We start from the raw sequence: 72,089 nt of genomic DNA, 5'->3' as shown, positions 1-72,089 counted from the left end.
CTTCACACTCTCACGAACCTTGTGGATCACATTATTAATCACTTCCAAGCCACTCTGTACAACCAAGTTTAAGATGTGTGCACAACAACGAACGTGAAAAAACTTACCCTCAAGTGGAAGTGTGTCATGCAATTTTTCTTTCAACTTGGCACACATGCTATCATTTGTTGTCAAATTATCTACAGTCATGGTAGATATCTTTCCATCAATTTTCCACTCTAATAACTGTCGATAAATTGTGTCACATAAATTTATTGCAGTGTGAGGAGATGGTTCCACGGCAAAATTAATTATCCTCTTGTTCAACACCCAGTCATGATCAACAAAATGTGCTGTGAGACATATATATCCAAGTGTTTGGTTGGATGTCCACATATCTGTTGTAAGGCTGATACGACCAGGAATAGTTTCAAATACTGTAGAGAGCTTTTCTTTCTCTTTCTTATAAATCGCTAAGCAATCAGACTTAATAGTGTTCCTAGACACCATCTTGAATAACGGCTGAAGATTCTTAGCAAATTTAATAAACCCGGGGTGTTCTACCATTTTAAAGGGGTACTCGTGCAACATTATCATATGAGCAAGATTTTGTCGGCTTTGATTTTGATCAAACTTAAAATTACTAATACAAGTACTCCCATATGTTTTTGCTTGACCCCAAGACAAATTTTTTTGTCTTACGTCCTGATTTTTGTTTTTAGGACAATGCGCAAGATGTCGTTTTAAGTGAGTAGTTCCACTAGTACTTGAACCCGTGAGATTCCTCTTACAATGTTTGCATTTAGCCCACAAAACCCCATTTGAATCTTCTTCTTTTTCAAAATCATTCCAAATGATTGACCTTAATTTACGTCGTCTAAGGCTAGGTGGTGAGTGATTTCCATCATCATCCACAATATCCTCAGACATTGTTGAAATAATTTCCTGTATAACATGTAAAAATAACCATAGATATTGTTTAGGTAGTTTAACATCATTCATTACAATCAAGAAAGATACAAGGCGAGATTAATACAGGAGAATGTAAATGAGTTTCTGAATTGTACATAAAAAGCATTCATAAACAAAAGGCCATGTTTGGAAACCATGAAAACTTATAGAGCGAGGATTTTTTCACCCACGTCAAAAAGTGTTAAGTTTGCCCACAATTCCGCTAAAAGGGGAGCGCAATTAGATGGGCCATAGGATGATCCAAAACCATGAAAACTTATTGCCTTCACTTTATTAAAAGTACAGTATTGCCTGCACCATAGGATGATCCAAACTGTCCATTAGATGGGCCACGACTGAAATAGGTTGTGTCCCAAAAATCATTTCCATAGGCTGATCCTAACCCTTCGATCTGAATGTTAGAGGGTTGATCCTAACCATCTAGATCATTTAGCCCATTAATATTTAAGAAGGCCCAGCCCAATTCAATGTATAAACATTGCTTAAAACAAAGAGATTCTAACTTCACAAGGGGTGAGGAATAGTTCTTAATCCTCACCATCTGCAAAAAGACTCTTCTACAAATTCCAGAACCTTTTTCCAACACTATTTCAAATTCAAAATTTTCATTTCTGAAATTTAATCCTCCTACAATCTGACAAATGGGTCTCAATTTATCTCTTTAAAGCTAACGAAAGCCCTCAAAAAGGTATGCTTGATGCTTCAAAATAACTTTCTTGATTTTTCGGTGTTTATTTTTTGAGTTGTTTTTTGGGTTTTGGGGAATCTCTATCTAAAACCATTTTCCCTAAAAAAAATTTCTGTTTTCTGCTTGAAATTCATGTATTGGGTTTTGGGTCTTTTCCAAAACTCTTAGTTATTCACTGTAGGATTCTTTCTGAGAAGGGTTTGGATGTTGCAGGCTATGCTATGGTATTTTGGGGAGATTGAAAAAAATTTCTGTCATTTGAGGCAAGTGGGTCTCCTTAATTTTACCCCTTTTAGAAGTCTTGGATTTGGTTTGGGTGAGCTTTGAATATTGGGAATCAAAGAAGCTGATATCAGGTTAGAGATTGGGGTTTTGATTTGTCCCTATTTTTTGTGGATAGGGTTTATGGGTATCTCATGAAAAAAAAAAAAGCAAAATCCCCAAATTTAATGCATGTGTTTTCTAGGGTAATATGTGAGTTTATGAACTAACATAATCAAACCTTACCTTCAAAGCTTGAGAGATACACACCGTTGTTGTTAATGGTAGAGAAAAGAACAAAACCCCAAAATCCCTTTTTCTTTCCTCCGTGAAAAGTGAAAATTGAAACGGTGAAAGACTGAAAGTAAAAGTTAAAAAGGATGAATGAAACGGCTGAAAAGTGAAAAACTGAAAGTCTGAAAATAAAGGAAAGGGAGCTGATATATTCGCCCCTTTTCATTACTAGGGACACCCGATTCAAAACCTCCTGACCGGCTAATGAGAGTATCCGGTTAGATATATTTAGTCCTTTTAGGAAATGACCAAAATGCCCAAGCAACACTCGTCCCGCATCTTTGCCCATTACTCTCGCCCAAATCCATAGGAGCCCAAGTTCAGAGATGCCCCAGGAAGTGCAGAAACGCCCTAGGTCTCTCTCTAGAAATCAACAAATCTGGAAATTTTGTTCTTTTAGAACATCTTAATTTGTAACTCACCAACAAAACGAGGAAGATAGAGACCATTGCTGCTTAGGAGAAGAAGCTTTTCTATTTTGACACCCTTCTCACTGCCACCCAAGATTTTTTAACATAAACATAAACTTGGAGGCAGATTTGGGCAATTTATGGGAGCTGATGGTTTTCTCTTTCGAAACCCTTTGATCTATAGAGAATTGTGAATGATTCACAATATATGATTCACAAGTTTTCTGCACAAATTGAAATTTTACTTACCCTTTTACCATCAGGGTCATCAAGCCTGAGGCAGCTAAGGAACTTTGTACAGAGAAAACTTCTCTGATTTTCTAGATACAGAATTTCGATATGATGGCCCCATGCCATAAGAATACCATTTTTATGCTTAGTTTCTATATCACATTTGGTTCCAACACCTATTGTTAGGTCTAAAATTGGTAACAAGTTATGGTAGGGCCTGAAGGGCTGATCTGTGCCTGAAGGGCTGATCTGGGCCTGAAGGGCTGATCTGGGCCTGAAGGGCTGATCTGGACCTGAAGGGCTGATCTGGGCCTGAAGGGCTGATCGGTACCTGAAGGGCTGATCTGGACCTGAAGGGCTGATCTGGGCCTGAAGGGCTGATCTGGACCTGAAGGGCTGATCTGGGACTGAAGGGCTGATCTGGACCTGAAGGGCTGATCTGGGCCTGAAGGGCTAATCTGGGCCTGAAGGGCTGATGGAGTCCTGCGCTGCACAAGAGCACAGGCAAGAAGACAAAGGGTCAGACGACCAACCCGGAGTGGTGCTCCGGACGGGCGCTTCGACACTCAAGTCAGTATGAGCAGGAGTGCAGAGCAATGTCAGAGCAAATAACTTAGGGTTTTGATCTCAGATCCCTCACCTTAGCACAAGTGAAGGCTATTTATAGTGATTCTGAGCCACCTGTCTAGGACAGGTGGTAGTTCTGAGCCACCTGTCCAGGACAGGTGGTGGCCTCTGTATGGACCAGGTCTCATACCTAGGAAGGGTAGGTGGAAATCCCTGATTGGTCCAGGTGTCACACCTAGCAGGGACAGGTGTTGGCTTTGCAGCGGTCCCTGTGAGGGCCACATGTCAACAGCCAATTGGTTGCTGAGTTAGGACCTCATCAGTGCTGAGTTCGGACCCATCAGTGCTGAGTCCGGACCCATCAGTGCTGAGTCCGGACCCATCAGTGCTGAGTCCGGACCCCATCACCCATGTCCACCAATGAATAATGAGAGAGACAGGCGCTGGATTTGGTTTCTGAAGTTGGGCTTTGCATTTGGGCGAGAGGTAGGTGAGAGAGACAGAAACGAGATGGGATATTGGATGCCTGCATGGGTGTTTTGGTCATTTTCCAAAATAATCCCTACGTGTAATTGGCCACTTGCTTTAGCCGGGACAAATGTTTCAGAAAAGGTGTCCGCAGAATTGAAAGGGGCGTATATATCAGCTCCCTAAAGGAAATCCTGCTGCCTTATCCTATTCATTAGTGATAAGAGATGTTTTGACCAAAATACCCTTCATAGAAATAATAGCATTTACAAAATTTGAAGGGTATTTTTGTCAAACATTTCGGATCATGACTATCCAATGGGCATCTCTGCCGTGCCCATACCCAATCCGAAATTTTTCGGATCCCAGATTTTAGGGTCCGAAATAAGCCCATGGATCCTATTCGTATGTTTAGATCCCGTTCATTAATGTTCGGATTCGGACGATCCATTGGACCGTCTGGATCCATTGACACCCCTACAGGCATTTTAGTGATTTTCCGCGAGATAAAGGATATTTTGGTTATTTATTGTGAGATAGGGGCATTTGGACATTTTTAAAATGTTGATGTTTTGGATATTTTCAACAAGATAGGGATATTTTGGTTATTTTCTATGAGATAAGGGCATTTTGGCTATTTTTATTAGATGAAGTTACTTTGGTTATCCCCTGATGCAATCGTGGAGCATTGGAGATGGAGAGTAGCAACCCTGTGCCTTTAGTAGGAGATCAACAAAATCCAGCGGTAGACACAAGATTGAATGGTCAGAATGTAGAAAATTTGTGAAAGAACAGAGGTCTTAATGTTTCTTGTAAATTTCAACAACCAACCAATCTAACCACTAACTTTCCTTGGTTTCCTTTCAAACAAGGATCGACAAAAGTGACAGATCAAAAGCTTCACATAACCTTCTCTCTTCATAAGATCCACTACAAGGTGGAAATTTCATGTAATGGCAGAAATTCCCTCCAAAACATCAGTCCTCTAGATCTCAGATCTGTTCTTCATCCAACTCAAATTCCAAATGACAATTGCAACCCAAAAACTCCAAAAAATTGAAAATGAAAGAGACATTGGCTTTTATATGTAATTCATACAGTTGAAATAGAAAAAAAGAAGAAGAAAATGACTTAGTTTCCCACTAAAATGCAAAGAAATGACTTAATTGTCCAACTGAGATGAAAATGATTTAATTGCCCTTGCCAAGCTGATGCTGCATCTTTTTCATCCTTTCGCACCGTAAGATTGCCTTTGGATGGTTAAAAGCTTCGGTCCACTTCCTTGGCCTTTTTCCGCCGTATTGCTATGGGCTGATGCTCCGACATCACTCTCCCCATTTTGAAGTGAAGTAGACCCTGAGTTGTCTCCTTGATCTTTATAGAATGGGAAGATATGGCTGACATCGAAAAGATTATCAATGTTCCAATCTTCCGGCAATGATACCCGGTAAGCATTACTTCCAATCTTCTCTAGGATTTTCGAAGCAAACTTCTTGCATTGTAGCTTGCTATAGAGACCCGCCGGAAATCTTTCCAGGGTGACGTAAACCCATACCTTGTCACCCACTCTAAATTTCAACTCTTTCTGCTTCAAATCTGCCCTCTCTTTGTACTTGACGGTGTTTTCGAGCAAGTTTTCCTTCACCTTGGCATGAATGAGCTGCAAATTTTTCAACATATCTTCAACCTTTTTTGGAGTGTGATCAGCCACATTTGGAAGAGGAATTAGATCCAATGGACCCTTAGGATTCTTCCCCAACACTACTTGAAATGGAGAGAACTTGGTACTTCGATTAATGGAGCTATTAAACTCAAATTCAATCTTGGGCAGCACTAAATCTCAATTCCCAAAGCAGTTCACTGTGGTTCTAATCATGTTTCCAAGTGAATGATTCACCACTTCCGTTTGGCCGTCACTTTGTGGGTGATATGGACTTGAAAACTTCAAGCTCGTGCCAAGCCGGTTCCATAAGCAATGCGAAAAATGGCTTATAAATTTTGAATCTAGATCAGAGACTATAGAGTGTGGAAGACCATCATATCTTACCACCTCTTTGAAGAACAAATCTGCCACCCATGTAGCATGCAAAGTTTTCTTGCAAGGAATGAAGTGCGCCATGTTAGAAAACCGGTCAACTACAACATATATGCTATCCCATCCTCTTGTTGTTTTAGGCAGTCCCAAAACAAAATCCATTGAGATATCCTCCCACGGAATCCTAGGAATAGGAAGGGGCTGATACAAACCGGCATTGCAAGTGTAGCCCTTGCTACTTTGGCCCCTCCAACAATGCTTCACAAAGCAATCAACATCTTTGTCCATGGCTGGCTAAAAGAAAAGCTCTTTTAAGGCGGCTAGTGTTTTATCCTTGCCAAAATGTCCCTCTTCATGAGTTTCCGTCAATACTTTTAACCGTAGTGAAGTATCCGGTAAACAAATAGCATTTCCTTTAAAAAGATACCCACCTTGCAATACAAACTTCGGCCTTTCACCCTGTTCGACTTCCAAGATAATTTTTCCAAACTAGGGATCACTATTCAAATCATTCTTCACAAATCGAAGCCAAGTATTTGAACTTGCATAACATTGAAGAGAGCATACCTTGGAGAAAGCTTTTGTTGCATATTAAGATACTTCACGGCTTCATGATCGAAGAAGAGGATGAATTCACGTTGCACCAAGTAGTGTCTCCAATGATGTAAAGACTTCACAATGCCATAAAGTTTAAGGTCGTAGGTGCTGTAAATCCGTTGTGCCCCATCAATCTTCTCACTAAAGTATCCCATGGGCTTCTTTTCTTGGCTTAAAACTGCCCCAATCCCGGCTCTGCTTGCATCACACTCAAGTTCAAATAACAAGTCAAAATTTGGTAGAGCAAGTATGGAGGTTGTTGTCAAAGATTTTTTAACGGATCCAAAGCTTGCTTCTGCTGCCTCAGTCCATTTCTCCTTTTTTCAAGCAATTAGTCATGAGTACAGTTAGGGAACTAAAATCTTTCACAAATCGTCGGTAAAAGCTAACGAGACCATGGAAAGCTCTCAGATTCCGGATAGTTCTTGGAGTTGGCCACTCCATGATGGCTTGCACCTTGGATAGGTCAGGTTTCAGACCTTCATTTAAAACTTCATACCCTCAAAAATTTAAGTGGCTGGTACAAAAGTCACATTTCTTCATGTTGGCAAACAAGTGATTGCTTCTTAGAGCGTCGAACACTTGTCGCAAGTGAAACAAGTGGCTGTCCATATCTCTGCTCTAAATCAATATATCATCGAAGTATACCACCACAAACCACCAATAAATGGTCTATGAAGCTCATTCATGATCCTCATAAAAATACTAGGTGCGTTCGTTAAGCCGAATGGCATAACTAACCACTCAAAGAGGCCCTCTCACGTCTTGAACGTTGTTTTCCATTCATGACCGGGCCTTATTCTAATTTGGTGATAACCAATCTTTAGATCCACTTTAGAGAACACATTTGCACCACTTAGTTGATCGAGCATATCATCTAGCCTTGAAATCGGAAACTAGTACTTTACCATTATGTGAGTGATAGCTCTACTATCGATGCACATGAGCCAAGTGCCATCTTTCTTTGGAACTAAGAGTGCCGGAACATTGCATGGGCTGGTACTCTCTCTAATGAAACCTTTGTCCATCAATTCCTCCACTTGACGACGCAATTCCTCATGTTCCTTGGGGCTCATTCGGCAATGTGGCCGGTTTGGTAAAATAGAACCCAGTTGCAACTCAATTTCATGTTGAACGTCTCTCATAGGAGGCAATTGGTTAGGAAGCTCATCTGGAAACACATATGAAAACTCCTTTAAAAGAGGCTTCACAGCTTGTGAAACCTCTTTTACTTCATTACAAATCAGTCCTCTAGCAACCATTGCAAATACTACATCAACGGCGCCTTCTTGGAGTTCTTCTTCTAGCCCGTGTCTTGACAAAGTAAGTATGCCTTTCCTTTTTCATCTTGATTCCTCTCTTCTTTCTTCTTTTCACACGTAGATAGTAGCAACAAAAACTTCTTGTTATTTATAAAGAAGGTATAAGTGTTAGAGAACCTGTTATGTATGGATTTTCTATCATATTGCCAAGGTCGACTCAATTGGAGATGACAAGCATCCATGCTAACAACATCACACCAAACTTGATCTTGATAGGCATTCCCAACTTTCCCAACTGAGTCGACTAGATCCGTTGTTTGGCTAGATCATTTTTTTTCTGTCCCTTCCCATTGGCTAGAGCAGTTCCGAATCTGTCAACCGGAACCACAAAAGAAACCAAACAATGGGTAGAAACCTTCACCTCCTTTGAATTGTTGGGCCAAGCTAATTTGTATGGGAGGATGAGAGACTTCTTGCAATCCTAGATGGTGGACTGCATCACTTGCTACATCATTCTTACAACTTCCCAAGTCTATAATGACCTTGCAAAGTAGTCCATTAATAGGACATCGGGTGGAAAATATATTGTGCCGGAGCCAATCTTCTTCCTCGAACTTAGTGGGTCAAATAAAGTAGTTGAGACACCAAACTTTGGCCAATACTATCCTCTTCCAAGACATATCTCTCATCGTCTTCTTCATACTCATCTTACTATTGTGGATCTTCACATTCCTCATCCATAGCTGTCTCATGAACATACATCTGTTGTTTTTGTTTTGGACAGTTCCTAAGGTAGTGTCCAAGTGTACCACAACCATGGCATCTCACGGGAGGCCTAGACATGAAAATTTGGCTTTGCGTTCCTTGCGTAGCTTGTTGAGAGCGAGTGACCGGCCTATTCGGATATGGAGCAGCAATAGAGATTGTGTTTAGTGGCTTGGGAGGAGTGTGAGACGAAGAAGCTCCTTGAGCCATAGGCCGTGTAGTGCTCCATAACTCGTGGCTTGTGTTCCGGCTTGATATGGTGCTTTCTTTTGTGATTCTTCTATCAATATTGCCTTAGACATGGCGGAAGGAACCATAGCAAACTCATGGAATTTTAGAGATTCATAAATAGAATGTCGTAAACCTTCCAACTAACTTGTCACCAATTGCTCTTTTGTCTCCCAATGCTTATTCCAGCCACCAACTTATGAAACTCGTCCGTATATTGAAAAACGGTCATATTTCCTTGTACCAATTTTGGAAGTCTGATAAAAATCTTGTTGGTAATTAAAAGGGAGGAACCCTCGCTTCATTTCTCTTTTAAGTTCAGCCCAAGATCTAATTGGAGGCTCCTCTAGCCGTCTTCTTCGGTGGTTAGTTGCACGCCCCGGTCCCATTGTGTAAATATTGTCCGGTTCTAGGTCTTCCACCCTCCCTGGTTTTGTTTTCCAATAGCACTAACCGTGCTCGACCCACTCCGCGGGGCCCGCCCCTTGGAGATGCTGAAAACCCATCTACACATGGAGAGGGGAAATCCACATATATAGCACACTAACTTTTCCCCCCTTTCCGATGTGGGATCTTTCAATCCACCCCCTTAGGGAACAACGTCCTCGCTGTCACACCGTACTGGACAGGAGGTCCTTCTCTGATACCACTTTTTGTCATGCCCCAAACCGGGGTCCCTGTGACAGTGCCGCACGCCCGTGATACCAACAACAACCACATGGGCGTGCAAGGCCAAAACATCTACAAATACCTGCTTATCAGAGATATACAGAGCAACTAGCGAAAACATTTATTTATTCATAAGAAAATCTAAAAGATAATGAATCCCAATACCTTCAGGACCACACATCGCCCGATTCACACCGCTACAAATAATGATGTTCTTCAAGTAAATGAACAAATTTAATTGTCTAAACAAGCTACAGTAGTCTCTAACAAATCCGAGCCCTTTCTCACTCCCGTTCCTCACGAGCTGCTAGCTACTCTTCCTTGTCCGAAAAATGATAGACAATTGTGGAATGAGCTTTTACGCTCAATACATAACAAGGAATCTGCATAGGTTGGAACAAGTACAAAAAAATATATATGAACAAAAGCATTTGATAAAAAAAATGCACAATTTATTCAAAACAGGTTTATATCATGAGGTAGAACATGAAAACAACATAAGTAATAGTTTGGAACAATACACACAGGTTTCATGATACAAATAATCCAACTAGTCTACAATTCCACACTAGACATAGCTATGGCCTCAATCACCTCCCACAGTGACAGCTATCACAATTTGCCAGCTTCACATCCCATACTGGCGTGGTTGTCGATCGGTCCCACGTAGTCACGACCAAGATTTACATCTCCTACCTGGTAGAGGTAACGAATTAGGAACTCTCCCACTATCAAGTACCCACTATGGAGGCAAAAGACAGATCTTTACGTGACTACATGCCAGTTATCACCCTCCAACTGGTTAAGGTTAGGATACCAATTCATAGCTATGCTAGTCACCGTGCACAAAGCAAAAAGTACTAGTCGGCCCACTCGGACCTACTAGTCGGCCCACTCGGACCCAATCACTAGTCACCGTGCACAAGGCACCAACTGGCCCACTCGGACCAAATCATAAACGTTCCATAGAGTAGTAACGATCATCCAACAGATCAAATATCTAGAGATTTTCCATGCAATAAAATCCAACATCTTTAAAAGAATAAAATAACTTGTATTTTTTTGTGCAAATAAAACATGCAAACAACGACGTACTTGATCCGATTTTCATGAATTTTATAATGCTACAAACATGCTTTGATTAACAAAACATATCAGTTCAAAAGCCTTAAATTCAGTTTATAAACTTGGCTTTTAAATCAGATTTTATATATAGGAAAAACTCCTACACAAACTCACAAGTTACGTACCTCAATACCGAATGTTTTTCATCGAATCCACCTTGATGATCAATCACCTTTCTTCTCGGGTTTCCTTTATGTAAGGTTGGGAGTCAAACGGAGGGAACAACCTTTAACATAACACCATCTCCTTGCAAATGAGACCATGCCAAAAATATTTTCTTCTAATAATTTCTTGGTTATGAATACAACTGTTGGTATAAGGGTTTCTCTAAAATTCTCACGGGGCTTCCAATAATACATGTCTTAGGATGTTCGCGCAATCAAACGGACACTGGTGTCGTAGGGCAAGGTAGGAACTTGTGCCAATTATTGAAGGATGCATAGTTGAATGATGTAATCGGTCCTAGAAGGCTCAAGGATATTAGTAGTGCGGGATGCCGGAAACAATCTGTGTCAAGAGTCAGCCAAGAACAACGGACAACCGGCATAATCTACTTCAATTGGTTGAAAGTGGAACGGATGTTGGGTTTGGGGCTGATCGGCCTCCCATGTGCTCAATGGAAATATTGCAGGGAACATGAATCACAGCCCTTTCAATTTAAAGATTGAAAATAATATTTCTTCCCTTGGGTTTACGCATGAAGAACTTTTTTATAGAGTTTCATAATGGTCAAAGACCATCTTCAACTCAAATCCTTGGACGTCTCTTATTCCTTTTTGGAATAAAAGGAGGATACTCTTTATAAGAAAAACAAGGCAGTTTAAGAATCACACTCTATCTAAGCAGTAAACAATTTTTGAGAAACCTACCTTTACTAGAAATGAAACTTCTACACTAACACACGCAAAACTAAAGGAAATTGGGACTCTAATGCCATTCTAATCTCACGTCAACTACTAAGTAGGAACAAGCCCTGAAATCTTAGACTTTGGGAAAAAGAAATCTCCTTTAATTGGATTCCAATTATTAGTACTCGTTCTAGTTAATTAGAATACTTCCTATTTTGATAAGCTTAAAATATCAAACGAAATTGGGATTCCTTTAACGGTTGGAATGTTTCCACCTTCCTCTATAACTCCTATCAATATTTTCTTTCAGAGTCCCTACTGAATAAAATTCCAACAATGGACAAGTCCATTCCCTAGAATTGAGGTGCATGAGATAATGGAAAGTCCAAAATTATCCTCGAGAGTCCCTGTTGCCTTTCCAGAAAAACAAAATCCAAAAAGGGTAACTTTCCACCCAACTAGAAGGCCGTTCACTAGTCTCTATTCCATACTGGAATCCTTCCCCAAGGGAAGCCCAACCTATCCATTGTACCCCTTAACTCTCCCTTGTATTAATCTCTTAGAAAACATGGCTAACATCAATTCAATACCAATAATGATAAAGACATCCATTTAAGCTCGGTGAGGGTGCAACCCACTTGGGTTCGATCCATATATGTAGTCGAATTCCGGACATGCTAAATCTATGTCCCTTTCCTTAATTATCATCTAACCCATACGAACAACACTTGCAATCAAGCTAAAATACTCACAAAAATCCACTTCTGCATCCCTCCCACAATAAATTTCACTCAAGCTGAAGTCATCATCTTGGATGTACTTAAATAAAGATACTAGGTGTATTCCTGTTTCTTAATGCCTAGCCAAATCAAAATAATACTCCACTTAGGGAATTTTTCTTAAGGAAACATTAACTTCAGAAATTACAAGAAGGCTTATTTAGGAAATCCCAAAAATATTTATATAAACTAACTTTATCAGAATTTATGAGAGGAGAATTGGGCCGTCATTTTCAAATGTGATTAAATTCCTTAATAACCCTTGAACGATTCGCCCACTAATGATATCTTTAGCTAAATTCTTTGGCGTGATCGATGATTTGGTTCGTTTAATAATTGACCCAAGACCCAGGGTACGTAGTCTATCACAGATCTTAGAATTTTCCAATTAATCCGGTTACTTTTGCGGCACATCCGGCCGTTAATTGGCTTAAATGAATTTTTTCTCATAGATTTTTTCAAGTGTGTTCCACACTATATTAAACTTTAATATTTAAGCAAAAATATATTTAGTTTCTTTTGGTCGGGGTGTTTCATTCTCCTCCCCTTAAAAGAATTTCGTCCTCAAAATTCACACACCTATTGTATTATCTCACAGAACAATTTTTATATTGAATCTCAACACACAAAACGCACTATCTGAAACTAGATTTCACTTAACCACCATGCACACTAGCTAATCTACAAGCCAACATCAATATCGACCGTAAGAAGCTATGCTACCAAAATTCCACTGCGCACTCTGATCAAAAGAACTTTCTCCTCCATTCCTTATCGATATACAACATGTAGATACTACCAAATCTAAAACACCACATATCTCCAAGAAAACCCACTCTAAAATTCCATGTTTCGTAGCTAGAACTCACGAATTCATTTTACTTCCCATTGGAATAATTGCCTCTCTTGCCAAACCAAGTGCTTATGGCGCACACGATCCCACCATACCGTCCCATACCAGCGTAGTTAAATCACATGCTAAACCAAATGCTCCTAGTTTACAAAGCCTACTATGCTTCCTCATACCATTACAACTAACTCACCTGCTAGACTAGGTACTTCTAGCACACCCGAGTTCACTATACCGTCTAGTCAACCTGTATGCTAAACTCAAAAACTCCCAATCTAAGTGAAGGAATGATTGTTTTCTAAATGAACCAGGCACAGTCAACGCATTTGAGTTCACTATACCATCCCATACCAGCATAGCCAACCCCCACGTAACCAAACTCTTGGTAAGCTCGAATTCACTATACTACCCCATACCAGCATAGCCAGTCTTTACATAACTAAGTCTTCCCAATTCACCTACTTTGCCCTAGGGGCTCTCAACTAAATTGGTTATCTTATACCCCCATAACTCACTCACAAGCCGACCAAGCATCCTCGATGCATGTGAGTTCGTTACGTGGTTCCTAACAATATAATTAACTTATGTGCCCGGGACACATTAATTTATCATATCATTTCCTATGTGCCCCTTGCTTGTATCTACCCATCTCTCATCCTACGTGCTTATTCCTAAAATTTGGGTTAGGTTATGGTAGCCTATAGGTTCTTCAACTAAACTAATGCTCTTATACCACTTTCTGTCACGCCCTGGCCCCACTGTGTAAATATTGTCCAGTTTTAGGTCTTCCACCCTCCCCGGTTTTGTTTTCCAACAGCACTAACCGTGCTCGACCCACTCCGCGGGGCCCGCCCCTTGGAGATGCTGAAAACACGTCTACACAGGGGGAGGGGAAATCCACATATATAGCCCAGTAACTTTTTCCTCCCTTTCCGATGTGGGATCTTTCATTAGTAGCTTGCCACCAACCGGCAGCCCGTCCTTTGAATCAGAGGGTTACAAGCTGTACTTGTTTGTGGAAAGGCACATCCATGAATTCAAACAACTCCTCTACAACATCAAACCGGTCCAAAGCTTCCTCGCCAACCATACTTCCATGAAATTTTGGAATCTCAACTATACCGGATTCCCACGTCTAATACTCATGTTATGCATAATATTGCCTAGGGGCTGGTTCATGTGGATAGTATTGCCTCGGAACCGGTTCTTGCCGTGGATGATAGTGCCTAGGAGCTGCTTCTTGATGTGGATAATATTTCCTAGAAGCTTTCCTCGTCGACATCAACGGCTCAAGCTCTTCAAACTCCCCATCTTGGAAGTCTGTTTCAGACCTAGTGCTTGGACTATGATCATGCCAAATCATTCTTTCCATTTTTTACCCAATATTCCTTATTTCAGCCATGAGATCATCTTGTCTCCTTACACTTTGCATTAAAATTTCTTCCCGCCTCTTTGTACTTTGCTCTAACAAGTCGATTAGCTTAGCATTGCCACCGTTGGTTTCCTCTCCAGAAACTATTGGATCAGTTTCTGTACCCTTTCTTGGAGCCATTAAAACTGCTTATCACTGTCCGGGCCTGAGCTCAATAGAATGAACTGCTAAGATGCTTTGATACCACTTTTGATGCAATCGGCGGAAGCGTGGAGCGGTGGAGATCGAGAGTAGCAACCCTGTGCCTTTAGTAGGAGATCAACAAAATCCAGTGGTAGACACAAGATTGAATGATCGGAATGTAGAAAATTTGTGAAAGAACAGAGATCTTAATGTTTCTCGTAAATTTTAGCAACAATGGTAAGTTTTGGCATGGAGACTCTCAAAACAACAAATTCAACAACTGACATTCTTTTGCAAACAATGATCGAGAAAAGTGATGCTCCAAAATTGGCTTGGTTCCAAGATGTTGAATCTATGTTGAATCAGCACTTGATCAAGAGCTTGCTGATTAAGCTTCACATAACCTTCTCTCTTCACAAGATCCACTACAAACTGGAAAATTCATATACCGGCAGAAATTCCCTCCAAAACCTCAATCCTCCATATCTCAGATCTATTCTCCATCCAATTCAAATTCCAAACGACAATTGCAATCCAAAAACTCCAAAAAATTGAAAATGAAAGAGAGACATTGGCTTTTACAGGTAGGCCATACAATTGAAATGAAAATAAAATAAAATTACTTATTTGCCCACTGAAATGCACAGAAATGATTTAATTGCCAAACTGAGATGAAAATGATTTAATTTCCCTTGCCAAGATGATGTTGCATCTTTTTAATCCTTTTGGACCATCAGATTGTCTTTGGATGGTTAAAGCTTTGGTCCACTTCCTCGGCTACTATTTCCGTCGTATCGCCATCGGCCGATGCTCTGGCATCATCCCACTCATTGCTCCCCACCTCTTGGATATTGTAATCTTTGAGGAGAAAAGTACAGGATGCAGATAAAAATTGCAAACTAGATACTAAGTTATAGCTTTGGACTTTAGTTCAAAACATGCATGAATCTTGAAAAAGTGGAGGAACAAAGACCCGTTTGCCCTTCCTGACACCATCAGAGCCAAGCCTCAATCATTCTCTCTGCAATCCGATTTTGATTATTTTATTATTTCTTACTGTCTCTTTCGGCTAGCGTTTAATACATATCGATTTACTTCATGGAAATCCTACCATTAAGAGCAGCTAAGTTATTAGTTATACCAGTAACGTTCGTCGTTGCCAACCAACGAAAACCCTAAAACTAAGAATGATAGCATTATAAATTCATGGACATCATCTCCACTTTTTCAAGATTATACCAGCATCATCTCGTAAGCCCAGATAGCCTCTTAGATATACTGACAACGTTCCTCACCTTCGCTGCCAACCAATGAAAACCTTAAAACTAAGAACGCTAACGTTATTAAGTATACCGGCATCATCTCTTCCAGTTGATTCGAGCTGATTAAGATAGATAAATGGCAACGCTATTCAATATACCGCCACCATTTTTCCCACTCCAATCATTATATCCACTAATCGAATCATCGTTGAATAATTGATCGCCCTAATCAGAAATGGCAATGTTATTCAATATACTGCCAGCATTTTTCCCACTCCAATTGTTATATCCACTAATTGAATCATCATTGATTAATTGATTGCCCTAATCAGAAATGGCAATGCTATTGAATATACCACTAGCATTTTCCACTCGAACCATTATATCCACTAATCGAACCATCGTTGATAAAGGTGGTCAATTGCCCCAATCAGAAACGGCAACGACATTAAATATACATCCATCGTTTTTCCCACTCGAACCTTTACATCCACTAATCGAACCATCGTTTATTAAGGTAGTCGTGCCAACGTTTTTCCCACTCTATGAACGACAACGTTTGTCTCTTATAGAGGTGAGCTATACGTTGAGGTGTACGCTCGTGCAACAAATCCGAGGAGGCTATCTGGGCTCTGATGGTGTAAGGAAGGGCAGTATGGTCTCTTTTCGTCCACTTTTTCAAGATTCGTGCGTGTTTTGAACTAAAGTCCAAAACCACTCCAATTGCGTAGTAGTTTGGAATCCTTATCCACATTCCATCCTTTTCTCATCTTTGATTGATTAGGGGTCCTCTACACTCGATTATAACATGTTTATTATTGATTGGAAAACACTTTGAAAACGAGATCTTGTGTGATATGACCGGCATATTTGACCATTTCCAAGATTTTTTTTGCTTTATGGGGATTTGAGCTCCCTTCGTGGTCTGTTTGGTTGCCAGTAAAATTTAAAACCTAAGAACTTTTTAGTAGAATTTTCTTACCATCCCATGTTTGGTTGCCTTTTAGCACTAGAATTTTTTTAATTCCACTGTTGTAATATTGCTTATGAGTATGATATGGACTCCTTGTCCCCTATTTTTCTTTCCTAGGGAATGATGTCCTCTCTCTTTCTCTCTCTCCTCGCTTCCCATATTTGGTAATGACACCCTTAAATTTTGGCAGGATTTTAGGATTGTAGGAAAAAAAAAACCTAGCAAATCCCGTTGACTTCACTGTTGGGATTAAAAAGCTCCTAGGATAAAAATTTTACTGGCAACCAAACGGAGCAGTGATATGACCCACGCATATCACCAACGGTCGATGCGGTTTTTTTTTTCAAAAACGAGATCCCGTTTTGCTAGCAGTCCTCTTGTTGATTTAATACGCTGGTAGGGTTCTTGCCAAACCCCAGCCTCTCCACCAAAAAAGGTTATTTTGGCTATTTTCTATGAGATAGGAACATTTTAATTATTTTATGAAACATAAGGGAATTGTCCATTTTTTTGGTTGTTGTAGGATGATCTCAGCCCTTCAATGAAAGATGACGGGAAGATCATTTGGTTTCTCTGGGCCATTGATTGTTCTTGTGGTTCCATCTTGCAATTGGGCTCTTTGTTCGCGTGGGACATGGCACACTAGCTTGGGTGATAATGACCCATCAGATTAATGGGCTTGATCATCATGGTAATTATTGTGAATCATGATAACATTTTCTTGCCAGTTGATCTCTTCTTTAAAAGATGGTAGTATGACTATATACATGGAAATGCATGAATAATCTATAGAGTGTAATGATTGTTCGGCACATTTAGTTTTATGTATAGATGAAATTCTCAGCAACCCTATATTTGTTCTTATGTATTTCTTTTAGGGGGGCCGTTTGGATACGCGGGGTTTTAGAATCCAAGTTTTTAGTTTGAAAACAGTGTAAAGGAGGGTTCATGATCAAGCTGTTGTATGCTGTCCTGACATGTTTATTGGATTTTAAGTGAGAAATTCAGGTTTTAAAAATCTCTCATACATCCTGAGATTTCTAAAACCTAGAAATATGAGAGGATTTGCTACTCTCTTGTTGTCGGAAAGAAGGGCGAGAAGTAAAAAACAAGTCAAAAACGACGTCGGGTCAGCTTCTTCTCTTGTCTCTTACCTACAATTTTGAAGAAATCCCAAATTCTAAAATCCGCGTATCCAAACGGCTCAGAATTGTGAGGGATGTAGTTCTAAGGTTTAATCAAGGGAGCCAGATAAAGCTGCTCCTTTTGCAATCCGAAGTTGCTATGTAATCACAACAATGTTTTCTTCAAATAAGTAAGCTGAGATTGAATCTTTAATCTCCGGGTTGACCCCATTTTACACCTCAACGTATGATGGGGTGAGGTCCACTATTTTACATTTCATTGCGCTATACATCAAAGCATACACCTCATGCTTTTATATGTTTTTTATGGGATGGGCCTACCCAATTTATGGGCCCCCCAGTTTATCGCTCATATTTTGATGGGATGGAGCCCACCATTTTATGCCCATGCATAGCATGGCCCGGAATATTATTTTACTATATCTATCTTTTTACAGGATTTGCTAGCATCCATCTCATTAGGCATTTTGCGGATGGTCTGTTGCAGGCTCACTGTTAGGTGCATGTATCCAATTTGGGGATTTTGTCTTCATCCACGAGGTGGCTGCTGTTAGATGCAACAGACCATCCGCAAATTGCCTTATGCGATGGACGCTAGCAAATCCTTCTTTTCATTGCTCCTTTTCATTCTCTTTGCAGTTCGGGTGACTTTTCTCATGAAAGAAATTCTGAAATTGTAGGGTTTGGAGCAGTTCCAGAGACGATTATCTGATATGTGGGAATGAAGCTTTTATTTAAAAAGGGTCCTTGGATGTAAGTTTTGTGAAGAATTTGTGTATTTATTCATGTTGAGGGTCTTGTAATTAGGGCTGCAACTCGAGTCAGGCGGGTCCCTACCCGAGAAATATCTCGGGTCGGGTCGGGTCGGGTTTTTTTTCGGAAAACCCACGATTCCCAAACCCGGCCCTACCCATGATAAATCTCGGGTCGGTTCGGGTCGGGTCGGGTTTTTTCACGTTGACGCAAATTTTTAAGGAAAATTCATGTTTGGCAAGGCAATTCAACTCATAGAAGCAGAAATTACACTCACATTACACTTGAATCAAACAATGATGTAATTACACTCACATCACACTTGAATCAAACAATGCCGTAATCAAACAATGTTGTAATTACAATCAAACAATGCTGAATCAAACACTTGAATCAACCCAACTCATAGAAGCAGAAATTACACTCACATACAGTAACAGTGGGTGCGTGGGTTTTCACTTTTAACTTTGGGATAATTACATTTACACCCCCTCTAGTTTCTAACACATCCACTTCTACCCCTATAGTTTAAAACATGACAAATACACCCTTGTAGTTTCAATTTGTTTAAGGTTTGCCCCCTCAGCTGAAGGTTCGTCCATAGATTGAAGGGTTAGGATGATCCGATGGAGCTGATTTTTTGGGCACACCATATCTATGTCAGGACCCATCAAATGAACGCTTTGGATCATCCAAATAATGTGGGCCTCTACCCGAATCCAAACACTACCAAAAAATCATCCAAATAATGTGGGCCCACATTGTTTGGATGATCCAAAGCGTTCATTTGATGGGTCCTGACATAGATAGGGTGTGCCCAAAAAATCAGCTCCATCGATCATCCTAACCCTTCAATCTATGGACGAACCTTCAGCTGAGGGGCCCTACCTTTAAACAAATTGAAACTACAAGGGTGTATTTGTCACGTTTTAAACTATAGGGGTGGAAGTGGATGTGTCAGAAACTAGAGGGGGTGTAAATGTAATTATCCCTTTAACTTTTAACTAACAATAGAAAAAAATGTACATACTATAACTTATGTAACTCGGGTCGGGTCGGGTTGGGCCCCTTCAAACCCGGCTCGACCCGAGATTCATGCGGGCTTCTGAATGCTGAACCCGGCTCGACCCGAAACCCATGAAACCTGAACCCAACCCAAGCTATTTTCGGGTCGGGTCGATGCGGGTCGGGTAAAACCCGGCTCGAGTTGCAGCCCTACATGTAATATGAGATGACAAAGTTTGTTTTTTTATTGGTGCATGACACGGGATTCAAATGAAAAAAGGAATCTTGGACTAGGTTAGAAGCACACTAAAGCATTGGATATTAGTGGTGTGATTATAATATACAGTTTGTGTTATTGTGTGATTGTAAACATGTTTTAAATGCATTTTTTTTTTAAATGAACATGTTTTAAATGCATGTATCCAATATTGGGATTTTCAAATGTTTAAATATATATTTTTTAAAATACGGTATTGTATGATTGTTAACATGTTTTCAATGCATGTATCCAATATTGGGGATTTTCAAATATTTAAATAATTTTTTTACAAAAAAAAAAGAGAAAAATATAGATACACCGCCTCATCTTTCTAACATTTTCAACAATAACACTGACTTTTCAAAGCCATCAACGACACCCCTGACTTTTCACCGTCCATGAAATAGACCCACTGACTATTCACCCTATAGTTCAAAATTCATCAAAGACACCCTTTGGTAATTTCTTAGTTCCCGTCCACTTAGTCATGTAGCAAGTATTAAAGGGAGGTTGTTGATGACTCCAGTTAGGGTTATCGTTGCAAATGTCAGAAAGTTAAGGGGGTGTATCTGTATTTTTTCCAAAAAAATAATCAGTCAATGGTCATTATCGCCGTTGATAATTGGTTAATGTATACCGGTGATCGTAAACGCGGCTGAATGCCTGAATCCATATTTTAATAATAATGAATTTGCATTATTGCGGCGGTTTAGGTTGTCGGTATTTGTTCATTTATAAACCAGTGGTCGAAAACCGTCGGTGAATTGAAGGACTTTGATGGTTACAACTTCCCTTTAGGAGCCGGTGAATACCTCTATGCACCGGCGGTTCATAAAGACCGCTGATAATACTTTTAGGGATGACCACATTAGCAGGGTTTTGTGACCGCCGCCAATCCATGGGTGTAACATGACCGGGAAATTATATGCTGTATGGCAATATAAACCCATATTTTTTAAAAACTAGAGTATGGCCCACACCATAGGATGATCCTAACAGTTTCTATAGGTTGGAGGGTTAGGATCATCTTATTATGGAAATTATTTTTGGGGCACAACCTATTTAAATTGTGGCCCAACAAATGGATGATTTGGACCATCCTATATGTGTGGCCCGTACTTAAAAAATACAAACATCATATCATTTCTCTTTGTAACTATATATGAGTTCAAGTTTCATTTCCCTCCTACATTTTATTGGTGTGTGGGGCCCACTTCAAAGATGATCCAAAACCGTTCCTTTGTTGAGGCTAACAATTAATCGGTTTGGATCATCTTATGAAGTGGGCCCCACTGTACTTTTTTGAAATACATACCTAGACCGTAAAAATCTCCATTTCAATTTAAATCGGGGAGAGGAAATAATTTTCCTCTGAAAAAGCTTTCCAAGCGAAATGTTATTTTTCTTTACCGTACTGAATATTCGAAGCGGAGGAGGACACGTGTAAGAAATTCATCTTCTCTGTGGGGCCCACTCTAAAGAAAAATCCATACCGTACTATTATTGATAATAGGGAAGATAGCGCCGTAAAGAGATGTCTGACCGCGGGCAGAAAAGCTGACCGGCTGCCGATTCTTCTGCAGGATTTTCAATTTTCCGGCTCCCGAAACGTATCGACATGTCAGCATCTAATGAAACGGTCAGAATAAATACCGCCGAATCGCGATCGACACGTGGCTTCATCCTAGCCGTTTGGTGTATTCGCGCCGTATCATTAGCTGGCTAAGGCGATCGATCCTAGGCTCACTTTTTATGCTATGACTAAAGTGCCCTTCATCAGTGTACGTATCTTTGATTGGATAATGGTCACAATTAATATCAAAACAATCATATATCCATGTTAACATTGTCAAAATTAGGGCTGCAACTCGGGTCACGCGGGTCGGGTTTTGGAGAACCCAACCCTACGCGAGAAATATCTCGGGTCGGGTCGGGGTTTTTTTTCAGAAAACCCACGATTCCCAAACCCGGCCCTACCCATGATAAATCTCGGGTCGGGTTTTTTCACGTTGACACAATTTTTTAAGGAAAATTCTTGTTTGGCAAGACAACTCAACTCATAGAAGCAGAAATTACACTCACATTACACTTGAATCAAACAATGATGTAATTACACTCACATTACACTTGAATCAAACAATACTGTAATCAAACAATGTTGTAATTACAATCAAACAATGCCGAATCAACTCAACTCATAGAAGTAGAAATTACACTCACATACAATAACAGTGGGTGCGTGGGTTTTCACTTTTAACTTTTAACTAACAACAGAAAAAAACGTACATACTATAACTTATGTAACTCGGTCGGGCCCCTTCAAACCCGGCTCGACCCGAGATTCATGCGGGATTTTGAATGCTCAACCCGGCTCGACCCGAAACCCATGAAACCTGAACCCAACCAAGGCTATTTTCAAGTCGGGTCGATGCGAGTCGGGTAAAACCCGGCTCGAGTTGCAGCCCTAGTCAAAATTTAATAAGCTAGCCCTTTTTATGTTGTGATTTGGACCCGAATGAAATCTTGGAATTTCGAAATTAGTGACTCACAGTGAAAAGAATCACATTTCCAAATATGCTGTAGAAATAAGTAATTGGAAATTCACAGATCTGACAGTTTCCTTCACACCGTCTTTGCTACTCAACCTCTTCCCTGTAGTAGGAAGTACCTTGACTGCAAAGAGGCTGATATACTTCACATTTGAAGGAATGAAGTGACCTGATTGCCACGTACAGTGTAGCTGGTTGTCCTAAGTGATGAAAATGGGCGCATTTATCATTTTCCTAAACTAAAACACTTATTATCCTACGCCATTCATGTAGTCAACTATGTTGAATTTACATCGAGATCCACCATTTGATCGTTTCGATCATCAAACGGTACAAAACGCACGCATGATGAACCCCCTTTCATCAAGGCTATAGACAAAAATGCCCTTAATCAGATCTTCTTTCTTAAATGACTACTTTCCAATTCTTCAATTTCTACTAGGGCTGCAACTCGGGTCGGGCTTTGGAGAACCCAACCCTACCCGAGAAATATCTCGGGTCGGGTCGGGTCGGGTTTTTTTCCGGAAAACCCACGATTCCCAAACCCGGCCCTACCCATGATAAATCTCGGGTCGGTTCGGGTCGGGTCGGGTTTTTTTTACGTTGACTCAAATTTTTAAGGAAAATTCTTGTTTGGCAAGGCAACTCAACTCATAGAAGCAGAAATTACACTCACATTACACTTGAATCAAACAATGATGTAATTACACTCACATCACACTTGAATCAAACAATGCTGTAATCAAACAATGTTGTAATTACAATCAAACAATGCTGAATCAAACACTTGAATCAACTCAACTCATAGAAGCAGAAATTACACTCACATACAGTAACAGTGGGTGCGTGGGTTTTCACTTTTAACTTTGGGATAATTACATTTACACCCCCTCTAGTTTTTGACACATCCACTTCCACCCCTATAGTTTAAAACGTGACAAATACACCCCTGTAGTTTCAATTTGTTTAAGGTTTGCCCCCTCAGCTGAAGGTTTGTCCATAGATTGAAGGGTTAGGATGATCCGATGGAGCTGATTTTTTGGGCACACCATATCTGTGTCAGGACCCATCAAATGAACGCTTTGGATCATCCAAATAATGTGGGCCCCTACCCGAATCCAAACACTACCAAAAAATCATCCAAATAATGTGGGCCCACATTGTTTGGATGATCCAAAGCGTTCATTTGATGGGTCCTGACATAGTTAGGGTGTGCCCAAAAAATCAGCTCCATCGGATCATCCTAACCCTTCAATCTATGGACGAACCTTCAGCTAAGGGGGCCTACCTTAAACAAATTGAAACTACAAGGGTGTATTTGTCACGTTTTAAACTATAGGGGTGGAAGTGGATGTGTCAGAAACTAGAGGGGGTGTAAATGTAATTATCCCTTTAACTTTTAACTAACAATAGAAAAAAATATACATACTATAACTTATGTAACTCGGGTCGGGCCCCTTCAAACCCGGCTCGACCCGAGATTCATGCGGGCTTTCGAATGCTGAACCCGGCTCGACCCGAAACCCATGAAACCTGAACCCGACCCAGGGTATTTTCGGGTCGGGTCGATGCGGGTCGGGTTTTACCCGGCTCGAGTTGCAGCCCTAATTTCTACCCTTCAATTTGCTCCTTTTCCCATCCAAATGCAGGCCCATTTCCGTCGTAACAAAAGAAAAAAAAAAAGAAAAAAAAAAAAGAAAAAAGAAAGAAAGTAAGAGAGAGTGGCAGTATCGTAATTCCGTACAAAACAATGAAAAAAGATTTAAAAAAAAGAAGAAGCTTCCGTCACATCTCTTCAGGGCAGATCCGTAAGTATCTGCATTTCTTTTCCTTCACTGTCTTTTCAATTTAACCGCAGTACAAATGGGCACCAGTGTTTTTTTTAACCCTAGGGTTAAATTTTAAAAAATCCGTGTTTCGCACCTTCACTTTCTCCCACGGCTATATATAACGGTCCCCTCACACCCTTTGTATCCCATATCTCTATCTCTCTCTCTCTCTCTCGCCCCTTCCTTTCCCGCGCCTCTCACCTACACCAAAACCACTTTTCTTCTTAACTAAAAACCCATTCCCCTCTCCAAAATCCTTCTTCTAACAACCAACAAATCATCAAAAACACGCTAAAGAATCGTTCCCAGAATCACCAAGATTGAATCAGCCATTCATACACAAATCCTCATCAGAAAACCATCATTTCTCTCTGTTTTCTAACTACCCAAATCCCTATTTCACTAGAGAAAACAGTTTCTAATTTCACAAAATTTCAATATAAAAAAAAAAAAAACCGTTTCTAGTTTTACAATGTCTTCTGATATGGATTCCACTTTCATTCTCCCCTTTCTCCCAAAAACAGTATTTGGGTTTGAAATCTTAGCGTTGTCACTGTTTTTTGGTGCTATGTTTTTCCTCTGTTTCACGCCTGGTGGGCTTGCTTGGGCTCTTGCCAAAGCCCGAGGCCGTACTGCGATTCACGGCCCATCGGGTCTCCCATTTGTGGGCCTTCTCTTTGATTTATCTAGTTCTTTGGCCCATCGGACCCTCGCGAAAATTGCTACCACCATTGATGCTGTTCATCTTATGGCCTTCTCTGTTGGGTTAACTCGATTTGTAATTTCAAGCCATCCTGAAACTGCGAAAGAGATTTTAAACAGTTCGGCTTTTGCGGACCGGCCTGTTAAGGAATCTGCTTATGAATTGCTCTTCCATAGGGCCATGGGTTTTGCTCCTTATGGTGTGTATTGGAGGAATTTGAGGAGAATTTCGGCTACCCATTTGTTTAGTCCGAAGAGAATCGCCGGTTTCGAGGCTTTTCGGATTGAAATTGGGGGTAAAATGGTAGATGAGATTGGGGTTTTGATGGGGAAGAGAGGGGAGGTTGAGGTGAAGAGGATTTTTCATTTTGGGTCTTTGAATAATGTGATGATGAGTGTTTTTGGGAAGTGTTATAATTTTGGGAGAGATGTTGAAGGGTTTGAATTGGAGGGGATGGTTAGAGAAGGGTATGATTTGCTTGGGACTTTTAATTGGAGTGATCATTTTCCATTGATGGGTTGGTTGGATTTGCAAGGAGTGAGGAGGAGGTGTAGGAGTGTGGTTGGGAGGGTGAATGTTTTTGTTGGGAGGATTATAGAGGAACATAGGAAGAAGAGAGTTGATGGGTTTTTGGGTGAGGATGGAAAAGGTGATTTTGTTGATGTTTTGCTTGGCTTGGAGGATGATAAGCTCAGTGATTCTGATATGATTGCTGTTCTTTGGGTGAGTCTCTCTCTCACTCTCTCTCTCTCTCTCTCTTTTTCTCTCTCTCTCTCTCTCCGGTAATCCACTTTTGCATGTGTATCTGTCATAGCTATTTGAGTTTCTATCTTCTATTGTTTTATTTCTTCTAAGTATTCCTAAATTTTTATATTATATGACTGAGTTCTGTTTAGAAAAGTAAACTGTTCTCGGGTTTTAATTTTTAGTGATTATCTCTTTGTTGGTTTTGACTTTTCAGCATTATGTTAGATTATTTTGGGTATTCCACCTTTGAATGTGTATCTCTAATAGGTATTTGAGTAAGTGTCTTCTATATTGTTTTATGATAGTTTTCTATTGGTTAGTACTGCTAGATTTAATATTACATAACTTGGTTCTTTTTGGAAAGGTAAACTGTTCTTGGGTTTTAATTTTTTGTGATTTTGTCTTTGTTTGTTTTGACTTTTTAGCATTATGTTGGATTATTGTGGGTAGTCCACCGTTGCATATGTATCTCTAATAGCTACTTGAGTTTGTGTCTTCTATATTTTTCCCATTCAGTAGTTTTCTTTAATTAGTATTGCTGGGTTTTATATTATATAATTTGGTTCATTGTCGAAGAGTAATCGGTTCTTGGGTTTTAATCCTTGTGATTTCCTTTTCGTTGGTTATTACTTAATCATTATGTTTGCTGATTGTTGGTTTGCTTAGATTTGCTTATTGTTTACTTTTTTTTCTTGTTGTTTCTGATTTAGCATTTTACAACTTAAATGTTTGATAATGTTTTTTTGTAGTGTTACATCATGGTGGTATTTTTTTTTCTCTGCTTGAATAGGTCTACTTTTCTTGCACATGACGAACTTACTTGTTTCCACTCTACAGTGCTATTTTGAGCCTTTTTTTATGGGGATCGCTTGCGTTCCAAATCTTACCTTGTTTTTACTGTCAACTAGTACTTTTATTGAGTTATTGGTTTTCTTTACCCTTTTCTTCAGCCTTGAGTTTTTGTGTATGCGTTCTTTGCCTTGCTAGTTTTCTTTACCTGGCTTATTGGTTATTGAATTGGTTGACCTTGTGGACTTTTAATGGGTTTGTTTCAGTTTATGGTTTATAATCTCCTAGAGTGAAAGTGTGCTATTTTTATTTTTTTAGTCAGTTTTCTTGAGTAAAATTTCTTTTATATTTTATTTATTTAATGTTGATTGTGTTTCCTTTCATTCTGAGTAATACCCTTTTGTTACATCAATTGAAACTCTGACTGGATCTTTATGTCCCTGATCAGGAGATGATTTTCCGAGGTACTGATACAGTAGCTATCCTCCTGGAGTGGATTCTAGCAAGAATGGTCCTACACCCAGATATTCAGTCCAAAGCCCAATCTGAAATTGATGCTGTTGTGGGAGAGTCCCGACCCGTATCTGATACTGATATACCAAACCTCCATTATCTTCAATCCATAGTGAAGGAATCCCTTAGGATGCATCCACCTGGTCCCCTTCTTTCATGGGCCCGGCTTGCAATCCATGACACTCACATTGGAAAGAATTTCATTCCTGCAGGCACAACTGCAATGGTGAATATGTGGTCAATAACCCATGACAAGGCGATATGGTCGGAGCCAAATGAATTCAAACCAGAGCGATTCATGGATGAAGATGTGAATGTAATGGGGTCTGATCTGAGGCTTGCACCTTTTGGGTCTGGAAGGAGAGTCTGTCCTGGTAAAGCCATGGGCTTAGCTACTATTCATCTGTGGTTGGCTCAGTTGCTTCAGAAATTCAAATGGTTCCCAACAGAGAATGGTGTTGACTTGTCTGAGTGCCTGAAAATGTCTCTTGAGATGAAGAGCCCTTTGGTTTGTAGGGCTGTTCCTAGGTGCTGAATCCACATGGTGTTTAGCTGAACAAGAATGGTGACTGACTGATAGGGATGATGGTTTATCTCCATGTTTTTGTTACTGTGGTAGGCTTGGTAGGTTTAAGATGAAGTGTTTTGTTTTAAAGTTTTTGTGGGTTGCAGTTTGGGCATAGGTCTTCTCTAGGGTTTAGTTGATAGTTGAAATGTCTAATACCAGCCTGTTTGGGGGGTGAATGTTGGGTTGTTTATCTACACTGTTTGTAAACAGCTTTTGATATATACAGCCATAGTAAGTAAATGCGTGTTTGTATCATGCTTGTTAATTTGCATGCATTGGGTGGAGCTACTCATGTGTTAACATGATTTTAATTGTTCATTTTCCTGCATGGTTGGAACTGTTCTTAAGGTGGGCAGCCATAGTTACTTAGTAAATGCGTGTTTGTATTATGCTTGTTAATTAGCATGCAGGATTGGAACTGTATTTGGGGGAGCTACTCATGTGATGTTAGCATGATTTTAATTGTTTATTTTCGTGCATGGTTGGAACTGGTTCTTAAGGTGGGCACCATTTGGTAGATGCTACTGCATCATATCCCACTCCTGGATTCTAAAAATCTCTTCGGATGCTGAAAGACTAGTTAATGACTACAAAACAACCTTTGAATCCGTAGAATGAGAATATGATCCTGTCCCTCCATCTAATGGGACCCATAACAGAGACAGCATATTTTTCACTCTCAAGGTGATCATAACCAGAATAATATTGAAAATCAGACATAATATTGAGAATATGCTCCACCTTCCATCTAATGGGACCCATGACAGAGACCACAGATTTTTCACAATTATCAGAAAATCCCAAACACAATCAGATTTGAAAATCAGACTGTAAAATTAACCCATAAGTGGGATTTTGTCCTAAACCAACCCATCCCTACAATGGAGCCAGTTACTTTTTCGAAGGCCATCAAATCTGTTTTTTTCAATCGGATATAGTGTTAAGGATCGTCTGATTGTAAAAATTTTGCTCTTGTGATGGGTCCAATTACACAGAGAAGGTCAGGATCATATTCTCATTCTACATGATCCGAAAGGGTGTGTTTTGTTGTCATTGTCCTTCCTGTTAAAACAGTCGGAACATGGAAGGTAATCCCACATTTCACTCTAAAGGTAATAGTAACTTGAATGGAGCCCAAAAAATAATAATATATATATATACCACCACCATTTGTGTAAAAGTTGGCCAAGTCCACATCTAAACTTCTATCTATTGTTAATTTCTCATCATACAAACCATCTTTACGTGCATTGTGCTTCTTTATCCGATACATTACTTTACTTTATGAAACATGGCTTCTATATTTACTTATTTCCCTGAGATTCTTTCTAGGGTTCTTTTTATTATAAAATTCTACTCTAGGGTTTCCTTCACCTAGGGTTTTTCTCTGATTTGTAGCATACAGTACAGCATCAAATGATTGAAGAATAAGAACCAAAATCAATTATAAGGTTCCAAAGTACAACTCTATAAATGATCCAAATCTTCTGCAGAATATTTGGAGCTACAGAAAGCTTCTCTCCTTTTCTTCTTTGTACAAAGAGATGAAGATAGTATTTGAATATCCAAACTACCATATTTTTTCAAAACAAAATGCAAGTTGCTTTTCCTTTTCTTCTTTCTTTTCTGTGCTGATTCACATTTATCCATAAATATTCCTTGTCCACCAATGTTGAGATCATGGTATTTAGGTATATAAAGCAAGAAAAGTTCTTGGCATCACTTCCTTGCCACTATATCCATTGGAAAGCTAGGGAATGTATATTGTCTCTAGGCAGGATATGATCATGGAAAGGGATATATATTCTTTTGATCACCAATAGAATTTCACCTTCAAAAACCTTTCTAGCACTTGTGTTTCAAGCTTCTCAGTGGGTTCAGTATTGTGTAGAAGTGGGCCCCATGGCAAAGTAATAGACCCACGTCATGGTTAGGGGTGCAACTGGGGTCGATTTTTGGGAATTCTGGTTGAGCTTTTACCATAAAATCGGGTCGGATTAGTTGAATCTAATTCTTTTTTTTAGTTAAGAGAAGATTACAATTGCATTTCATGGGTAGAGGAGACTCCCCTATATGGAAACTCCTAATTTGGCAAGGCCATCAGCTAAATCTATTTCACTTCTATGAATAAGAGAAAAACCACGAGCACCATGCATACAATATCTTTGATCTCATCCGATGGATTGGCGAGTTTCTTTTCCACGGACCGACATTATTTTCTTTGACCCACGACACAGTGTTAGAAGAGTAGCTTTCTTCTTCTTAGCTCCCCTCCATAGACAATCATTGGAGGAGATGGAGAACCTTAGCTCCTGTAGAATCCGCTGTTCGAATTATTTTTAGCAAAAGCTCAACCATACCGGACCCAAATTGCACATGGTACTCCATGGCAAGCAAACTATATATTATATGAAATGCTTCCACCATCTTTTCTAGCATTTCCACGCCCAAATGTTTTCTTTACCTAAAAATGACAGCATTTGTACTAATTTTCTTTGTATTTTCTTTTCAAAGACAGACAAACAGAAAGAGTGGAAATGCTAGTAAAGGGGGTGGAAATATCATTTCCCATATATTTTTTTTGGAAAGTATTAAAAAGTAACATAGAATACAGGAAATAAAACCTTGCAAGCACATGAGCACTATTATCTAAAAACACCCTTATTCTTTTCACAAAAAACTGTCCCCATCAGTCCCCAAGTCCAGTTCACACCCTCACCTTAAAAGCCTAGATTGATTTGGTAATCAAGATGTGATCATCACTTTACTTTCTTGATTCTTAATGATATTTCTATAATGTTTTCTTCAAAGTTCCATATCTAATCATACATACTCTATCATAATTGTATAATATATAGTTTTAACTACTGATGATAATCATTTGAGAGAGAGAGAGAGAGAGAGGGGCCAATAATTAGTTTGGATTAAAAATCGATTCTCAAAATCCAATACAAACAGGGCCTAAATAATCTAATTGGCTCGGATTCGTTACCTGTTCGTTTTGGATTTTGAGAATTGATTTTTAGTGCAAAAACTGATTATAGAAATTAGATTGTTGGACTCAAACTTGAGTCCTATAATCAGTTTTTGCACTAAAAATCAATTCTCAAAATCCAAAGCGAACAGGGCCATAATCTTATGAATAGTAGCTTAATATTATGGGTTATTGTTTCAGAACAATAAAGTTGCCAACCCATCCACTGTTTAGTTTACAACAAAATAATGCGGAAAGGGATTTGCTAGGGACCATCAATGTTCGGTGGCATGGTAACGTATTGCAAGATACATGGGCGCACCATGTTACTGAATACATTGTGCTATATCTCATAAAATTTTAATGTTCTGGACCAAGATTTCCAATAGAATTACTAATTGATTGATACACGGATATTTTTCATTCAAGATATAAAAATATGATGATAATAGGAGCCCAACTCGGCGGCCTGTCTCTGTTAGGGTTCAGTCCTAAGGCCATGGTTGGATTACAAGAATTTTCTGGAAAAGTTAGGAAAATAAATTTTCCCAAAATTTCGTTCTGGTCCAGTGTTTGATTACACATGAAAAAAGTAACTCAAACCACCAGAATTCAAGTCTTATTCACTGGGACCTTAAATTTAGGGAAATGTTATCGCGATCTCACTGGCTTCTGACGAAAGCAATCTAGTAGAGCGAGTCAAATCCCTTGTCTCCTTTTTGAAACTCGCATTGCACGGTTCAGAGAGCACTTGTGTATGTGATGTAAGTGAATGTGTACGAAAAAGCTGTCGTAAAGTTTCATCGTTTGTTACCTAGCCGAACCCAGTTTTAATAATTCCACAAACCCATCTTGTCATTTCTTTTTTAATTGACCTAGAAGAGCTTTTTGGGAACTGTAATAGCAATTTGACAGCTCTTTAAATACCAAAAAACAAGATGATTTACTGAAAATATCAAAACATGGTTGTGCTGATATAATTTCCCATATATCATGATATCCCTCTAAATAAGCCATAGCTATATCCAAGGTTTTAAATTTCGACTGAAATCTGAAATTTTGGGTTTCAGGGGATACCGAAATCGAAATTGGGGAAATTTGAAATAGAAGGTCAGAAAGAGCATGGAGAGAGGATGAGAGATCCCTAAAAACAGTGAAGCAAAATACCCAACATCAAATTGAGTATTTTTTTTCTAAAACAAAATACCTTGCTTCAAATTGAGTATTTTTTTTTCCTATTTTTCAAGGGCTTTTCTCCCACCCTCTCAAAATCTCTCCATCTCTAACCATCACTCACTACTGGCCCCACTAATAATATTCCAAGGAATATTTATTCATGGTTGCAAACATGCCCAAGTACGGCTAATTTGTTAGGTTAAAATAAGAAAATTGTGCCAGAATTTGTTAGAGTTAAAAGATGCACGAGAAGTTGGAGTGAATATTTGTATGACTCAACTCATTGATATAAAGTGATTCAATTGCTCCCCGCGTTTGGTTCAATTTCAATAGCTTTTTGAAAACTGTGGTTCAGAAACTAAATATTGGTGCAAGAAGAGAACAACACAACCAGTGCACCTACAACCATACTTGCCTTCTCACCCTTCCCCTTGGGCCCACCTTACATCAAGCGTAGTATTTTTAAAAATCACTTGGGCTCACCAAATTCAAAGATCCAAACCGTTCATTTATTTCGCCCTATTATATATAGACCTTGCCCATAAAACCACCTCCATATGATGATGAAAACCCTCCGATCAGCCTCTACAGAAAAATAATGATGGATGATCCAAACCCTCTGATCAGCCCCTACAATTCAAGATGATGATGATGCCTATTTACATTGGGCCCATCAAATGAATAGTTTGGATATTGGAATAAGGGCTACCATGAATTTTCTAATAAGTATGCGTCATGCTGTGTATGTGCTAGCATATATGCCTTAAAATCCAGAGCTTTTGATGTATTGAACACTTTTTATTAATTAATAAAGTTTCAGTTCATGACATTCTTTGGTATATCTTGGAGTGTGTGAGATGCTTATTCTTTACTACACACGTTTGTCCTTAGGTAGCATCGTAGAAATATCAGATTCATAGATCCTAAGGGATAGGAAGAATGCTATTTAGTTCTTTGCATACCTAAAAGTTTCTAGTTGGGGAAGAGACCTGACATCTTTTCCTATACACAACCAGCATTAGACCTAGTCTCCATACACGAATTGGGGTGGCCTATCTAGGTCACTGGGTAGTGGACCCTAAGCAGGCAGATTGGGTACGACAAAATATATGCACATTGAACCGATCACAACAGATTCAAAGTCTACAGATCTACCACTAGATATCTTAAATTCAGTTCTTGCATTGAGTTCGTATGCTTATGTTTGTTTAAAGTTGCATCAGAACCACTAAATGTACTGCCTCTTGAAATGCTGAAAAATATGTGATTATGTGTCCACTTATCACAGAAAATTATGGAGCAGAAAAAAAATGCTTGTTGTCCTAAAATTGATTGTCTTCTATTTGAGCTACACTTGTCATGAGTGTCTAAATAGTTCTAGCAGAAGCCTCTGGAATGCATGAGTATAACAATCTCATTGGAAATGATAACACTTCAAGTCCTCTTATTGTTTCATTAATGAGAACACGCTCAAACTTATACCTTGACCGACTCCTGTAGTGTTGGGTAGCTAAAGGTGCGGAGTAATTGGTTAACCCTTGTTGGTGCAAACGAATTCTATCCATGGCCTTAACAGTACTCCTTAATGCTAGCAGCCAATGTATAGAAGTACTAATGATTATTGGAAATGAAAAGTGCCACTAGGACATGTGGTTTTCCCTAAGGATACATCTAATTGAGCAGCAAGGTACTATAACTCGTTTCTCTAAATAAATCCGAGTGTGGCTTGGTTGCCTTTGTTTCCACCAATCCTACCATCGATATAGAGCCTCATTAGCACTTTTATTGCTTCCACGCATTTACCCGGCATCACTGTTTGCAAGGGTGCAGTGATCAGTTGAGAAAGGACAATTCGAGTCATGGAACTAACAGATATGGGCCATGTGTCATTAATTCCAAGAATCTAACTGGTGTAGGCAAACTTTAGTCCTAATTGGAATCAGGCTCTTCTATTAACCAGAAGTAGTTGATTCTCTTCCTTAACCCAACTGCTCTGCAAAGGAACCAAAAGAAGAGCATTTGGCAAATCGTGGCTGCACTAAACATGGAAGGGTTTCAACCACCTCTCAGTTTTGTGTTTGGCAGCGAGACTCCACAAACAGTTCCTTCTCCATCAATTAGTAAATGCTATTCAATAGGATGATTCATATTAAAAGCTGTCCTCATCAAAGATACAAGAGCTTACCAAAAGTCCCCTCTTTTTATGATTTTATTATTAATGCACAGTCATGAAAACACAAGAAATATGTTGGATTAGTTAATTCAAACGGTGGAATTACCTTGTGGGTCCCACCCAAGGCCACCCAAGTATTTCCTCGTTAAAGTTGAATCGGTTAGATTGGGTAGAGTTTTTTAGATATTTTGTTTTTATCATTATCTTATTATTCTAGAAGAAGTTAGCCGTTGGAGAGTCCTTGTTTTATACAAGTTATTAGAATCGGATGCTCTTTAATAAGGACTAGAATCTATCTTTTTGCGTGAAGTTTTAGTGTTTGAGTAGGTTTAGAAAAGAGACATAAACGTGTGATTTTTTATAACCGATAGCAACATCTATTTAAAGATGCTAGCGTCAGTAGTTTCGTATGTGAATAAGATGCTACTGGCAACATTAAAGCCTCTTCCATATTCTTCTTTTTTTTTAGTTATTAAAATTTCTACAAAATACTCATGCTCAAAAGTACCTTTAGCATCCATAGAGTTTGGGCTATTTCCATGACTAGTAAATCTTCATACATGCATGCGTATCAAACCACTAATTAGACATTAAAGCAAGCATGCTATAAGCACTACACGTGCATAAGATCATTAGGTTTGAAGGTCTTTGTGAATATGTCTAGTCTTAGCTGAAATTTTAAATGGTGTTGATCTCACTTAATTTTAGACTACTAATCTCATGAGCATGCTGAAGTTCTATGCAATTTAAACGCAGGCAATAAATCCTCATAGACAACATGAATTTGATAGTTTAGAAGATTTTTTCATACGACTTTCAAACTTTTCCTAAGTCATATTCACGACCATCCAGTACTCAGGCTTTAGACATGCCTCCGTTGCATGCATTGAACCTCCAAACTGACTTACACAACACACTAACTCCCAAGCTTGCAGATATGTAATGTTAGAAACTCCTCTTAAAACCAGTTCAATGAAGGAATAGTCATCTTTTCCATGTCATATAGATTTTGCACAGAACAGAAATCTGTGCGCATGAGTTGTATCCCAAGATTTTTTTTTCTATTCCACTTCTGTCGAATATCTAAAGCCCTAACGTAAGAAATTTGTCAAGGATTTTTGCTTCTATTCCTGCAATCGCCTGTTCCAACATTTTAAAGGTTTTTTTTAATCATATTGCTTATTATAATAGATTATGAATCGGATATTTGAAAAATTCCCCGAATTTCTGAATTTGAGCACTTCTACATCATTGGGATTTTGGGTTTCATCCGCCTCTTAACTTATTTTATTTTTCAAGTAAAAGCCATTTTCATATCTATTTTTAATGTATTTATTTGTCGCCACGTGCATCGCACAGGTCTGCAACTAGTTGTTCTTTGAACAAAAATATGACAGTCATAGCAGTGATGAAAAAATAAAGTAAAAATAGAGGAAAATTCTCAATGACTAAATTACCCTAGAACGACCTTTGGAAATTAATCGACCTGAAGGGTAATTACGGAACTCACAGGACCATACCATTACCAAGTAACTAAAAAGCCAAAAAAGGAAGAAAAAAAAAGCTTTATGGCAACATAAAAGCGGATAATCATAAATACGATTTTGATAATGGAACCCCTCCATTCATACCAGATAACCCCGATTCTGAACCATATAACCCCAATTCAGACCAGATAACCCCGATTCTGAACCTTGATAACCACGTTGCTGACCTTGATAACCTCGAGTTAGACCATGATTGTAAGTGTTCATCATAAAAGTAACACGGGCAACAGATCTCTGGCGGTCCAACTTTGAGAAAATCACAGTTAACCATATGAATTGAAATTGAAATAGTAAAAGAACATACCGGAAGCCATGAATATTGTCTTGTTGTCTCTTGAAATGGTTCCACTCCGGTATATCTCCTTGTTCCACAACAGACAGTGATGGGGACTGTTTTCCTCTTCTCTTAGACGTGGATTCACAGAGAATGGAAAACATTAGTTGTGTACAAGCAGGGACCGGAGGCTTCTCTTATAGACGTTTGAGGGAAGGGATGCAACTCCTCATCACGCTGAAGCTTCTCTCAAACGTCTCTTTGTTTACACCCGTTCCAAATATACCCTTTCACAATAAAGGGATACATCTTATTCTTTAAACACTTAACTAACTAAAATGATCTCGGTCGTTGATCTTGCTTAGGCCACATCCACCGTTAGGATTAAATTCTAACATTCTCCTACTTGGCCAACAAGATCTTTGTGCCATACATAATAATCATACCTTAAGTCAGTTAAGTAATAAATAAAACATTCCGTTCAGCAAAAACTACTAACAATAAACCATGTAACCATTGGGTCACCAACTCTACCCAATAGCCTACCCCACGATTATATCATTAGTAATACTTACCAACATAAATGTAAACGCATACATGCATAAGATGTAAATATGGTCCAAAACAGTCTACAGACATTCTACCTCTTACTCACAATCCATTTACGTAATGTGCACAAAATGGAGCGGTAGAAAATAATATATATCAGAATCATAAAATAAAATGTGATCACAACAGTGTATCTCAATACCTAATGCAGACTCCCACTGTCACAGGCTATCAAAATTGTCAACCAACCTTATGCGCGCTACATGCTCTCTGAAGAGCTTTGATGACAAGCCCTCAGTCAAAGGATCCGCCAACATAAGTGCGGTGCTTATGTAATCTTCAAATACACACTGATTCTGAACTTCCTCATGACAATATGTCAATGCATTGACCCCATTACTTGATTTGTCGTTCTTGGAATTGTAAAACCGCAGCTGAATTATCACAATATATTCTCAGTAACTTGTCGACTATCAACAAGATAAAATCCTGAGATAAAATTTCACGACTTCAAGGCATAATACAAGGCCTTGAAGTACACAATAAACTCCGTACCCAAGGTGGAAACAACTGAGTGTCAATCTGACATTCTTCCACGATTTAGGACTTTCTGCAAAATATACTAGAGCAGAACTCTAGGTGTTCCGACTACAGTCAGAATTAAATTAACCAATCACACTATGGTTTTCTCATTTAACTCTAAGTGTTCCGATAACAGTCAGAATTAGATTAACCAATCACACTATGATTTTCTCATTTACTTTATGTGAGCATTAAACCTTTAGTCCCTTACAGACAATGTATAACCTTTTGGCAAATTTCCAATGATCCATACATAAATAACATTGGTACTTTTTAAATTTGTCCACCATATAAGTTATACACAAGTAGGTGCAGATTTAAACATTCAATAGACCCCCAATTGCGGAACTATTAGGGAACTTCTTTATCTGCTCCTATAATGAATCGATCATGGAACCTTGGAACTGACTGAATATATCACCCTTAACTATAGGAACACTACAAATAGAGTAATTTATCCATGTTCAATACTTAAAGGACTATACCAATATAGGCTTTCTGCAATCTCAGCAATCCTCGAGTTCCAACTAGGTGAACCTAAACTCCTATCATGTAGGATGCTTTACCTGAATTCTTTTGTACGAATATCATTGAACATGGCCAAGTACTGCTAGCAAGTAGTATAACATCAACACATAATACGAGGAAGATAATATTACTCTAACTGACTTTAAGATATATCAATTATTTTGTGACAATTCCTTAGAATCTAACATAGAGGACTAAATGAAACTTTATGTACTATTGTCAAGAAGTCTGCTCTCAACCTTAAGCAGAATCTCTAAGTCAACAGACTATGTGCCTCTTTTCTTAGCCTCAAAACCTTCAGGTTATAGATAATCTCAAATGGGTCACCTTTTAAGAAAGTCACTTTTATAATCATTTATTGTAACTCTAGATCACAATGAGTTACAAACTTCATGACCATTCCAAAAGAATATTTCTTAAAACATGAGAGAAAGTATTCTTATTGTTTCTTTCCGAGTGAAGCCTTTGCAATCAAATTTTCTTTATATCTCTTAATTCCACCTATGGAGTCTCTCCTAGTCGTAAAGACCCATATACAGCCAAATGGCTTGACTCTTAAGTCTTCGACAAGGTTTCATTGAGAGAAACTCTTCTTTCATGGCTTCGTTGAGTTTCTTGATTGCTCATTAGTGCTTGACTGAAAGAAATGAAATTACTTAGTCATTTCTCACCCACTCAGAAAGACATATAGTCATCAGCAAAAGTTGACATTCTCACTTAATGTGACCATATCGAGGATTGTTCGGTAGTCGTCACCACCAAAACATCTATAATGTGGGTTGTTAACTTATATGTGCTTTTTGATGTTCCAACGAGCATTGGTACCACCTGCTCTTGGATCACCAGTACCGGTACTACAATCTGGTTCTCCTTAAAGGTGATTTTACTAAAGACACTACACTCCCACTAAGGTCACCATCCTTTAGAAGTCTTAGCACATTTAATCCCGACAATATACGTACTATGGGTCAACCAACAGAACCTAAAACCCTTAAATACTTTAAGATAATCTATGAAATTGCAACTTATGGTCATAGAGCTTAATCACTATATTCGTGGGTTATAAACTTTTGCCTCATATAAACAACCCAAAGTTGCATGTTTCCCAATTTCAGCTTCCTTATGACCCATAAATCTTAAAGGGTCTTAGGCACAGCCTTACTTGGATCACAAAATACATGGGTGTTTTAAGAGTTTTAACCCACAATCTTAGGCAACAAAGAGTTGCATAAATGACCCTTATTGTTTTGATCGTTTATGTCAAGTTAATTCTCGACTCTTACCTTATAGATCACAAACAAAGATAGGGCCTCCTACTTCTGATTAGAGAGACACATTTAACTATGGCTAGAAAATTTAACCAAAAGGGTAACACCTTTTGCCACCAACCGTCAGAGTCAAAAGATCCAAGATGTCATTGTGAATGACTTTTAGTAGATCAATACTCTTGGTGACAGCCTAAACCGATTAATCTTTGTATATTTTTCCTTCAATGTACCCCGTATCATTGTTTAAATCGGTAAAATCAAGTGAATCTATAATTCTTCTTTTACCCAACTATCCTCAGATATGTGGTTAAAAAACTTAAGCCACTGATTGGATAAATTCTTGTCCACACGATTTCATTTATTTCTAACAATACCAATTATCTCATTCTAATGCAAGGTGGGCCAAGTCTAACCTTGAGAGAAGTGCAATCCAAGTCAATAAGGATTGCCCTGAAGAGAACCAAACTCACTAAATGGGAAATGGAAAACTAGAGAGAATCCATTATACTTCCAGACCTTGATTCATAACCAAAGGAATCGAGTTTTTCTAGAATAAGGTTTCTAGTTCATATGAAACTAAAATTTTAGAAAAGAGTGGCGAGTAACAATAGATTCAACAACCACCTTTATTCTATTTCCCGATATAATGGTATACTCTCCTCTACTAAGCACTGACTCGCACGAACACCTCACATAGAATTCTAAATGTGAATAGTAATGCCTTAATCTATTCACAAATCTTTTCCGGAGTACTTACTAAATAAGAATCATAATATACAAAGATATGGTATTAATTCCAGGCCATATCGAACTTAAGGGATCCATACTTTATGTGTCATTTATTATTCAAGATAATGGCACTTGATACCAAGTTCACTCTCTTTAATTGATAATGCTAAGGCTAGTCTATATCTTCGGCACTCTAATGTTGTCATTTAGAATAACCAAGAGGTGTGTCGTAAAGTGAGCACAACCAAGGTTCTGAATCTAAAGCCTTTCAAAATGTGCTCAAAACTACAACTTTGGTGAATATACTTTAAGGTTATCAAAACATATCATAAGGGTATTTACAAGTGCTTCAAATGATCATCTAAAATATTCACTAACTACATTCAAGAACTCATTTGCATTTTCGAGTTTTAAAAACATCTCGAATTGCATAAACAATGGAGGTCTACCATTACTACTAGATTGATACTAACAATGAACTTCCACTATTCATAAGCATCTTTTAGATGTGGGTTTAGTGAGCTTGTCATTCAATGATGCATAATCTAGCCTTTTGTAGTCTTGAATTATGCAGATCTATTCTATCACTTGCTAAGGTTTCTGGCCCACTAAAGTACTCAACATAATCGGTATCTAGAAAAGATACCAACAACTTTAATGTCACAGACACAGAAATGCAGTTCCAAACATGCTCACTTCTTATAACACCTATTCAGTCCACAAATGGAGTTTAATTAACTCAATCCACGAATTTAATCAATCCAATTGAAAAGAATGACTAAAATGTATAAAATCATGATGATACATAAGTGTGCTTCTAATTAGATACCATATGTGCCATCGTGGGCCGTCCGTTGGGCTGTGCCACGATGCAGAATTGGTTTCTACTTTAGAAAACACAATACCATGATTATGAAGAGACACCGGTGTATTACCATGGGTGGTCCGTTGGGCCGTGCCACGGCACACAATTGGTTCTCACATACAATACTCAGTCAATCTATAGTAAGGCAAAATTAGTTAGATTGCCCAGAATCACAACACACAAACGATTTTCAATTCAGGAAATCACAATACTGTGATTCTGGCGAGACACCAAGTGTGTCACCGTGGGCCGTCCGTTGGGCCGTGCCACAGCACACAATTGGCTCTCCCATGAGACCAACTAGGGTCAGATAACCATAGAGGCGCACATCACCGTTGGGCAGAAGCACAACCCCAAACCAGGTTACCCAGGCCTAGCCCTCTCACACCGCATCCGTTGGGCTAAGTGTTGCTCTTGGACAAATAGTCGTAATTGAAAGTGGTTCATAGTCCATAAATGTGTCATTGTATGCGACACGGTTCTCAAAATTAACCACTTAACCTTAAGCGATTATTTCGTTTTCCAGTCGGAATCGCAGTTCTTTGTTCATTCATTTAGTGACCAATCATAACAAGATATAGTTCAATTTCAACTAAAAATAATGAACAATGTAATAAACTTGTGTATACAAAACCAACTTTCAAGTTCCATGATCAAACATAATTCAATGTTTTAGGTTTTGAAAATACACACTATCAGTTTATTATAACCATAAGCTTAGGTTTTAAGCATATCTGGCATGAACATAAAGCATATAAACAACATATAGGGGTTCTTAAGTTAAGAATTAGAAACCTAAGGTGTTCATTGACTGAGTTTTAATCATTAAACAACATCAAAACTTTACATAACTGGGTCTCCATGGCATTTAGTTAATTCTTTAAGAGTTTGAAATCAAAATCAAACTCAAGGCCCACTTTAAAAAACCCAAAAGTTATAAAATTACACTGAAATTTTAAAATCCAGACTCAGAACACCAAAACAGACCTTGGAAACGAGTTCAGAATGATCTAAAACCATAGGAATGGTCTAACCCAAGTCCAAAGCCCCAAAATATTTGACTTAAAATCAAACTTACAAAACCAAAAGTCTTAATTTTACACTGTAACTATATCATACAGTACTTAAATACAAAAAATGACCTCAAAAATAAGTCCAGAACGGTTCGAAAGCTTAGGAACCGGTTTTACCTAAGCCAAAAACTCCAAAATATTTGACTTAAAATCAACTTACAAAGGCAAAAGTTTTGAAAATTATACTGTAATTATGAAAAATAGGCCTCAAATACATAAAGGGACCCCAAAATCGGGTTCAGAAGGGTCCAAAACCCCCAGGACCACTATAATCCGGCAAACAATATCACAAAAAATGGGCCAAACTGAGTCGAACATAGATTTGGGCCGTTTGGGCCTATGGGCCGGTTCGGGTCAGGTTCGGCCAAGCGGTCTGGTGGGCTTAGAGGGTTTACTGGGCCCTTTTTAATTGAAAAACCTGTTGCGGATCCTTTATGGGCCCGTGCGGTCCGGTCCGCGAAGCCCGACACTATTCATCATCTTCTTCATTAAAATAGTGAAAATTCCAGTAAAATCCGAAAAAACACTCAAAGTTCGATTTATTATTGCGGCTTCGTTTGAAGTCCAATTGAGGCGCACAATATGCCATTGGACTCGTCTCTCGACGAACTTCGCAACCACGCCGAAAAATCTCCGGTCGGACAAGCCGGTTGCCGGCGAGGTCCAAAACTTCCCCAAAAGTTAAAATTTTCATCTTTAAATTACCACCAAACGCAATCCAGACATCGGATGGACGAATCGTTTGCGTTGGATTCGTGGGAACAGAAGCAACGTTTCAGTGCCATTTAATCATCGATCCAACTCCAGAATTGATGGCGGCACTCAAAATACAACTTTTCACAAACCCTATTTCAATCACTTTTAATGCGATTTTCTCGCCATTTTCTCACCGGAACCGTGGCTCTGATACTACATGTAAGTGTTCATCATAAAAGGAATACGGGCAACAGATCTTTGGCGGTCCAACTTTGAGAAAATCACAGTTAACCATATGGATTGAAATTGAAATAGTAAAAGAACATACCGGAAGCCATGGATATTGTCTTGTTGTCTCTTGAAATGGTTCCACTCCGGTATATCTCCTTATTCCACAACAGACAGTGATGGGGACTGTTTTCCTCTTCTCTTAGACGTGGATTCACAGAGAATGGAAAAGATGGGTTGTGTACAAGCAGGAACCGGAGGCTTCTCTTATAGACGTTTGAGGGAAGGGATGCAACTCCTCATCACGCTGACCCTTCTCTCAAACGTCTCTTTGTTTACACCCGTTCCAAATATACCATTTCACAATAAAAGGATACATCTTATTCTTTAAACACTTAACTAACTAAAATGATCTCGGCCGTTGATCTTGCTTAGGCCACATCCACCGTTAGGATTAAATCCTAACATTGATAACTCAGTCCTTCAATTTTTCTAGCGCCTTCAATTTTTTCGGGCAACTTTCATTTTCTCCACTGCCCTTTCTTTTTATCCTTCTTTTACCTCTTCTTTTCGTTTCTTTTTTTTCTTTTTTTTTTCCGACGCCTTCCATTTTCTCCGGCGCCTTCATCTTCTCTATTTTGTCAATTTTTGTCAATCCCATCCGACATTTCTGCCTACCCCCTATTGTAGCTCAACCTATGGGATGTTCGTTTTTTCAATATTATGAATAAGAGAAAAACAACAAGCACCATGCATACACATATCTTTTATCTCAACCAATAGATTGGTGAGTTTCCACAGACTGGCGTTATTTTCTTTGATCAAGACAGTGTTAGGAGAGTGCCTTTCTACTTCTAAGGTCCCCTCCATCTGGTTAATAAAGATAGAAAATCCTTAGTGGAGATGGAGAACCCTAGCTTCTTTAGAATCCGCTGTTCCAATTATTTTTAGCAAAAGCTCAACCATACCCGACCCAAATTGCACATGGTACTCCATGGCAAGCAAAATATATAACACCATCTTTTCTAGCATTTCCACGCCCAAATGTTTGTCTTTTCCTAAAGGTGACAGCATTTTTACCTCATTTTCTTTCTAATTTCTTTTTATAAACAGACAAACAAAAAGAGTGGAAATGCTACGAATGGGGCACCATCTTTTCTAGCATTTCCACCCCCAAATGTTTGTCTTTTCCTAAAAATGACAGCATTTTTACCTCATTTTCTTTCTAATTTCTTTTCATAAACAGACAAACAAAAAGAGTGGAAATGCTAGGAAACGGGTTGGCAATATTTGTTTTGGGAAGGCTTTTAGAAGTAGTATAGATTACAGGAAATAAAGCCTTGCAAGCATATGAGCAGTATTATCTCAAAACACCCTTATTCTTTTCACAATAATTGTCCCCATCACTCCTTGCCCAGTCCAGTTCACACCCTCACCTTAAAAACTTAGGTTGATTTGGCAATCAATATGTAATCATTAGTTTCCTTTCATGATTCTTGGTGACATTTCTATACTATTTTCTTCATAGTTCCATATATAATTGATGGGGTATGAAAAACAGCAGCCAATTAGCTGTTGACACGTGGCTCCAGGATGGCCCACCGCAAATCCAGTGTCGGCCCAGGGGTAGTTTGGTAATTACCTAAGAGTAGGTAAACTTAAACCTGTAAGAGGCCGACACCTGTCCTCGGGTAGGTAATCCAACCACCCCAGGTTTGCCTCTATAAAAAGCCTTTCAGGGCTCAGACCAAAGGGTAATAACTTCTCAACCCACCCACTCTTAAAAACTCGCCCTGCACTCCTGCTCATACTGACTTGAGTGTCGAAGGGCCTGTCCTGAGTAACGACTTCGGGTTGGTCTTCTGACCTCGTTTGGTCTTGTACAGGACTCAGCTCCTTCACTTCGGCTCCTCGGGTCCTCCAGCTTAGCTCTGACGTCACTGCCGCATCTGTTACCGATTTTAGGCCTAACAGATTGGCGCCATCGTTGGGACCGCGAACTAAAAGCTGTTCAAATCCCCTTACAAAATGGCAGGACGGAGGAATGCTCGGGTACCAACCGCACGAACTACCCGAGCCATGCTACCTCGCAGGACCCGGAGCGAGCGAATCGCCTCACATGTGGTGGCTACTTCTGCTACAGCAGAACAGAGCCCACCTCGTTCGGAACACCTCAATCCCACGCCCACTCCGGATCAAGTTCAAGCTCTCTTTCAACAGATGACGGCTCTTGTCGGTCAATACCAACAGCTACTCCAAGCGCCTCCCCAACATCCTCCGGAAGCTCCATGACCCGTACAAGAAAGGTCGAACGCCCACAGGGGAGAGTCAGCGCGCCACGGTGAAGACCAGACTCACCACTCAAGCCAAGTCCAACACTCCAGAGCCAAGCATGCCCATACAGAACCTCACCACCGCCGGAGGTCACGGTCCCGCTCTGCACGAAAGCATCGAGCCCAGGAAAACCACACGCCGCAGGAAAAATTCCGGCCTCATCGCAGGAGTCCGGAAAGTCAGTCCTGCTCCGCGGCGAGCCAATCAGTGGAGAGAAACAGGTCGCTTGACCGACCAGACCGTAGAGCTGATCCGATGCTATGAAGGATAGAAGAAATAGACCACCGTATAAAAGAGCTGGCAAAGGACCAGAGCCGGCCTGCTGTGAGGGCGTTTTCAAGCAGAACGTCGTTCACCGACGATGTTATGAGCGCCCAGGGGATTTAAAATGCCAACCGTCCCGCAATATGACGGGACCACCGACCCTGTGGACCATTTGGAAACGTTCAGAACGATGATGCTCCTCCACGGCGCATCCGATGGCTTCCTCTGCAGAGCATTCCTGACCACACTGACTGGTGCGGCCCGGGACTGGTACTCAAGGATCAAACCGAACTCCATCAGCAACTTTGAAGACTTTGGGGACAATCTGGTCCGCCATTTCATGAGCAGCCGGAGGCCAAGGAAAACAACGGCATTCTTGATGGCCTTCAAGCAGGAGGACAACGAGCCTCTAAAGGTGTTCGTCAGCCGTTTCAACAGGGAGGCACTCCAAGTGCCAAATCTGGATCCCTCAGCCGCCATGAACGCGCTCCTCGCAGGCGCTAGATCTAACGATTTCCGCCGGTCAGTGTCTTGCCAAAACCCGCCCTCACTGGCGGATCTGATGGCTGGAGCGGAAGAATATATAGTAGTGGAAGAGACACTGGCGGCCCTAGACCCCAATCGGAGGAGAACCTCTGAAGACAAGAACCCTACCAGGCAGCGTAGGGATGATAAGGCTCAAAGAAGGGAGAAGTCCCCCCAGAGGAGGGAAGAGAACTTTACTCCTCTCAACACCTCCCGGAGACACATACTGGCCGCAATCAGAGGAGAAGAGTTCTTAAGGTGGCCGACCAGAATGATCTCTAAGGAAAGTAAGAGAGACAAATCGAAGTACTGTCGGTTCCATAGGGACCATGGTCACGACACAGACGAATGCTGGCAGCTCAAGGAAGAAATCGAGCTGCCGATTGGCCGGGGATACTTGAAAAAGTATGTCATAAGTGATGGCCACAGAAGAGAGCCCAGAGAGAAGAGTCCCCAGGGCCGGAGCCCTCGACGGTCACAGCCGCCCCCTGCCCGGGATCAATCTCCTTTGCCATCCAGTTCACAGCCAGAGGCGCGCCGATCCCAGCCAAAGGGGGTCATCAGCACGATTATGGGCGGACCGGCCGCTGGGGGCACATCATCTGCTGCTCGAAAAGCATATGCACGCCGAGTCAACGCCGTGCACACATGCAGCAAAAAGATGAAAACGGAGAATGAGATCTCCTTTTCAGATGCGGATCTCGACAACTTGATACTGCCACACGACGACGCCCTGGTCCTAACTATGCTCGTCGCGAATTGGGAAGTGAAGAAAATCCTTGTCGACAACGGAAGTTCGGCCGATATCCTGTACTATCATGCTTTCCAAAAAATGATGATAGGTGATGACCGTTTGAGGCCAGCAAACTCCGATCTATTCGGTTTCTCAGGGGAGGTCGTGAAAGTGGAGGGACAGATTGAACTCCCAGTCCTCGTCGGAGAGCTGCCCTGTCAAGCCTTCACGATGGTCAACTTCCTGGTAGTGAGAGTCACTTCGGTCTATAACGCTATCTTGGGACGACCCGGACATAACCTAATCCGCGCAGTCGCTTCAGCATATCACCAGAAAATGAAGTTCATAACTCCAAACAGCGTGGCAGAAGTCCCGGGAGACCAACCACAATCCAGGGAGTGCTACGCCATGGCACTCAAGGGCAAAAATGCAGTGGAATCGCTGCCGATTGAGATACTCGATCTGAGAGACGAAGCCCAGGGGACTCAACCCGCCGAAGACCTCATCTCCATCCCTCTATGCAAAGGCGATAATGAAAAAGTCGTCCAGATCGGCTCCTCTCTAGGTAGGAGCACCCGGCATAGCCTCACCCACTTTCTTCAGGACAATGCAGACGTCTTTGCATGGGCTCCCGTTGACATGCCCAGCATAGACCCGGAGGTCAGCACGCACAGACTTGGGGTTGACTTCGGTCAGTGAGAGTCACTTCGGTCTATAACGCTATCTTGGGACGACCCGGACATAACCTAATCCGCGCAGTCGCTTCAGCATATCACCAGAAAATGAAGTTCATAACTCCAAACAGCGTGGCAGAAGTCCCGGGAGACCAACCACAATCCAGGGAGTGCTACGCCATGGCACTCAAGGGCAAAAATGCAGTGGAATCGCTGCCGATTGAGATACTCGATCTGAGAGACGAAGCCCAGGGGACTCAACCCGCCGAAGACCTCATCTCCATCCCTCTATGCAAAGGCGATAATGAAAAAGTCGTCCAGATCGGCTCCTCTCTAGGTAGGAGCACCCGGCATAGCCTCACCCACTTTCTTCAGGACAATGCAGACGTCTTTGCATGGGCTCCCGTTGACATGCCCAGCATAGACCCGGAGGTCAGCACGCACAGACTTGGGGTTGACCCTACCTGCAGGCCGGTGAAACAGAAAAGAAGACATTTCGCCCTCGAAAGGCGGCAGGCGATAAAAGAAGAAGTGGAGAGGCTCTTAAGGGCTGACTTCATTCGAGAAATCCAATACCCGGACTGGCTGGCAAACATGGTCCTAGTAAAAAAGACAAATGGAAAGTGGAAGACCTGCGTTGATTTCACCGATCTGAACAAAGCCTGTCCCAAGGACAGCTACCCGCTCCCAAAGATCGATCAGCTCATTGACGCCACAGCAGGTCACGAACTATTGAGCTTCATGGATGCCTTCTCCGGATACAACCAGATCAGAATGTATGAGTCAGATATACCAAAGACTTCCTTTGTAACGGATCAGGGGACGTACTGTTACCGTATCATGCCCTTCGGCCTAAAAAATGCCGGGGACGCGTATCAGAGGCTCGTGAACAAACTCTTCCAGAAACAGATCGGCCGTAACATGGAAGTCTATGTCGACGATATGCTGGTCAAAAGCCGAAGTACACAAGATCATGTGTCCGACCTGAGGGAAACATTCCAAGTCCTAAGAGAGCATAATATGAAGCTCAACCCCACCAAGTGTACCTTCGGTGTCAGCTCGGGAAAGTTCTTAGGGTTTATGCTAAGCCAGAGAGGGATATAGGCCAATCCAGAGAAGATCAAGGTTGTGGTGGAGCTCACTCCGCCGAAAACCATCAGAGAAGTACAACGGCTAACGGGAATGGTGGCCGCACTTGGACGCTTCATCTCAAAGTCCGCAGAGAGATGCCTACCTTTCTTCAACGCCGTCAAAGGAATCAAGACAGCACCTTGGACAGAGGAATGCCAGATCGCGTTCGAGGAACTGAATCAATACTTGTCCTCCCCATCGCTGTTGACCAAGCCAGAGCCGGGGGAAGAACTGCTCCTCTACCTGTCCGTTAGCTCCATGACATTGGCAGCCGTGCTAGTTCGAGAAGAACACAACCAACCAAAACCGGTCTATTATGTCAGCAAGGTCCTGCATGATGCCGAGATCAGGTACCAGCGGGTCGAGAAATTGGCCTACGCCCTGGTCATGGCAGCCAGAAAATTGAGGCCGTATTTTCAAGCCCACATGATAAAAGTCCTGATAGATCAGCCGCTCCGGCAGGTTCTCCATAGGCCGGACACCTCAGGACGACTTGTGAAATGGGCCGTGGAGCTGAGCGAATTCGATATCCAGTACATGCCTAGGCCAGCAATAAAAGCTCAAGTGCTGGCAGACTTCGTGGCTGAATGCACCATCCCCCAGCAGAGCACAGAATCTGAAATTGTCCAAACCCCGGCTGTGGAAAAAGAAACCACAACCGAGGAGCGAACAGAAGCTGAGACTGAACCAGTGAGAGCAGAAATCATCCCCGTACAGGCTGAACAGGATCCATCGACCATCGAACCACTCTGGGAAGTGTACGTGGACGGATCTTCGAACAAGGGTGGCTGTGGAGCCGGTTTGGTTCTCACCGGGCCAGACAACTTCACTATAGATTACGTCCTAAGGTTCGGATTCCGCTCGTCCAACAATGAGGCAGAGTATGAGGCCCTCCTCACCGGAATGAACCTAGCAGTCCAGACCAGCGCCCAAAGGCTGAAAGCGTACTGTGACTCCCAGCTGGTTGCAAACCAGATTCAAGGGGTGTATGAGGCCCGCGACGAACGTATGATCAAATACCTCTCCAAGGTCCGCCAGTTAGCCAGCAAGTTCAAAATTTTCGAGGTCATCAGAATCCCCAGAACAGAAAATGCAAAAGCGGATGTGCTGTCTAAACTGGCTGCATCTGGATATACCACCCTCGGGAGTATATGTATGGAGTTTATGCAGAAATCCAGTATCGAAAATGAGGCCACCGAAGTAATGCAGGTGGAGCACGAGTCCTGCTGGATGGATGAAATCATCGACTACCTGTGTAGTGGAAAGCTCCCCGAAGCCAAGAAAGAGGCCCGTAAAGTGACACAGAGAGCAGCCAGGTTTTCCTTCGATGGTGAGAGCCTGTACAAAAGATCGTACACCCTCTCATACCTAAAGTGCCTCCGGCCCAGCAACGCCGCATACGCCCTACAAGAGACGCACGAAGGGATTTGTGGGGAACACCTAGGGGGCAAGGCCCTGGCAATCAAAGTGCTGCTGAGAGGCATGTACTGGCCCACCTTAAGACAAGACGCACTGAGCCTGGTCAAGAAGTGCGAGAGATGCCAAAAGTTCTCTCCCACCATCCACCAACCTGTTGTGTCTATGGCCCCGATCATCAGCCCACTCCCCTTCGCATTATGGGGGATGGACATCTTGGGCCCCTTTCCACCAGCCTCCGGAAGGCGCGCGTTCGTAGTGGTGGCCATTGACTATTTCACCAAGTGAGTGGAGGCCGAACCTCTAGCCCAGATCACAGAGCAAAACGTGCAGAACTTCTTTTGGAAGTCGGTGGTTTGCAGATTTGGGATCCCACGCGTTTTGATAACAGACAACGGTAGACAATTCGACTGCCGGAACTTTAGAAAATTCTGCTCCGACTTGAAGATCGAACAAAGATTCACTTCAGTAGCGCACCCTCAGACGAATGGGCAGACCGAAGTAACGAACAAAATCTTGCTTCAGGGGATTAAAAAGAGGCTGGACAAAAGGCTGGACGATGGGCAGATGAACTATATCATGTCCTATGGGCGTATCGCACCACCCCGTGCACACCAACGGGGGAGTCACCATTCAACTTGTCCTTCGGGATGGAGGCCGTAATACCCGTCGATGTGGGCGCCCCGTCTCCCAGAGTCACCAACTTCAATGAACTGCTCAATGGTGATGGGCTCCACGCAAACCTCGACTTATTGGAAGAAGCTCAGGAAGAGTCCCGAATCAGGGTCGCCGCCTACAAGCAGAAAGTGTCCAACTATCATGATTTGAAGATACGCTCCAGAGAATTCCGAGCAGGGGATCTAGTCCTAAGGAAAGCTACTATCTCCCAACTGAAGAAGATAAAAAAACTCTCCCCGACCTGGGAGGGACCGTACCGAGTAAAAGAGGTGATTCGCCCAGGAAGTTATAAGCTGGAGAAGCTTGGGGAGCACCTATTACCCCATGCCTGGAACTCGAAGAACCTCCGAAAATACTATCAGTAGTAGACCACCCGGCGCGAAAGTAACTGTAAATGTATATATCGAATGTGAATGATAGAGGCTCTTTTGCAAATCTCCTCGCACTCCTTGGAAACCCAGTTCACTAAAACTAGGGTACTCGCTGCTTGGTTCTCCTCGGCTCGTCTCCGCGAAGACTGGGAGCGCACTCCTGGTCAGGAACAAGCCCGGACAGCAAAAACCAAGGCTACTTGGAAACCCAGTTCACTAAAACTAGGGTACTCGCTGCTTGGTTCGCCTCGGCTTGTCTCCGTAAAGATTGGGAGCGCACTCCTGGTCAGGAACGAGTCCGGACAGCAAAAGCCAAGGCTACTTGGAAACCCAGTTCACTAAAACTAGGGTACTCATTGCTTGGTTCTCCTCGGCTCGTCTTCGCGAAGACTGGGAGCGCACTCCTGGTCAGGAACAAGACCGGACAGCAAAAACCAAGGCTACTTGGAAACCCAGTTCACTAAAACTAGGATACTCGCTGCTTGGTTCGCCTCGGCTCGTCTCCGCAAAGATTGGGAGTGCACTCCTGGTCAGGAACGGGTCCGGACAGCAAAAACCAAGGCTACTTGGAAACCCAGTTCACTAAAACTAGGGTACTCGTTGCTTGGTTCGCCTCGGCTCGTCTCCGCAAAGACTGGAGCGCACTCTTGGTTAGGAACGAGTCCGGACAGCAAAGACCAAGGCTACTTGGAAACCCAGTTCACTAAAACTAGGGTACTCGCAGCTTGGTTCGCCCCGGCTCGTCTCCGTAAAGACTGGGAGCGCACTCCTGGTCAGGAACAAGCCCGGACAGCAAGCACCAAGGCTACTTGGAAACCCAGTTCACTAAAACTAGGGTACTCGCTGCTTGGTTCGCCTCGGCTCGTCTCCGCAAAGACTGGGAGCGCACTCTTGCTCAGGAACGAGCCCGGGCAGCAAAAACCAAGGCTACTTGGAAACCCTGTTCACTAAAACTATGGTACTCGCTGCTTGGTTCGCCTCGGCTCGTCTCCACAAAGATTGGGAGCGCACTCCTGGTCAGGAACGAGTCCAGACAGCAAAAACCAAGGCTACTTGGAAACCCAGTTCACTAAAACTAGGGTACTTGCTGCTTGGTTCGCCTCGGCTCGTCTCCGCAAAGACTGGGAGTTCACTCCTGGTCAGGAACGAGCCCGGACAGCAAAAACCAAGGCTACTTGGAAACCCAGTTCACTAAAACTAGGGTACTCGCTGCTTGGTTCACTCCGGCTCGTCTCCACAAAGACTAGGAGCGCACCCTTGGTCAGGAACGAGTCCGGACAGCAAAAACCAAGGCTACTTGGAAACCCAGTTCACTAAAACTAGGGTACTCGCTACTTGGTTCTCCCCGGCTCGTCTCCGCAAAGACTGGGAGCGAACTTCTGGTCAGGAACAAGCCCGGACAGCAAAAATCAAAGCTACTTGGAAACTCAGTTTACTAAAACTAGGGTACTCGCTGGTTAGTTCACCTCGGTTTGCCCCCGCAAGGACCAGGGTCAACCGAAGCTCGAACGTCTGCCCGGAGTATTTTTGACCCACAGTATATAATCAAACAGTATTAGCCAGAGGCTGACATAAGTGGACAGTGGACAACAAAATGCAATTTCTATTTATGAGAAAGTAGGGCCTCGAAGGACCATTACAAAAAATAGGGCCTCGAAGGGCCATTACAAAAAGTAGGGTCTCCAAGGACCATTACAAAAGAAAGAAAGGGAGGTCAAGACACCCCATGGCTACCACCCCGTGGTGGGTGTGCCTCCGGGACCTCTGCGGCAGGGGTAGTATCCTGCTCATCTTCGCCAACCACCAGCGGATCAGGGAGAACAAGGCCCGTCAAGGTCACAGCCGGGTTGGATTCATTGACCTACCCAAGGCAATCAAAGAATCCCAGCTTGTACGACTCACTGGACAAACTGAAAAGTTCGTCGTCTTTCTTCTGCATGGCCTCCTCAACGGCCGCTATCTGCCTCTCCCGGGCTCTTTCCCTTTGTGCGTTAAGGGCTTCAGTGGCTTTCTGCTTCTGGGCGGCTAGTTCATCTTTGAGCCGCTAATTCGCCGCGTCCCTCTCCCCAATGGACCTTTGGAGCTCTTCTGCCTCCTTCATCAGTTGGTCACTCTCCTCCTCCGACTTGGTGATCGCCTCAGAAAACTTCTTGCTCTTCTCCCGAAAATCATTGTAGTACAGTCCGATCTGCAAGCAAGCAAACATGTAAAAAAGAAGAAGAAGGGAAAAACAAGTAGCAATGACACAATCCATCTTACCTGATATAGTGAAGAGAAGATGGCCTCATCGGCAGCAGCTGGAGGTTCGTTGAGAACCTGAAGCTTATCTTGGTTTAGGAGACCCTTGGTGACAATCTCCACAGCTACTCGGCTCTCACCAAGGCCGGAGTTGCTTTTCTGAATGGCACAGTTGGGCCGAAAAACATTATCTCCAGACCTCGCCGGGGGAGGACGGGCTCCAGTGGATGTCCCCCCCGACTTTGAAGACCCTGCTCCTCGGTCGTAGGCACCGACCAACTTCACTGTAGTCTTGCCTTTGGGGGCGGCGTGTCCCAGGTCGGAGTAGAACTCGAAATCTCGGCGGCTTTCCTTTTCTGGCCCTGCTGGGCCCTTCCAAATGCTCCTTGCCTCACTATCTCCATCTTTGACTGTTTCTGCATCTCTGAAAGTCAACATGAATGAACAAACCGGTCAGAAGCAAAAATGAGGAAAAAGAGTTTAAAGCAAGACTAGCCACATACGTGCCGGGGTCGCAGTACTAAGGCCAAGCCCGACCAGAACCGCTTCCCCAGAGAATTCCGCACAATGAATGAGGCCCTCCCGCTCCAGCTCCTCACAGACTAGGGCGAGCATCCTCATATCCTCTCCCTCAAGGAACGGCTTGCGGCTCAAACCAATCATGTCCGGGACATCCCATTTTAGAGGAACCGGCCAAGGCTGGGTGGACTCCCTGTCTCGACATAGAAGAACCTGTTCTTCTATAAGTGAATGGAAGAGGGAATGTGTGGACCCCGATCCGAGAGAGGCGGGGGGACGTGCCCCCACGCGAGTCTCAGGATCATCCACGTGAAGGAGAGCTCCGCCAAGGAACTCTCGAAAGAGTGCCCCTCACAGCATGAGCGGCGATGTGAAGTGAGATACCTCTCGATTCGGGGACTAGCCCGGATTCGAGACGCACCTTAAACAAAGAAAGAGTCGCCATCCAAGGAAGTGGGCCCTGGATCCCATGCTGTGCTCTGTCGCAACAGATAACCAGAGATACAAAGGGTCCGTGCCTGATGACGAATGGGGAAGGGGTTAGGTGCCCCCAATTCGCCCAAGTGCAAGCACCTGGTCTCTTATGCCATTTATTATTAACTTTGAAGAGTTTTGGGCAAAAATCATGTGAAACGGGAACCATCATCCCCGAGATAACGTCTATCTAAGCATGCATGACCCGGGGATGGGCAAAGAAAGTGAACATCCAAATCCTAACTCATCGCATCTAATCCTAACTCATCACATCTAAGAAAGCAATAAACAATCGCATGCATAGCTACAGCTAAACAGATAATGACAGATATAATGAGATAAGGAAAGCAAATATCTAAGTTTAGACAGATAATCAAACTAAGACGAATGGATAAATGCTATAGCTAAGCAATCAAAGCAGTAAGGTAAACACACTAGCATGCGAGCCTATGCAAGAGATAAGACTAAGAAAATGGCAATCGATCGCACGCTAGAAGAACAAACAAACTAGAATGCATAAGGAATCTAAGATAAGCGCACAGCAAGCTAAAAGGTGTAAGAAAAGAAAGAAATCGGAAAATCAACGGCACATGAGAACCAAAATGCCAGGGGAAAGAAGATGGAACACACGATAGGCTCAGAGGGCGATTCAAAAGGAATCAAGCCCAGCGATCCTAATCTGCTGAAGATCGGACAAGTCTCGCGATCGTCATAACCTATCATTGGGCTCAGCGAGGGCAATCCCTGTAAAGGGGCTACACTACGTCATCGCCCGTCCCAAAACCCGATAAAACATCAGAAAAACGATGGAAACCGAAAATCACGATGAAAACCGAAAATGGAATGAAAAGAGGGCTCCGAGTGACCGGGCAATCACCATCCTTGCCCATTTTTGCTTTTGTTTTGAAATGTTTGAAAATATTTATTAAAAATGTTTGACTGAACTTGGGTGGACGAAAAGATGAGAAATATTTGTAAAATGGTGATTTAAAAAATGGTGACTGGACTCAGGATACCAGCAGCACGCCTGAGCTGCCTACGTACCCCTCAGCTAGGGATCAAGCCATCCGTAGTTCGGACCAGATTTTCCTAACTACACTCTAATGACTCGAGATTTTTGAGATTTTTGATTTTTCAGATGTTTTTGATTTTTTTTCGACACAAGAGGACAGAATCCTATCATCACAAGGGGAGGACAGACTCCTGATATCCCGCAAAGGTTAGACAGCATCCTACGCTTTGCGGGGGGAATGAACAGAATCACGACTCTGCAAGGGTTGGACAGCATCCTATACCTTGCAAGAGCGGATAAAACTTACGCGACTTGATGAGAGGATGGACAAAATCCTAACCCCTATGATGATAGGACAGACTCCTGAAAGACTGAAGGACTGACTCCTATGCTGAAAACGGACTCTGGAAGATGGAAAGGCGGAATCCCAAACTTTATGAAGGGATAGGACAGAATCCTAAACTCTACAAGGGTAGGACAGGCTCCCAAACCCTAGGACGGTAGGACAGACCCCTAAACTCTCTACGACTGACTCTATAGAGAAAGGAATCCCTTAACCTGCGAAGACTCTAAGGCAGGAAGGGAAGGGGTTGGCTCAAGATACATTCCGTCATAGCCTACGAGCTCGAAACTCAGAATGGGATTTTAACCACAAGGCCGGACTCTTCTCTTTGTCCACAATTGAGGTTCAATAAATGAGTCAAGGAACAAAATTCATTAAACCCATCACAATCCCATTTACAAGTTCCCAATATGACCCAATGGCATTGTTAGGATCCAATTACAATTCACCAAAACAACCAAGCTAAACAAAACAAGAATCAACTTCGAACAATCACACATGCAATGCAACATTAGAAAGACAAAAAAAGAATAAAAATAGATAAATAAATAATCATAAAAGTAAATAAATGAATGAGATATTTGAGTTACCTAAGCGAAGAGCAGATGGCGGACAACGAAATGGGGAGATGGGGCCTCGGTGGATGAAACGGGGTTGATCGGAGAGTGTCCAGAAAGTGGAACTCGAGCTCCCCTTCGGAAAATGCTTTTTTTTTTAAATTATATATATATATATATATATATATATTTTATATATATAAAAAAAAAACGAGCCTCTCTTCTCTCCCTCTCTCTCTCTCTTCCTCTCTCTTCCTCTCTAAGAAGATTTTTTTTTTTAGGGTCTGTTTGGGAGTTGCAGGGAGGGAGAATCGGATGGTGGAGGTGGTTCTTCGGAGATGGGTTTAGGTAGAATGGGTGAAGGTGGAAGTGGTGGCCGACGGTGGAGGTGGGGTTGCAGAGGTGGTGGGGTGCGATGGTTGATGGGGGTGGTTCGGGTATGGTGGAGGCGCGGCGAGGTGGGAAGAGAAGGGGGTTTAATGGAGGTGGCGGCTCGGTGGAGGAGGAAACTGTGGGGGTTCGGCCGGAGGAGGAGAGAAAAAAGAAAGAAAAAAGAAAAGGGTTTTAGAGGAGATGGAGGAGGTGGTGGTGGTGGTGGGTGGCTGGGAAGAGGCCGGAGGCTGGGGAGAGGCCGAAGGTTGGAAGGTGGCCGGAGGTTGGAAGGTGGCCGGAGGTTGGGTTTTTCGGAAAATGGGTTTTGGATTTGCAAGAAAAACACAAAATGGTAGAGGTGGTGGTGGTGATGGGCGGTTTTAATGGAGGTTGGGGTAGGATTTCGAGATGATGATGGGTGGCCACGGAGAGGGGTTGATGGTGGTGGCAGCGAGGGCGGTTTGCCGGAGAAGATGGAGGAGGAGGTGGGTTTTTCGAAAATGGGTTTCGGGTTTGGGAGGTGTGGTGTTGAGAAGAGGGGAAGAAGAAGGTGGGTTTCTATGGAGGAAGGTTCGATGGTGGCTCGGTGCAGAGGTGGAGGTTGCGGTCGGCGGAGGTGGGTTTTTTAAAATAAAAAAAATGGCAGAGGAGGTGGCCGGCCGGTGGGAAGGTGGTGGCTGGCCGTGGAGAGAGGAAGAAGAAGATGGTGGACGGCCGGAGATGGAATGGGGAGATGGTGGCCGTGGATGGTGGCTGGTGGAGGTGGTTTTGATTTTTGATTTTTTTTCCTTTCTCTGCTCTTCTCCCTCTCTGTATTTTTTTCCAACGAGAATGGGCTCCCTCTCTCTGTTTTTTTTTTCTTTTTTTTTTGAAAATGGATGAGCTCCCTCCCTCTCTCAAGCAAGACTCTCCTTGTTTTATACTTAGGGTTAAATCCCTAACTCTAATCCTAACCATCTATGTGGCATCTTCCTTTCCTTGGGTGATCTCCACCCTTGATCTACTTCCTCCACAAACATTCCATTTTAGAAACCCTAAAACCCTAAAGTGTTCTAGCTAATCTAGACCCTACACCTCATCTCCTTGATCCAATGGCTATGCTTGTGGCTTGTAAAGGAAGCAACACTCATTTTATTAAAATACCCCTAGGACAAGGTGATTTTACGTCCTCCAACCCTTAGGCTCTACTTGCCTTTTCTTCCTATCAATGGACACCTTTGTTGTGCTAGTTCACCTCCCTCTTCTGCAATAAAGGGAGACAGCATCAACACTACCACGCTTTGATAGTTGCACTAACCTGTTCGTCCTTTCTTCCATTTCTTGTCCAATTCTTGTAAAATTTGTAGGGACACTCTCGGAGAGGTTAGCCACCCTGGGAAAATTTGTATCAATTAGCGAACACCGCGAGTCAAAAATTTTTTTGGGGTTCCTTCGCATTTGGGTTTGATTCATTGTGGATTTCAGAATTTGAAACTTGGCTTCCGGGAGATTCTGAGGTTGACTTTAAGACTCGAGTTTCGGGATGTTTGGGAATCAGCATTTTATTCAAGCTCGGGAATTTACTCGACCTTTGGGACAGATTCGAATTTGGGGGAAATTGGGGGTAGGTCAAAATGGGGTGTCTACAGATGCCCCTCTTTGGCAGATGGTGCTCGTCACACGAATGTCAAAGCCAAAAGGACAACGCATTTTGACCTGCCCCGGAAATTGGTTTAAAGAAGGAAAGAATTAACGAAAATGATTTTGCAAATGTTGAATTCTTAAAGAGCGCCAGATGCCTCAAGGGTCTTACAGAGGAGGGATGCCTCAGGGGTCTTACACAGATGGGATGCAAGGGGGCGACGAGATGGATCGACGAGACAGATTCTCATCGAGAAGGAATGATAAGATGAATTGACGAGACAAATTCTCGAAAAGAAAACCGAGATGGACTCTCAAGGGATAGTGAGACAGACTCTCACAAATTGCAGAAGGGGATGATTAGACAGCCTCTAATTAAGCCACTCAGGGATTTGGAGATTATAAAGCGGAATGATTAGACAGCATCATGATCAAACCTGAATCAGGATCTGAGAAGACAGCATCTTGACAGATCAACAAAGCGGAATGATTAGACAGCATCATGATCAAACCTGAATTTAGAATTTGAGAAGATAGCATCTTGACAGATGAACAAAGCGGAATGATTAGACAGCATCATGATCAAACCTAAATTGGGATCTGAGAAGACAGCATCTTGACAGATGAACAGAGCGGAATGATTAGACAGCATCATGATCAAACCTGAATTAGGATCTGAGAAGACAGCATCTTGACAGATGAACAAAGCGGAATGATTAGACAGCATCATGATCAAACCTAAATTGGGATCTGAGAAGACAGCATCTTGACAGATGAACAGAGCGGAATGATTAGACAGCATCATGATCAAACCTAAACTGGGATCTGAGAAGATAGCATCTTGACAGATCGACAAAGCGGAATGATTAGACAGCATCATGATCAAACCTAAATTTAGAATCTGAGAAGACAGCATCTTGACAGATCGACAAAGCGGAATGATTAGACAACATCATGATCAAACCTGAATTGAGATCTGAGAATACAGCATCTTGACAGATGAACAGAGCGGGATGATTAGACAGCATCATGATCAAACCTGAATTAGGATCTGAGAAGACAGCATCTTGACAGATGAACAAAGCAGAATGATTAGACAGCATCATGATCAAACCTAAATTGGGATATGAGAAGACAGCATCTTGACAGATGAACAGAGCGGAATGATTAGACAGCATCATGATCAAACCTAAACTGGGATCTGAGAAGATAGCATCTTGACAGATCGACAAAGCGGAATGATTAGACAGCATCATGATCAAACCTGAATTTAGAATCTGAGAAGACAGCATCTTGACAGATCGACAAAGCGAAATGATTAGACAGCATCATGATCAAACCTGAATTAGGATCTGAGAAGACAGGATCTTGACAGATCGACAAAGCGGAACGATTAGACAGCATCATCATCCTTCCTAAAATAGGATCTGAGAAGACAACATCTTGACAGATCAACAAAGCGGAATGATCAGACAGCATCATGATCATTCCTAAATTAGGATTTTTGATTTGAAAAACGCGCTGAAGCTTCTCAAATCCTGATTCGTTAAAACTGCTATCTCAACCATCAATGCAAGCTAAGTATCTTTTATGGTCTGACTTTCATCAGGACCTAAAAGATGCCCTTTGTAAGCCCAATGGTTTTTACCTTGGCATTCCCATCTTGTTTTGATGATTCCAATACACAAGTGATCATTTATCACTAATGTGTTTGTTTGTCTAAGTTGTAGATCTTGATAAAGTAAGATCAAGGATGCTTGGATTGAAGGCCAAGAAGCCCACATTGGACCACTAATTGGAAGGCCAAAGTCATCAAGCAAGAAGTCATGAAGACTTGAAGACATGAAGAAATTAATATTGAAGACCATTTTTTAATGTAATTGATCCAAACCTAGATTAGGTTTTTAGAGGCATAATTAAGGTAATCTCACACACCCTAAATAAACAAGTGATTGTATTTGTGGAGTTCCAACACCTTGGAACCCTCATAGCAATCCCATCTTGGTTGAGAACTGGAAGCCCAAAAACAGAATTGAAAATCTGCTCTGCATAGGCTTCTCGGAACTCCGAGAGTTTTTCTCGGAACTCCGAGAATTCTCGGAACTCCGAGAATTATTCTCGGAACTCCGAGAAATGGTCCAGTAGACTTTTTCCAATTTCTGTGTGGCTTCTCGGAACTCCGAGATTTTTTCTCGGAACTCCGAGAAGTCTCGGAACTCCGAGAATTATTCTCGGAACTCCGAGAACACTCCAACGGTCTGAAAAAGAGCCGTTTGGAATTTTGCTGGAATTACCGTAATGCCACTGAACGGTCATATTTTGTTTTTCCTATAAATATGGGTGTTCTAAACATACAAACTATCAATCCTAACACTCTTAAACCTCATTTGAATACCCAAGAGTGAATCAAGCTTCAATTGTGCCTCTCATCACCAACTCTAGGATTTGGATCATAGGCTCTCAATTGTACATCTTTTGTAACCCTTGTGAAGGGATTTTTTAGTTCTTTCTTTCATCTTTCAAGATTTGTATTCGGGCGAGTATTCGGAGAAGCGGAGCCCTTTTTCTCCGTGGTGAGGATTGCCACCAAGGTTAAAGCAATTGTAATTGGCACCGATCTTCGCCAAGGTTAAGAAGATCAAATAGTGAAGCCATCAACGGGTTTGGTTGGTGGAGTGGAGTAGGCCTCAGGTTTGAGGACCGAACCACTTTAAATCTCGGGTGCACTCTTTCTATCTCTTTGCTCTTTCATTTGCATTGCACCATTAGATTTAACTTGTATGCTTAAAATATTGTTTTTGATCTCTTAATCGGTTTAAGTTTTTCAAATTGGTAAATTCTAGTTTTCTTAAACAACCGCATTCTCCCTCCTCATAGTTGCCATTTCTATTATAACTTGGGACCCCCTATATCGGATTTTCACCCTTAGTACAATTTCGCTTCCAATTCAGGAGTCTTAACAGAACTCGAACGGATTCAAGCTTTCTTTCATGAAATTTGGATTACAAAGGTTTTGAAGGTACAAGAGACTAACTCTTGCTGATAGGTCTACCACTTTTATGCCCATAGCAGGGCTCCGGGCCTCAAAGGCTTTCAAAATGCACAAGAGACTGATTCTGCCTGAAACACTTTCAATTTTCTACCAGCTGTGAGAACTTCAGGTTACAATGGTTTTCAACTTCCAAGCAGACTGATTCTGCCTGACATATCTTCAACCCCCTGCCTGCTGCAGGAATTTCAAATGGGCTTGAGAGCTTGCCGCGCTTCTAGACCATGTATATGTCATTTCACCTTCTGGAGATGCGACTTCATTTTCTGGTACCTGTTATCCCAGCTTTTGAAAGGATACTGGACCCAAATAGGTCATTTTGGGACACACCTGACTCGACTGAGTACATGACTTTGACTTGACAAAGAATGACCTTGACAACTGCTTGACAAAGGACTTTTGGTGAGTACACAACCGATTTACAAGACTGACTTTCAGGAAAGACTGAATCTGCTTCTTAATTTGATAATTGTTTTAAGATGGTACAGCTTACCACTCTTGGAATTCTTTGAATACCGCATTTTAAGGTGATTTCGCCTCTTTCTGGTATTTAGTCATGGTTATTATACCCTTTGGATTGCTCAGTTTTAACCCTTAGCTTAGAAGAATATCAAAGGAAGCCTTGCTGGCACTATTCAGACCTTGGAAGTGATGTCGATACAGGTATGGAGGTCTTGCTAGCTTCTGAAATTTATTCCTTTACGAAAAGTCACTGCCATGACCAGACTGCCCTTTTGGGTTTTCAATCTGGCGGACCGCTTGCCTTAATTTTTGCCTGGACTGCCCGCCCTTGCAGGTTTTCCATCCAGCAGGCTCTGCACCCTGATTTTTGCCTAAGCCGCCCTTTCGGGTTTTCAGCTTAGCGGGCGAATGACCCTAACTTTTGCCTAGACCGCCCTTTCGGGTTTTCAGTCTAACAGGTCTAAGACTCCATTATTATTTTTTCTTTTTCTGCTTCTCCACAAACCTTTGCCTTATCACACCAGGAGGACTTCTAGGTGGGTTAGGGTTTGAAAGAACTGGATCAGGGTGTTTGCATTGACTGGACCGAATCTGGACCCTTCCAGATAGCCTACGTACCTCCAAAGAGTGAGGATCAGGTTCGCGTAGTTCGCCCATTGGGGACTTTGGGTTGAGATTGTTTTGATTTGACTTCCTTTTTTTTTTTTGAAAGTTCTCTCCTTTTTTTTTCTTTTCAACCGCTTTGAAAGATTTGACCGAACCCGACTTTGTCAGGTTGCCTACGTTCCCTGTGGAAAGGGATCAAGTCATGGCGTAGCTCAGGCTTTGCATCTTTTATGGCGTAAGTCATAAAAGATGCCCCTGGTTTGAGGGTGACAAATAAATTTTGATCTTGCTTATTGGCTCAAAGGGTTTGCAAACGGTCTTTGACTTTTCTCTTTTGTTTTTCAATTGGATTTTTGGATTTGACGCTCAGATCGACCAAGGACGGCCTCCTGGTGTCTTAGGCATAATACTTTTTAAGTTGATCAAGGTTTGTGGGTTCTGTTAGTTTTTCACCATTTTGATCAAGGAGTCTGACGGCTTTTCCAGGCAGGACTTCATCGACAATGTAAGGACCCGACCAGTTTGGTCTGAACTTCCCTCGGGGATCATGGACCGGTGCCCTGTAGGATTTCAAAACGAGGTCACATTTCTGGAGATCTCTGATCTTCACCTTCTTGTTAAAGGCTTTCTCAATTCGACGCTGATATCCCTGGACATGATACAGAGCTCTGAGCCTCTTCTCATCAATCATCTGCAACTCCTGATACCGGGCCCTTGCCCATTCTGATTCTGGCAAACCAACTTCCATCATTACCCTTAACGAAGGAATTCTCAGCTCAACTGGTAGGACCGCTTCCATCCCATACACTAGTGAATATGGCGTAGCTCCCGTAGAGGCCCTGATCGACGTTCTGTAAGCCCATAAAGCGTATGGTAGCTTATTTGACCAGTCCCTGTACGTCTCTGTCATCTTGCTGATGATGGTTTTGATGTTCTTGTTTGCAGCTTCGACGGCTCCATTTGTCTGGGGTCTGTATGGTGAGGACTTGTGATGCTTAATCTTGAACTCCTCACATAGGCGTACCACTTCTTTCTTGAAGTGCGATCCATTGTCTGAGATCAGCTCATGCGGTACCCCATATCTGCAGATGATGTTTGTTCTGATGAATTTGGCAACTGAGGCTGAAGTCAGCGATGCGAACGATGCGGCTTCGATCCACTTAGTGAAGTAATCGATGGCTACCAGGATGTACTCATGCCCACTTGAAGATTTTGAAAACACCTTTCCGATAATATCGATTCCCCAGACTGAAAATGGCCACGGCGAAGTCAGAGAATGTAACTCAGAAGGCGGCACATGAATGAGGTTGGCGTAAACCTGACATTTATGACACTTCTTCACGAATGTGAAGCAGTCAGCTTCCATGGTTGGCCAGTAGTACCCAAGTCTCAGGATCTTTCTTGACAGCATCTTCCCGTTCATGTGAGGCCCATAGACTCCTTCATGCATCTGTTCTACGAGATTAGCTGCTCGATCTTCATCTACGCAAAGAAGCTGGATTCCATCAAATGACCTCCTGAAGAGCTCATTGCCGCAGATAATGAAGTTAGCCGCCAACTTCTGGAGAGACCTCCGCTCTTTTCCTGATGCTTCAGGGGGGTGCCCTTGGCCTAGAATGAGATTCTTTATATCAGTGTACCATGGCTTTCCATCTGGACATCGGGCTGCTATCTCTATAGCCGCTGGAGCCCATTGTAACCGCACTGCTAGAGGCTGAACTTCCATTGATGCAGAGATATCTAACATTGAGGCCAGTGTAGCCAAAGCGTCCGCGAAATGATTTCTTGTCCTCGACAGATGAGTAAACGTAACATTCTTGAATCTCCTGACCAGGGAATCCAGATGCGCGTGATACGGGATCAATCTATCCTCCTTTGTTTTCCATTGACCATTGATCTGACAAATGATCAAGATTGAGTCTTCGAAAACATCTATCTCTTGAATATGCAAAGCCAAAGCTGTTTCGAGACCAGCAATGCAAGCCTCATATTCTGCCTCATTGTTGGTACACTTGAACTGCAATTTGATGGATACGGGGATGTACTCTTTCTTCGGAGATATCAACACTGCCCCAACCCCTTGACCTCGGTTGTTCACAGCACCATCAAAGTACATCAACCATCTGGTGATTGGGACCTCATCTTCTATAGCCATGATCTCTTCATCAGGAAAATCTGCCGTCAGAACTGCATTCTCCTCTACAGGCGCATCAGCCAACTGCTCAGCTATCACACGCCCTTTAACTGATTTCTGGGTTACATAGGCAATATCAAATTCGGACGATAGCAGCAACCATCTGGATGTTCTCCCGGTGAGGGCGGGCTTCTCGAACAAGTACTTCAACGGATCCATACGTGAGAGTAAGAGAACCTTGTTCGATAACAGGTAATGCCTGAGCCTCTGAGTTGCCCAAACCAGTGCCAGACAAGTCTTTTCCAAGATAAAATATTTGATTTCGTACTCCAGCATCTTCTTGCTGATGTAGTAGATAGGCTTCTCTTTCTTCGACTCAGGGTCTTGCTGGGCTAACATGCAACCCATAGCTGTGTCGGTGACAGATAGGTACAGCAACAGTGGCTGATCTGGAATAACTGGTGACAGGACAGGAGGCAAAGTTAGACACTGCTTGACTTTCTCAAATGCTTCCTGACACTCATTATTCCACTTCTTTGGAGAATTTTTCTTCAGCAGCTTGAAGATGGGTTCGCACGTCATTGTCAACTGATTTATGAACCTTCTGAGGTACTGAACCTTTCCCAGGAAACCACGGATCTGCCTCTCGGTCCTCGGTGGCTCCATCTCTTGGATTGCTTTGATCTTTTGAGGATCTACCTCGATCCCTCTTTCGCTGACCATGAATCCCAACAACTTCCCTGAAGTAACCCCGAAAACACACTTGCTCGGGTTCAAGCGAAGCTTATACTTCCGGATCCTTTCAAAGAACTTCCTCAGGACTACGGCATGCTCTGGTCGAGTCTTAGATTTAACAATCATGTCATCGACGTAAACTTCGACCTCTTTGTGAATCATGTCATGCAATAAGGTGGTAGCCGCCCTTTGATAGGTTGCCCCTGCATTCTTCAGCCCAAACGGCATCACTTTGTAGCAATATGTTCCCCATGGAGTGGTGAACGCAGTTTTTATCATGTCCTCAGGGGTCATCTTGATCTGATTATATCCGAAAAACCCATCCATAAAGGATAGCAAAGCATGACCAGCTGTATTATCCACCAGGAGATGGATGCTCGGCAAAGGAAAGTCATCCTTGGGACTCGCCTTGTTCAAATCTCTGAAATCCACGCACATTCTGACTTTTCCGTCCTTCTTGGGCACCGGTACTATGTTAGCCAGCCATTCCGGATATTCAACCACTTGAATGAAGCCCGCATCTAACAGCTTCTTGACTTCATCATGGACTTTCAATTCCCATTCTGGTTTTAATTTTTGAAGTTTTTGTTTTTTCGGCTTGGCACCTGGGATTAGGGGAAGACGATGCTGGACAATGTCTTCGCTTAATCCCAGCATGTCATCATAGGACCAAGCAAAAACTTCTTTGTATTCCTTAAGCAAAGTGATTAATTCTTCACGCTCCTCCGGGGATAACGTTTTGCCAATCCGTATTTCCTGGATTAAGGTTTCCTCACCTATGTTGACGATTTCAATTTCTTCTTCAAGTGGTTTAGCGCGACGCTGCTCCTCCTGAGTAATCATGTGTTTGATCTCAGGGGGAGTTTCGTCGGCATCCTCATAAGAGGGGGAGTCTTGATCATTGTTATTAGTTTTATCAATTTGAGAAGCAGAAACAGAGACAGGAAGATACTGAAACGAGTCTTTCATTTCATTCATAGAATCAAAATTTACATCATTGATCAATTGGCCCACAGCAGGCTTTACAGTATGCTCAAAAGAAAAGTTTGTATCGTCAACTGAAATGTTGACACCTGACTCAACTGGACTATGTATGGACTTTGTGGTATATTCTATAACAGACTCATCTTCATAGACAGCATCTATACCGGATGACTCGCCACCCACACCGGGAATGTCTAAGCTTCCTAAGGTACCTGCATCCAAAGAATTGTTAGAAATAACAGACTTTATATTTGACTCGGAAACAGACACATACTTAGAAACTTTAGACTCTTTTGGAGGAACGTGACTATTCTGAAGGACTAATTGAGGAATGACCTGAGAGGTCCAGTTATCAAGGGGTACCTCAGCTGGGGTAATTCGGCCCTTAGGGTTCAGGATGTGCGCATCTTCTCCGATCATGGCAATGACCGGTGCCTCAACCTCGAAGAGGGAGTCTAGAAGGCGCGGCTCTAAGTTCTCCGCCCAATCAGATTCCTGTTTTTCGACACCTGTAATCTGCCTATGGAAGTACTCATCCTGCAATTCATCAGCGAAAAAGATTTCAAAACCTGGCAGCTCTTTCCCAGACTCATCCAACCATGGCTCGGGGAAACCACAGAACGGGCGATCAGCTCATTCTTTCCTGTACCTACCATTCATCAACAGACTGAACGGTCCCATAGGCAGCTCTAGGCCCCGACGACGCAGCTCTGCCCACTTCAGCATGTACTGCTTTCTTTCCCTGATCTCTTTCTTGGTGGGTTCATATCCTAACCCAAACAGGTTGTTTGCGACCTTCAGCTCCGGCCACTCAGTTAAACCCTGCAGATTTCTCCCTAGACCAGTTCCAGGAATATACCCATATTTGCGCATTATTCGGGCTACCTGCGCATTTGCACTGGACATAAACAGAATTTCTTCGCTCATAGCTTCTTCCATAGTAATGGTCGAAACTTCGAGTGAAAACCCAGTCAGATTGACATCTATGGTGCTTGAACCAATCTGCTCTTCGGATATCTGTCCAACCTCTGGTTCTGGGTCCCCTCTAACTGTGATAATTCTGTTATTCTTGATGAACTTGAGCTTCTGATGGACAGTGGAAGGAACCACTCCGACTTTGTGAAGCCAAGGTCGGCCGAGAAGGAGAAAGAAGGAGGTCTTGATATCCAGAACTTGGAATTCTATGTCAAACATTTCACCTCCAATCTCGATTTCGATGACCAAAGTTCCAATGACATCCCTTCTGGTCCCATCGTAAGCCAATAAACCCTGCTCTGACGGAATGTAGTCATTTGGCCCAAACCCCAAGGCAGTAGCGGTGCTCAAAGGACACACATTCAGAGCTGACCCGTTGTCAACCAAAACCTCTGGTACCTTCTTCTTATTGCAAACGACGGTAACTCTGAGGGATTTTGCATGATTCTTACCTTCCGGAGTCAGATCTTCATCAGAAAAAGATACGGTCATAGCTGCTCTGGCCATAGATACGAGCCCAACCAGCTCGTCAGGGGTTATATTCACAGACACCTGTGCTGTATTCAGTTCGCGAAGTATAACCTGACGATGCTTAGGTGATGACATCAACAGACCCCAGATAGAAACATTAGCTTGGGTCTTTCTAAGCTGCTTCAACAAAACGTCTTCATCTTCTTCAGGACGCAACCTCTGATTCTGATTTTCAACAGCTCTGGCAATCTCAGCGGGATTCTCTGCTCTTAGCTCGGGAGGCTTAAAGACGCGTCCACCACGAGTAACATGGCGAACCTCATCACAGGGATCGTTCAACAGAAGCAAATCATCATCCTCAAGCTTAAGGACATACGGGACTTCGCCTTTCTCTTCCTCCCCCTCAAATCTGAGGACATAAGGGCATCCAGTGGATTCCCCAACTTCTTGCGCAGAGGACAAGACATAAGGCTCTTCACGTTTAACTTCCTCATCATCGGATTCCCATCTCAGGATATACGGCTCATCAGAAATAACGGCACATATACGGGAATGATCCAGGACAACCTCTTCAGTGAGAATAGCATAGACATTTGGAGGAGGCATAGTATGCGTTGGCAATGGATTCCTGGTGACATTAGGGAGAGCTTCCACCGCAATTTCTTTTGCCTCGATCTTATCTTGGATCCTTTGCCTTAGTGCCATACATCTGTCGGTCAAATGCCCAACACCCTGGTGATATTCACAGTACTGATCTTTTCTCCGATATTTCGGGAGAGGATTTGGGGCTTCCCGGGGTTCCAGTAGAGTGATCTTCCTGTCCCTCAACAGCTTTTTGAGAGCCACAGATAGAGAATAGGGTAAAGGGGTGAATTGTCTGGGCTCGGTTCTTTCCTGACGAACTCCTCCAGGACCTTCTCTCCTAACTGGACGAGCAGTATTCACATTGTTAACTTCCTTCGGAGGCGCCATAGGCCTTTTCCCCTCTCTGACATCTGATGAGGAGGCCCTAGTTCTCAGGCCGCCCTTAGCCAATATGTCTTTGATTCTAGTCCCGGTCTTGATCAAGTGATCAAAGTCATTGAAGTACTGGATGGACATATGAGGAAAGTAAAAGGGGGAAAGATTCTTGACGGCAATCTTGATAAGATCGTCATCCGGTAATTTGTGGGTCATTTGGGCTGCCTTTCTCCTCCATCGCCGAATGAAGGAAGTAAAGGTCTCATTGGGTCCCTGCTTCAGCGATTTCAGGTCCCTTTTTGTCACGTCGATCCCCTCTTCCATGGAGAATTGCTGGACAAATTTGTTAGCCACACCTTCAAGGGTCCTGCTTTCTTCTGGTTTCAGATGCAAAAACCACTTCTTGGCTGTCCCAGTCAAAGTCCTAGGGAACACTAAAGCAATCTGCTCTGGGGATAAACCGTGCTGCTGGAACAGAGGAATGACTGACTTGAGATGGCTACGAGGGCACCCCATTCCGTCATATTTGTCGAAGTCTGGCATTTTGAACTTGGGCGGAAGTACGACCCCTGGAGCTATCATGAATTCAGACATATCCAAATTTTTGGGACCTTGGCACTTCATGGTTTCCATATCCCGGGTCAGCTTTTCAATTTGGTTAGCCAATTCCTGTGCTTTATCAGGATTTCCCAGGTTAGGAAGACAGTTCTCTGCTGCGTATTGGCACCCATCAAAGTCTTCGATTTCAGGCAATACAGCTGGCCTGGGAGAAACAAGAGGAACAGAAGGTATAACTGGGGACTGCTGATTGGCCGGGTCTTTGGAGGTAGAAAGACGATCATTCTTCAGGAGGGCTATATCATCCTTCATGGCACTCAACTGAAGGAGAATAGCCTTCATCATTTCATTCGTATCAGGACTATTGTTTCCGGTCCCTTCCATTGATTCAGATGCAAGTGGAGAGGATGAAAGAATTTCTGGACGACCAAGGAGAAGCGGCGCAGGAGAGGTGAAGGATTCTGGGGAAAAAGAAAGTCTATTCAGCCTGGAATCTGAAGACTGACGGGACCAGGCCGATTTCGAATTGACTTTCTTGGGAGCGATGATGTCCCGCTAAGACTCCTGAATGGAAGTTAATAAGTTAGATTGCACATTTGATAATTGAGATGGAACACTTCACACAAATTCAAGACGAGAGAAATAGAAGAGAACACATTTTCATTGATCACAAATCAAACTGCAGTTACGATTGATAAAACATGTCACTTTTAATTACAAGTAAATGGAACGAAGTGAGCATAATGAAACTTGAAATTAAAATGACAATTGTATGAAAAGGGTCTTCAATGCTCCCTGATCCGAGCTCTCTTTCCCGCAGGCTCTTCTGGTAACTCCTTCCGATGAACTTTAGATGATAGAGCAAATCTCTTAGCGGTAACCTTGTTTCCCCAAGCAGCTACAATAGACTTTATGAGACCAGGAGTAAGCTTTTCGCAAGGAGGAGGGGTTACAAATCCGGGAGGACATGGATTTCCCGTGATCTGGTAAAGCAGACGAGTGGGTGCATAAAAGGTTGACCTTTCCAAACCCATAAGATACACAAATGGATGCGGGCAGGTGCTAGTGATGACATGTAAGCATGAATGACTCACCCAGTGAAATTGATCCTTCTCCACGTGTTGCAACCAATTATGCCACTCATCAATGGATTGGGGTTTATTGGCCATTGGTTGCCACGAAAGATGATCCTTGAGGGTGTATTGAAGGGAACTCTGTGGCCGAAGGATGGTGAGTTTTTCACTGAGCCATAAATAAAGTAGCTTGACGCACCCATGGAAATTATCCTTCACCTCTTGCCGAGCAATTAGATCCAGCCCAGAGAAGGTTTCTGCTAGCATGATTGGGACAGGATTCTTTCCTTCGCTAATTTGATCGACTACACTCAGTAAGGTCACAGGGGCAATACTGGAGTCTTCACGGACAACGTGACGTGCAAGGACACCAAAGATTAAGGCACTGCGTCGACAATTTTGAAAACGGGAATCGATAGGGTCAACGTTTTTAGAAAAACGCCCAATGAGGTCATCGAATTGCACGTACGTGTCCTTGAAATAAGGCATAGCATCAACAGTTTTGTTCTCGAAAAGCTTACAGAAAAGAGAACGAGGAGACGCTATACTCGATGGTTGGATCCAGAGTCCCTCGGGTGGGAGTTCTAATAGGGCACACCAATCCTCGAATATAGGACAGATTTCAAAGGGACCAAATTGGAAAACATGAAGAATAGGATCCCAGAGTCTTGCAGCTGCTTGAAGAAATTGCCAATTCACACCGGATGCGCTCAAATTATTAAACGTGCTAATGAAACTGTCGGCCATACTCCACGCTGCACGCTCGCGCGGGAGAGCTCGAATTGACTCACTTATCCAAACCCTCATCACTTTGTTCGACATGATTTAACCTAATCACAGATAGGATAAGATCAGAAGAGAGTGAAGATAACCTCGAATATCAAAATAATAAGGATAAATTTGACCGATCATATGGGAAGGATACAACTGGTGACACTAATTTTGTTCATCAATAATCATAGACTTTCGAATAGATCAGAAAGGTAGACCATGGCCACAAAATGACAGAAGTAGGTCATAGACTGGATCTCAAATCTGATGATGGACATTGACAACTGTATGATCAAGAGGATCGATAATGATAGATCATGGTCATAGAGACAGCGGACAAGCCATCAACCACATCTAAGACAGAGCATGCAAGTAGCGAAAATCTAACCCAATGAGTAATATCCACACACAACACGGATCTATGACACATGAATAGACCATGGCCATGAGAGTGACGAGTATAGACCACTAACCAGGTGACTCTGAAAGAATGTACATATGATTGATTGAACCAGGAATCCCTCACTGGAAAAGAGGGTTCTGATCTAACCAACCGACAAAACAGAACATACCAAAGAGATTTGTACAATCTGAGGACAAAATGACAGATATAGTCTCAACAAAGGTAAAAGAAATACTATCGACTGCATCGAAGTAGTGCAAATAGGATGGATCAGACTTGGAACACCTACTGCAAAAGGGAGCCTGATCCGAACGACCGACTCGACAAATAGGGTATGTACAAGAAGATGGCAAAACTGTACATCGACTCAGCGAGTAATACATGTACAAAAGAACAACACCACCGTACACTCAGGAGACAAAACATAGACCATGATCAGGATAAAGACCAGAGAAAATGATTAACCATTTTGAAGACTGGAGAATGAAACTATATAGCTGATAGTTAGACCAGAAAATTCTATTGATAGACAGACCCTGGTCTAACAGGTTAGCACAAAGACCGATCAGGAAAATAAGGAATCAAGGACTGGACCATGACCATGAAAGGTGGTGAACAAAACCGTCGGCCAGACCCAAACTGAAAGAAGGAATAGACTCTACCTGATGATAATGGATCAGAACAACTCAAACACATGAACCCAACACACCGGGGTGACCATATGATAAGAGATCACAGGGTAAATCATGATCTAGCTGACAACCAAGCAAGAGTGGGGGTCATCGATCAGATTTGAAGGAATGCACGACTGCGACAGACGCAGAAACCTAATCTAGGAGACAGGTCCTAATCTGAGAATAAATACAACACATACACGTACATATATACATACATATCCTAACCAGGGGCACCGGCCCTAACCTGATCTAGCGGAGCCAAGAAAATCTTGACTCAAAAGTGCTTGTGAGTGTACTAGATAACGCGACGGGTAACCACGGTGTGACTTACCCTTCTACACTACATGGGTAGGCTGACTTCTATCCTAGGCTCACATATGCTGGTCGCACATGTTCGTCCTATATGAGTACATATATATAGTGTCTTAGCAAGGGTTCCCTAATTTTGGTTCTAAAGGGAGCAACTAATATATGCATACATAATATAATGAAGTAAAAGTAGGGCCCAGGCATCTCTGCAGGGTACTATGCTTATGACCATACCCTTGATGTATAACGCCAGCACACCCAGCATTATACAAAGTATGTTCATTGCTCATCGGCTGCTGTAGAACACCAGCACACCCAGTG

The 72,089-nt window shown here is 42.2% G+C and overlaps 3 protein-coding genes across 3 annotated transcripts in view; 1 reads left to right on the top strand and 2 right to left on the bottom strand.

Moving 5' to 3' along the window:
- LOC143869962 (zinc finger BED domain-containing protein RICESLEEPER 2-like) overlaps positions 1-909 on the bottom strand; it is a 2,061-nt gene extending 1,152 nt beyond the window's left edge. Inside the window, exon 1 of the mRNA XM_077376501.1 lies at positions 1-909. This exon is cut by the window's left edge and continues 1,009 nt beyond it. Coding sequence (XP_077232616.1) covers positions 1-909 — 909 coding nt within the window.
- A 23,607-nt stretch (positions 910-24,516) lies between these two features.
- On the top strand, positions 24,517-27,930 carry LOC143863503 (cytochrome P450 78A5-like). Its single transcript, XM_077374184.1, has 2 exons — positions 24,517-25,784; positions 27,046-27,930. The coding sequence occupies exons 1-2, from the start codon at positions 24,831-24,833 to the stop codon at positions 27,643-27,645; spliced, it is 1,554 nt and encodes a 517-aa protein (XP_077230299.1). The 5' UTR covers positions 24,517-24,830; the 3' UTR covers positions 27,646-27,930.
- Positions 27,931-52,048: 24,118 nt separating this feature from the next.
- On the bottom strand, positions 52,049-53,151 carry LOC143863495 (uncharacterized). The gene is made up of 2 exons (XM_077374176.1): positions 52,726-53,151; positions 52,049-52,654 (listed from the first exon to the last, which is right to left on the bottom strand). Exons 1-2 carry the CDS (start codon positions 53,140-53,142, stop codon positions 52,511-52,513), a joined length of 561 nt encoding a protein of 186 aa, XP_077230291.1. The 5' UTR covers positions 53,143-53,151; the 3' UTR covers positions 52,049-52,510.
- Between the last annotated feature and the right edge of the window lie 18,938 nt (positions 53,152-72,089).

The sequence above is a fragment of the Tasmannia lanceolata genome, unplaced genomic scaffold, assembly GCF_043159265.1.
Source record: "Tasmannia lanceolata isolate RefF3 unplaced genomic scaffold, GAP_Taslan_0.1 ptg000003l, whole genome shotgun sequence".
Lineage (NCBI taxonomy): Eukaryota > Viridiplantae > Streptophyta > Magnoliopsida > Canellales > Winteraceae > Tasmannia > Tasmannia lanceolata.
The sequence above is the reverse complement of the archived record's forward strand: the minus strand, read 5'-3'. Positions and strand labels throughout refer to the sequence as shown.

Bases quoted from the DNA above. Each gene is read 5' to 3' on its own strand.
- LOC143863495 (XM_077374176.1), bottom strand. From the start codon at position 53,142: ATGTTGACTTTCAGAGATGCAGAAACAGTCAAAGATGGAGATAGTGAG. The intron at 52,655-52,725 runs GTAAGATGGATT...GCTTGCTTGCAG, and splicing joins TCTTCTCTTCACTATATCAG to ATCGGACTGTACTACAATGA.
- LOC143863503 (XM_077374184.1), top strand. From the start codon at position 24,831: ATGTCTTCTGATATGGATTCCACTTTCATTCTCCCCTTTCTCCCAAAA. The intron at 25,785-27,045 runs GTGAGTCTCTCT...GTCCCTGATCAG, and splicing joins ATATGATTGCTGTTCTTTGG to GAGATGATTTTCCGAGGTAC.